The 72,089-nt window shown below is 36.1% G+C and overlaps 3 protein-coding genes across 7 annotated transcripts; 1 reads left to right on the top strand and 2 right to left on the bottom strand.

The window, feature by feature from the left end:
- Positions 1-12,217: 12,217 nt before the first annotated feature.
- On the bottom strand, positions 12,218-33,181 carry LOC105054786 (ATP-dependent DNA helicase 2 subunit KU80). 5 transcript variants are annotated; one of them, XM_073246797.1, is made up of 13 exons: positions 32,682-33,176; positions 32,506-32,598; positions 32,299-32,350; positions 31,299-31,430; positions 30,321-30,721; positions 28,478-28,764; positions 26,644-26,839; positions 26,290-26,550; positions 16,464-16,631; positions 16,317-16,386; positions 16,057-16,226; positions 12,919-13,049; positions 12,218-12,827 (listed from the first exon to the last, which is right to left on the bottom strand). In XM_073246797.1, exons 1-13 carry the CDS (start codon positions 32,694-32,696, stop codon positions 12,767-12,769), a joined length of 2,037 nt encoding a protein of 678 aa, XP_073102898.1. In that variant the 5' UTR covers positions 32,697-33,176; the 3' UTR covers positions 12,218-12,766. The 5 variants fall into 5 exon arrangements, 4 of the variants coding, with proteins under 4 accessions (XP_073102898.1, XP_073102897.1, XP_010934679.1 ...); XR_012135879.1 differs by having other exon boundaries at positions 16,074-16,386; positions 32,682-33,180; XM_073246796.1 differs by having other exon boundaries at positions 16,057-16,386; positions 32,682-33,171.
- A 2,701-nt stretch (positions 33,182-35,882) lies between these two features.
- LOC105054787 (proteasome subunit beta type-1) lies at positions 35,883-47,792 on the bottom strand. The gene is made up of 7 exons (XM_010936380.3): positions 47,634-47,792; positions 47,450-47,557; positions 41,277-41,358; positions 36,724-36,853; positions 36,460-36,602; positions 36,282-36,368; positions 35,883-36,148 (listed from the first exon to the last, which is right to left on the bottom strand). Exons 1-7 carry the CDS (start codon positions 47,672-47,674, stop codon positions 36,074-36,076), a joined length of 666 nt encoding a protein of 221 aa, XP_010934682.1. The 5' UTR covers positions 47,675-47,792; the 3' UTR covers positions 35,883-36,073.
- Positions 47,793-68,932: 21,140 nt separating this feature from the next.
- Positions 68,933-70,189, top strand: LOC105054788 (uncharacterized protein At4g22758). The gene is made up of 2 exons (XM_010936381.4): positions 68,933-69,423; positions 69,899-70,189. Exons 1-2 carry the CDS (start codon positions 69,084-69,086, stop codon positions 70,033-70,035), a joined length of 477 nt encoding a protein of 158 aa, XP_010934683.1. The 5' UTR covers positions 68,933-69,083; the 3' UTR covers positions 70,036-70,189.
- Positions 70,190-72,089: the final 1,900 nt, after the last annotated feature.

The raw sequence follows: 72,089 nt of genomic DNA on the forward strand, positions 1-72,089 counted from the left end.
GTTAAGGAATACTCATAAGAGTATTTCAAGATGTCTTTTAGAGATTGAAGATGAAAGCTTTATGATAGCTTCACATGATGAAGCTGAGCCAAAATCAGTTAAAGAGGCTTTAGCTTGTCCTGCTAAGAAACAATCAAAAATTATAATTAAAAAAAAAAGAGTCTATGAGAACTAATCAGATTTAGGACTTAGTTGATCTGCCTCTAGATCATAAAGTTATTGAAAATAAATAGATTTTCAACATTAAGTATAAGGCAAATGGTTCTATAAAAAAGTATCAGACTCATCTAGTGGCTAAAGATTATCCCTAATAAGAAAATACAGATTATAAAAAATCTTTTTTGCCTATGATAAAATTTACCTCCATTCACTTTATTCTAGATATAGTGGCTCATATGGATTTAGAGCTATACCAAACGAACATTAAAACTCTTTCTCAATGAAGAATTGAATGAAAAAATTTGTATGGAATAATCTATGGGTTTCATAGTTGAAGATCAAGAAGATAAAGTATACAAACTTAAAAGATCAATATATAGTCTCAAGCAATCATCTAGACAATGATATTTGAGATTTCATAGAGAATTAATATCTTATGATTTCACTATCATCCACGAGGGTCATTGTGTTTATATCAAACATCAATGGGACAAATTCATAATTTTGTTCTTATATATTGATGATGTACTATTAGTTAGAAATGACAAGGAGTATGTTAATATCATTAAGAAATGATTGCCTATCAGTTTTAAAATGAAGGATATGAAAAAAGCTATATGTATACTTGAAGTGAAAATGCATAGAAATTGTTTCAAAAAAATGTTGGCACTTTCACAAGAATGTTATCTTAAAAAAGTTCTAGAACAGTTTTATATGCAAGATTATACTCCCATAGATACTCCTTTGGCAAAAGGTGAAACTTTAAATAATAACATGTGTCCTAAAGAAAAGGATATATTCTAAGACTCCCAAAGAAATGGCTAAATAATAGCATATATCTTAAAGGAAAGGTCAAACTTTAAATAGGAGCATATGTCCTAAGACTCCTAAAGAAAATGATGAAATGGATAAAGTTTCTTATTCAAATGCTATTGGAAGTTTAATATGTCACCATGTGTACAAGGCTAGATATATATTATACAATAAGTTTAGTGAGCCGCTATTAATAAAGTCTTAGAAGAATGCATTGGACAGCGGTCAAAAGGATCCTAAGATATTTCAAGGGCAATATAGATTACTCCATGTGCTATTATAGGGATGATTTGTACTTGAAGAGATACTCAAATACTAATTGGATAGGAGATTTAGATGAATGCAAGTCGACTTTTAGGTATATTTTCTTATTGAACAATGGTGACATATCATAGAGTAGTGAGAAATAAAGTTATATTACCTTATCGATGGTGGAAACTGAATTCATAGCATGTTCAGCTACAATCCAAAAAGTCATATGGTTGAGGCGATTCCTACAAAGCTTGAAAATTATAACAGATATTACTAAGCTAGTGGGAGCTAATTGTGATAGTCAAGCAATTATTGGTTATATGAAGGATCCAAAATATTATGGTAGAATAAAACATATTGATATTAAAAATAGTTTTATTAGAGATATTGTAGCCAAAAATAAAGTGGTCCTAAAATATATCCCTCTACATTTAATGGTGGCTGATCCGTTTACCAAACCAATGCCAAGAGACTTATTCCAATCATATAGATCTCTTGGATTGTGCAGAATTTGAGATTGTATATTAAGGACTTGTAAGACAATGATGTTTATATATAAATGAAGTTTGTTTTTATTTACTTTTATGAATTATCAAATGAATTTAGATGATGGACTAAGATGAGACACTTATGCACTTATTAAAATCAAAAAATATGTAATTGAGAGAGTATGAAAAGGTACATACAATAAATATGCCATCTTGATAACTATCAAGATCGGATCTTGAAGTTTAAAAAATTATTATTTGGACCGAACATGATCCAACAATTATATAAACTTGGAAGGTGTATAATGCCAAATATGAGTTCTCTAAGAGATATATTAATAAATGGGCTTAAAGAGAACTCTAGGTGAATGCGAAGAAAATATCTAGATCGAGATTTATATAGTATTGATATAAGATTTGACATACACTCCTTAAAGAAGAAAATATACAGCAGCACATGTTTCATACTACATATACATATGTGATATATGAGAAAAGTGAGAATCATTGAAGATTTATATCAAAAAAGAGAATTATTGAAAATTGAATTCACCAAATCTCTGCTTTCTAGGGCTGGAAGTGGGCCGGGCCGGACCGGGCCTGACCCCAGCCCAAGCCCAGCTCGAAATTTTTTATCGGGCTTCGGGCCGGGCTTAGGCCCGAAAATTTTTAAAAGACCCAGACCTGAGCCCAGGCCCAAGCCTGATCCGAACAGATTGGGCCAGCATGTCCCAATTCCTTGTTAAAAAACTTTAAAAAAAAGATTTAAAGCCCACTGCCAACATCTCCCGATTCCCTGTTAAAAGATTAAAAAAAAAATCTAAAGCCTTATAAACCCTAACCCATTTCGGTGGCTAGTCACGACGACGATGATGCCCGCTAGGTCGACGGCGATGACGATGACCTCTGGCTCTTGGAGCTCGAGCTTGGCCTGGGTGGCGCCATCGATTTCAGTGAAGATCATGCCCATCTCAAGGACGTGGGCATGGACAGTAAGGAGCCAGGTGGTAGCGACTACAGTCGAGACTGGTGCAGGCGGCGAGACCGGCCACAGGCCTCCCAACATTGTCGAAGAGCTTGTCGGACTCTCTAAGAGAGATCGAGGCGATCGAGGTACACTAGGTAGTGGGGTTTGGGAGCGACGGTTAGAGGAAGACAGGGGCTTGGGAGCGACAGTCGAGGCTCGAGAGAGCGACGGTCGAAGGGAGACGAGGGCTTGGGAGCAGCAGTCGGAGGAAGAAGGGGGTTTGGGAGTGACCGTCGAGGCCCGAGGGAGCGGCGATCCAGGGAGAACAGGCACGACAGAGGTGGAACTTGTAGCAAAAATTTTGTGCAGGGGCAAAATGGTAATTTTAAAACTTTTTCAAAATTACTATTTTACAGTGGAATTATTAATTAATCTCATTAATTAATACTAATTAACCCTACACTAGGATCTAAATATGATACAACAGCATGCATTTAAATTTGAAATTCAAATTTGAATCAGTAAATCTTTTACAGTACTGTGTTCAGAATACATCACCTTTTGCGGGTAGTTGATCACCGCAATCTGATCACCGTCAGGGGGCTCTGATCGTCACATCACAGCCACACAAATGTCTGGCCTCTGCAGATCGTCCACATGAAGCTCCCGTCTGATCAGCTCCAAACGAATGCTAGTTCGTGATTTCACCCTTTTGATGGCAGATGTTGATCGAACTCCTTCGATCGATGTGTGCCGACTTCTCGGATACTCTGGATCATCTGCATAATTGCTTGAGAGGCTGACGAATCTCTCTCTGAAATTTGGTGGACTCACGACACTCGTGGCACACCAATCTCACTTTTCGATCCCTAGGTAGAAACCCTAGGGTACACACCAAAAACCCTGCGCCCAATGTTCTCTCTTTTCTTTCTTTTTCTCTCGGAAGGTTTTGGACCTTCACCTCACACACAAGCCTTCCTCACGCCCCACTTTCTTTCTCTTAATTTTTCTGCGCACGCCCCACCTTTCTTCCATTTTTAAAACAGCGTCGAACGTGTCTTATCCGCGTGAGAGGATAAAGACAAGAGGTTACACATTTGAATTCAAATCAAATTTGAATTCAAACGAAAACCAACTTATCCCTATCCTTTTGGGCGTGAGAAGAGAAAGGACATGGCTCTTTGTGCGTGGAAAATGTTTCACGAGAAATCTTTTCTCGTGTAACTAATGTGGCGCACAAAATGGATAAGGATGAAGGGGCAAGTGATAAGTTATCTATTCAAATTCAAACATGCTTTGAATTTGAATGGCTAACTAATTATTTTATTCATCCAAATGGCGTACAAATGAGGGCGTGGGGAAGGGTTTTGCGTGAGAAAAATTTCACGAGAAGTTTTTTCTCGTGAATTCAAATGGGTGCAAGGAAGTTGGGTGTCGCAGGGAATTTAAAACAAGGTGGTTTGATTCAAATTGAGCCAACCTAATCTAAATAGGTTAAGCACAATTAGAATAGATTAAACCCAACATAATTAGGCTTAATTAGGCTCAATAAAATCCTAATCAAATCAGGAATTAACTAAACCTAACCCCTGATCAAATCAGGGACTAAACCACCTTAGCGATTAGGTCAACATTTAACCTAATCGGATCAATCCAAACTGAATCCAATTCAATTGGACTTGATCCAAAAATAATTACTCAATCAAATTGAGTTAATTAACGATCAAATCACTAATTAAATCTCTCATAAATATTGAGTCCAAATCTGATGGGCAATTAGGCATCAGAGACCATCGATATGAAACCCTGATCAAAGAATTCAAATTTCAAATTCAAAATTTGAAATTCAAAATTTTGACCCCGGTACCCAAAATGTGTGAAACTCATGATCAGAGAATTTTAATTCTCAATCATAGAGTCCCAGACAGATAAGACTCATAATCAGCCATCAGATCAGAAAGGAACCTCTAATGTGTGTGACCCCGCAGGTTCGAACCTAAGCCGGTAGCACAGGAACCAATTCCTGTACTAATCGAAGTGACCATCTAGCAATGGTACCCGACGATCGGATAGGTCGAATAATTGCAATCGCAACATTCAGAACCTACGTGAATATGGTTACCGTATAATTCATCTCTTTTGACCCCTGTGTTTAGGACGACTCAGGGTTAAACTGTCAACCCTGATGAGATCATCCGAATCGTGCTCAACTCAATTAGTCCTGTGACTCCTCACTATGACTACCCTGGCCAAGGTTTTGCTAAATTGAAACGCGACTGTACACAGCTCCTAAACTGGAGTGGTCAATCCCATCTTGACACACGCACCGACAAGTCAAGTACTTGACTACACCCAGCAGCCTTCCGTCACTGAATTAGAAATTCAGGTAGTCCAGTGCCTAAGTGCAGTGAGTTGCTTGCAAGTCACCGTGGCGGTCTCAGGTCAGAGGGACATTTATACCCATATCCCATCGGAGCAAATCTTGACAGCAGAAATAGCTCCGGAGTTGGTCACGTTCAGTGCAGATGTACCATTACATCTCACCTGTATGCCATAGGAGTGTCTCCACACTCTTTGGTTATGAGGACAACCAACCCATATGGCACACAACGACCTATGCTCGATAAACGTTGTTGTCCTTGGTAACAACGTATCATTTGGTCGCGAACATGTTTAAGGACTAAGCGACAAATCCTCCTTTGTCGAGTCTAAATAGTCCTAAGGACTTCACCACAACACAGGAGTTCATTAGAAGATGAAATATTTATGATGAAAAAATACCAAAATAATTTTTATTTATTTATAATTCATGTACTAATACAAAAAGAGCACAACCGTCAACAGGCTGACGATTGGCTTTGGGACACTATTCCCAACAGAACTGTGGAAAGAAGAGCACCTGTGGGAGATTGGAGAGGGGAGCTTGATGCCGCTAAAGACTGGGAGGAGAGTGACGGCAGAGACCGACGGTTGGTGGGAGAGCAGGGAGGATCGGGAGTGAGGATGGCAATGATCGATGAACGTCGGACGGGTCCAGGGCATCTGGAAAAATTGGGACTTGGAACTTCGGAAGGGAGATTGAATATTGAAGGATGGAATGAAGCTCTTAAAATTTGAGCTCATAATCAGGCTAAACTTCGGACTCGGGCTCGGATCGGGTTCGGGCCGGGCTCAAGATAGACCCGAGCCCGGCCCAAAAGTAAAACGGATCCTATTTTTTTGGCCCGAGCCTGGCCTGAATGGTTTCGGGCTGAACCCAAAACTCGGTCCAAAGCCGGTACGGCCCGATGGGCCTTAGGCCAGCCCGAGCCCACTTCCAGCCCTACTGCTTTCTCACTGTGTGGATTCCTCAAGACTTGATTATTAACAGAGCCTCATTGTTGCCCTTAGATACTTTTGACTATATTCTGATGTGATGAGCTAATATTTGCTATTTTTGTTGAAAATCTGGTACCACTTGTTGCAGTAGAAAGAAAGAAAAAAAATTAGGACATAATCAAATACGTGGATTAGACCAAGATCTACCTCCATAGGGCATGCAAAAGCTTCACTATGAAAGAAAATAATTATAAGAAGAGATCATATACTCTCAACTCTCATAAACCTCTTTCTTTTAACAAGAAGCTCTCACCTCTCATCCCTTACAAAAGTTCTCACAAAAAAATCCCAAGAAGACTCAAGCCTGCCAATCCATGGTCTTCTAATGCCCCTAGATGCTTTCTGTTGCTCTCAGCCATCACCTCAAAATACTCACTGTGGACTCAGTACATTCTGCTCTCTTCACAAGCCATCAGGGCCTTTTTACAGGCATAAAACCCAACCTGGATCGAAAAGAGTGCTTTAGAATGACTCATCTACTCTTTCCAGTAGTTGGATCTTCACCGCTCGCATTCGTAGATCACGCAAAACAGTTTCAAGCTTAGGCCTAGATCACCTCATGGACCGCGATTTTTGCTTCATGGATCAGGCCGGTCCACGGCAGCCTCGTGGATCATGAAATCTCATGTGGTCCATCATGGACTGCGACAAAATTTGAATCGGGCTTGCGTGCGCTCACACTGGGCTGCGCCGCCAACGCACTCACCTGGGCCGCGCGGGCCTGCACGCCCGCACACTGGCCCAGCACGCTGCTGTGGCCTGGGCCATGGGCCAGGCCTATGGGCTCGCCTTTAAGCTTGCATGTTGCAGGCCCCGCTAGGCTGTGCACTATGGGTCCCATTGTACCACACTTTTTCGGGCTCCTCGTGACGTGCTTTTCAAGCTCGGCTTCTTGCTCTTGGGTTTTTCTTCAATAGATCGAATTCGAGATGCTAAAATTTCAACAATCTCTACCTCGACTCGATATTTGACCTCTGCCTAACTTTGAGAGCTTCTGAATGATCTCGTCCTCATGTCCTGGGGCAAATGTCTACTACTTATGGATGGACAAACATGAGAGTCGAGCCATGCCATTTGATCCTATCTCTATCGTGTGCTGTGACCCTCCTGTTCTGAGACCTGCTCGGATAGCCTCCTACAGTAATAGAAACTTCACCTTACAATATCGTCTGTCATCCTTCCGAATCTTTCGTCTCGTGCCCGATCCATTTGCTTCTGGAGCTTTACCTCGCACTGGACTCCCACTGGCTCCTGAAGCTCCACCTCGTGCTAAGCTTCCTGCCAAGAGGTAGTATCCTCTATACTTTTTTTCTTCGTCACAACCCTACTGCCGCGCATGACCTTCAGGATTCCATCATCAACTCTCTATCTGTAGCCGCTTGAATCCAGTCTGCTCAGTAAAATTAGATTATTCCTAAAGCTGCGTATGTATCGGATCTCATCCAACTTCTTCACTACTCCATCATGCGTCTGTAAGCTGATCATTCCACTACCTTTGATCTCACAGCTCGATCCATCCAACAGATGAACAATGCCCTTACTACTCTTTAGAAAATCAAACAGCTCCTCTCTGCAATACACAGGATATGAACAAGCAGAATCTAAAATTCACTAAGAAAAAGAAGTAGATACCTCATCAGTCACCAGAAGAACATCATCACTGTCTTCTGTATCGCTACTCACCATCACCATAGTAGCCTTCGTCCGATCTCTGAGCTGCGAGCAATCTCTGACTCGACATCTCAACTCATCACACGATAGCATCTGATCTTGCTTAAGTCCCTCAGTCTGGACTTAGACTGCCCACATTACGATCCTTTGCCACTTCGTCTTCTACCCCCACCATCTCCAATCATCACCAAAGCTGAGTCATCATTTGAACTTGAAGTCCAGTTCTTTCATTTGAGAACCTCATTCTGAAGTAGTATAGAAGTAACATTTTCTATCTTGATGGTATTCTTTTCCACTAGAAGAGCGGTTATCAAAGACATAAAAGAAAAGGAAAGTGATGAAAGCAAGATCAACGCCCTGATCTTCTCCTCGATCTTCTCGCCAACACTGAGGAGATTGATGAGGATCTTCTGAAAATTGTTGAAATGCTCCTGCATGCTCTATCTCTCACTCATCCATAGCTGGTAGTACTGCTTTTAGAGGAAGAGAGCATTGGTGAATGACTTCGTCATGTATATCTTCTCGAGCTTCGTCCACATCACTGTCAAAGAAGTCTCACCAAGCATATGGATCAGTATATCCGCTAAGTACAAACGGATCGTGCTCACCGCCTACATCTGTAGCCACTTCCAATCCTTCACCTCTATGGTAGTCAGCTTCTCCTCGTATATGAGAGCATCGATCAACCCCTGTTGGATAAGCACATCCTTCACCCTCGTTTGTTATAAGAAGAAATTATTCTTTCCATCATACCGATTGATTTTCACCTTGATTGAGACTGACTTCTCCATCTTCTTCAATCTTGATCACCATCGCTACAACCTGGGCAACCGCACGCTCTAGTACCACCTGACTCTGTACCAATTGTTGGAGATTTGATACCACTTGTTGCAGTAGAAAGAAAGAAGAAATAAAATTAGGGTACAATCAAATACATAGATTAGATCAAGATCTACCTCCACGGGGCATACAAAGGCTTCACTATGAAAGAAAATAATTACAAGAGGAGATCACACACTCTCAACTCTCGTAAATCTCTCTCTTTCAACAAGAAGCCCTCACCTCTCACTCTTTACAAAAGCTCTCATAAAAAAATCTCAAGGAGACATAGGCCTACCAATCTAGGGTCTTCTAATGCCCCTAGATGCTTCTTGTTGCTCTCAGCCACCACCTCAAAATACTCACTACGAACTCAATACATTTTGCTCTCTTCACGGGACATCATGGTCTTTTTACAAACATAAAACCCAACCTGGATCGAAAAGAGTGCTTTAGAAGGACTCATCTACTCTTTCCAGCAGTTGCATCTTCACCGCTCGTGTCTGTAGCCTTCAAATCGTGCAAAACAATCCTAGATCACCCCTCGATTGTTGGATCGCACAAACAAGCCTGATGGACTGCGATTTTTGCTTCATGGATCGGGCCGATCCATGACGGCCGCATGGACCGCGATAAAATTTGAATCATGCTGGGCCGCGCCTGCCTACACGCTCGCTTGGGCCGCACCCACTTGCACGCTCGCCTGGGCCGCGAGCTGCAGCGGCCTGGGCCACGTGCGTTGTTGCGGCCTGGGCTGTGGGCCAGGCCTACAGGCCCGCCACCGTTGGGCCGTATGCTATGAGTTCCACTATACCATACGTTTTCGGACTCCTCCAACATGCTCTTCGAGTTGAGCTTCTCCATCTTGGATTTTTTTCCAGTGGATCGAATTTGAGGCACCAAAATTTCAACAACTTTAGCATATTTTCGATGGTGATAAAATAATACAGCCTTATAGAGCATATCTAGAAAAGTGATGAATACGAATCTAATGAATATATGTACAGGAAGAAGATAATTTTAGATTATATTATATATATGCATTCATCAACCGACCAGTTATGTCATTTCATTGGAAATCAGACATAATTGTGAATACCTTTTTTATGGGAGAAAGAGAGAGAAAAGAGATCAAATATAACTTTTGATGGATTTGAGTATGCTTAATTCTTATCGTAACCAAATATGTCTAGGGCAGAATGAGACATGGAATTATTTGATGTTATTCTTGATTTCTAGTTTATAGTTACCATGTATGTCTAACAGGAACATGGTTAGATTCACAGATGTACTCGTGGGTCACATGATTCATTTGCTCGTATGAAGCTACCATAATGAGATTAATATTTTGTCCATTATGTGCGAGTTAGAGATATTGGTTTTTAAATGTGGTTATGTGCGAGTTAGATATATTAGTTTTTAAATGTGGTTTTGGATCGCTGATGTAGGCAAAACTTTATCCGACTGAAGAATGCAGTTTGTGGGAGTTACTTTGATAACTTTCCATAACTGCAATATGCTAAAAACTATCTTGAGATAGTGGAGAAATATAGTGGCTATCTCTCACTCTCTAAACAAAAAGTGTTGAAAAAACCCTCTCAAAATAAAAAACACATCTCGGAGTCATTTGGGTTGTGGAAATCAAGTGCATTCCATCTTGTGATTGTCCTTGTGACCCAAGACTCGTAGTAGTTTAAAATCATGATCCAGCTTGTGGGAAGAAAATTCAGTTCGATTTTGATGCAAGGTAACCTGAAACTTGTAGATTCTTATATTTACATTTCAACATTAGAGTTTGGGGAGGCTCATATATATGTAGCTTTGCCTCTATGTACAAAGAATCTATTTCTACATTTCAAATCTATAATAAGTCACAATGAAGCACTTTTACCATTATTCAAAATGAAGTAGGAAAACTATTGATGCTAGTTGTTGATGAGCTTAATAGGCATATTTAGGATGATATCCCTTAGTTCATACTTTTTGCAAATGAATGGTTTTAAACACAAGTTGGGTATGCATTAGTCAATCCAATCTACCCAAGTTGCACATCCCATTTGAAAAGCAAGCCAGCTAATTAATATAAGGCTCATTAGTTATAATAATGTTTTGAATAGACTTACAAATGTAATGAAAAGAATTATAGATACTAAAACTTATACATACTAGTAAATGAATTTTTAGTGAGTCGAAAGTACTCATGCTACAAGCAATTTATAGATTGTAATAGTTGCAAATTATTTTTAATATAAATAGACAATGTCATTGAATTTGGTAATATGTGGATAAAGAATTTATGTCTTTCCAAATTACTGTTTGCTGCCACTCTATTCATGCAGAATATTTGTGAGAAAAAAATATTTAGGCTTACACTGAGATCGGAAGGTCGAGCATGTATTTATAAGGTTTGTAAGGATCCCAGAAAATGTTATGCTTCAACGTGGGTTTATAAACATTTTGCTTTAGCTTCTTATGTCTTAAGCGAGTTTGAATCTAAGCTTCATCAAGTAGTTTGCACTCAACCCAAGTTGGTATATCGCTAGTAACAATCTAAATAGCAAACTCAAATGTGACAAAAGCTATACCATAAAGCCAAGGCTTGGCATCATATTTGGCATGTGTATCGAATAGTCAATGCTGGATGCTGTCTCCATAATGTATAAAGTGGTTTGAGTACTGCATGCCCATGTTGTAGACTAGAAAGAAATATAAGTTGTTGACACCATGGTTGAGTCTATCAGTCATAGTTAGACCTAAGCTGCAGGTCAAGCTTAAACCTGGCATATTAAATATCGATCAATTCGATGATAGATTATTCCAAGGAAATGCAAGGATGCATGTTATGATAGCATCATTCACCAGTAAATAGCATAGTGACAAAAACTTAGCAAGTTATTTAGTAAACCAACTCAACCAAAAGAAATAATCACATAAAATAAGAAAAAAATAGTGAGAGAGGGAAGAGGCGAAGCAGCAGCATCTTTTCTTTCTTCCCAAAACCACTGAAACCGGTGTTACCTTGCATAATAGGGAAATAGATATAGAGGAAAATCATAAAACCAAACTTTGAAGAATCAAGTAGTCCTTAACCTGACCGACTTTGAGAGAAGAAAAAGAAGAAGATCTCCCTCTTTCAACTTACAACGTCTAAAGAACAGGAAAGAGGTCATGCACGATTCCCATCTCTTTCTTTGAGAATCCAGCACCATGTATAAGCTCTAAGATTTAATTAAATTAAATATAATAATGTTGTATGCTAAGCTCTATCATAAGACATCATTACCCTATCCAATCCTTAGCATCCCTTTAAGATATTGTAATCTCAGCCATAGCCACTCCAGATTCTAGAATTTCAAATTGGCCAATCTGGAGGACAAAAAACGGGCTGAAAGCAATTGTGAAGGGTTAACTTACCAACAAGAGGTCGTCCCATTTGTTGCTTTTATTTGTAGTTCCAACGTTTCTAATGGAACTCTGCTCGTCTTCTACCAAAAATAAACACAGACAGAGAGCGAGAGAGAATGGAGTCGAAACAGTATTTGTTTGATCACTTAATTAGGGTGGACGTTTCCCTGTATATAATGGTAGAGATACTGAATCAATAATCTGAAGGAAAAAAAAAAAAAAGAGAGAGAATGGTATAGCATATTCCTCTAGGTCACATCTGGAATTTTGACCAATCTTGATGCTCCATTACCTGAAAGTCCTGAGAATAACCTGACAAGCATTCTCCCCATTCATCAGTGCTGTATGAAGAAATATCCACCAAAAACATACAAGATCATACCTCCATAGAGGCCCAAAAAAAAGCACCTACCTGTTATATTGCACCTACGGCAAAGTACCTAAAAATCTACGAAACTAGGGCAACATAGAGAGTATGCCTTCACGATACGTCAAATGCCTACTCTGGGGCATGCCTCCGTCTTTTGCTAGACATTTTGTTAAACATAAAGAGATCAGATATAAATTACCGGTCAGTGCAAGGGACTTCAGTTGGATAACAAACAAGAGGGAATTGCCTGGCAATAAGATAGAACTGTCTTTAGGAAATTAGCCAAGTTTTGCTGTGGAAAAGCCATATCAATGAGGCATGGTGCTGCCCATTTACGAGTTTGCATAAAGGTTTTTGGTACTTGCGGTGATCTCCCGTGAATATATGAACCAGAACCACTCTTAGTCCACTTCAGCAATTTGTCAGTCTGATGTCAGAACATGGCTACTGGGATTTTAGCTCGGCTTTGACTGGGAAATTTTTGGCGTCCTCTTCTGTCACATTACTGTTCAATAGAAAGAAAATGCAGTAAATAAAAAGTTCAGTAATCAAATTCCTAATGAATTCAAGAAAAAAGGCAAGTTGACCAAGCAAACCTGTCAGGTGCTTCTTTTTGGCTGATCAATGTGATATTTTTAGATGAAAGCAGCTCAAAAAAATTTGCAAGATCAGTGTCTTTCCATTTCTCATAAAGACCAAGCAGAAACCGATTGAATTCCTTTGGTTCCTATACATAAATATTGCATATGAGCTACTAGACATAAACTGAACGGGAATGGTGGACAGAAACAAGCAATCCAAAAGGGAGGGAGACATCAATCATATTATTATAACCATTTTATCAATCATATTATTACATCTTGTTCTTTTCTCAATTTATGTGAATCAAGTTTGAAGAGCAGAGAGGTCGTTAACATAGACCCACAGAAACAGAGAACAAGCAGTTGACTGCCCAATGATTCCAGGACTTATAAAGATAACCAAAACCATACAGCCTTATTACCGCCATTTGGGGTTGGCATTATGGATCTAATGCATTAAAAATTCCAAGTTACTGCTGTCTCTGATGTTATTCAAGCTTCTCATAACTTTTATCGTAACCTCCATTCATGTCAATCTATAACTTCTCATATCTTTCATCACAACCTCCATTCATGTCAAACAGTAATTCTTATGTTCCTTTCTATACTACAATTTGGAACTTAATACCTTGCAGTTAAGTATATCTTCTTGGATTGTGAAAGCAGAACATAGAGAAAGAGGGCAAAGAAGGCTCAAGAATAGGAGTACCCTACTCACCTTGAGGTAATTGTGCCTGCTTGATTTGGCACAACCTGGAAAACAGAATGATCTTTATATATCCATTCTTAAACAATAGATTAGACTTCATGCAGTTCTTCATAGATGATAGAATTAAAAAGAATAATATTCTCCAAGTGTCCCTTGTTAATTTTGCAATTCCACATGCCACATTGATGTAGATTCAGTATCTTAATAGCACTTAAGAGCCAAGTTCTTTTAGTCATGAACAAGTAAAGAGGTGTGATTCCTCTCCTCAGCCTGCTTCTCAAAACTTGGCCATTTCATCAGCTCCTAGGTGAAGCACAACTTTACATGCATCAGATAATTTTTTTCTGAAACCCTGGAGTACAATTTTCTTTCTTGTCCTACAATTGAATTACAATATCAGCACTCCAACCCTACTAATTCTTATCGAGAAACAACTTAGGAAATAGAAAAAAGTACATACATTTCACCAAGTCCATTGATATAATGCATCTTCTATAATCTTCCGTTTCTTTTTCTAGCCTTCACATTTTTTATACGGTTTTTAAACATAACAGCCTTAACCAACAATCCTTTTTCACCAATCAAGCTTAAATCTTCGCCATTAAGAGCAAACTCCATATCACTTCAAGCTTTCTAAATCTTTTCTCACAATCTCCATGTTAACTTATGCCTCCTTTACCGATTCAAGCATTTCCATCAACAGGATTCCTGAGATTTTCTCTTTGTGCATATCCATACCCTTCTCAATTAGTTCTCATCATTTTTCCCTTCATTGGTGCCTCTCCTACCTTTCTTCTGTTATACCCATTCCTCACCATATCGATCCTAGTTTTACCATACAACCGTCTTAACATTCTAGCTCTAGAACACTCATCTTGTTTGTTATGAAGCTTGACTAAAATTATTATATTGATAGCAAGTAGGTAAAATTGCATAAATTTAAAAAACCTGATAAGAAGCTGAAATTATTACAAGGAAAAAAAATAAATCCATTTTGCTGTCACTCTTGTCCGATAACAGATCTAAGAACCACGCAGGAAGCTTAGTTAGAAACCTTTCATTTCTATGAGTTTTGACTTAGATTTTAGTGATTACCAATAAACTACAGCAGCTAACAGTGATATTCGTTGGAGGTACCACTGAAAAGTAAATACCAAGAAGACCAAACATAAATACTGGAATTGGCAACAGGGATGCCAATATCGTAGTATGAACCTCTGAAGTTATGATGACACACTTGGGAGGCTTTTAGTAAAAAGTAGCAAGAAAGCGTTGGAACAATACCTTAGGGTGTGCAATGAATGATGCAATTATCAACTTACAAAGGCCAAATCCCCCACAGATAACATTATAATAAAGTGTGTTATAAATATATAATACAATTAGAAATATTACAAATTGATTATTCAACTTCCGTATAACAAACAACTAGCTAAATGCAGTTTCATGCTTTCAACCAAGGAATACAGGTGATTAACAAAATGTCAAAATCTTGATGAGCAGCTTGGAACTCTATAACTTAATCGCCAAGTGTTTGGATACATACCATTGGGTTGAAGTGGAACCCAGTTGAAGGTGGCATTTTCCCAGTATTTGGATGGTTATAAGTCAACCAAAATTGTGCAACTCAAATTGCATTTGGGGGCCCTTTTAATAGTGTCTTGTCTTATGACCAAATTGGCCGTAAGACAAACTACCGCAACTGGAAAAGACCTTAGAGGCATATTTACAATGGATTCAAGTCCCAACAACGATAATGGTTGAGAGACATATTGAATACCAACTTAAAAGGACAAACCAAGTACACTTTACAGTTGTAATTCACGGCAAACAAACTTAGGATTTTATTTGACTGCAATTACAAACCTATCGAACCAAATGCCAGAAGTGTAGCTGCAAATATAGCAACTACAACACATGTAAACCCCTAATATATCCAAACACTACCTGAAGTTCATAATATTTAGTAGTTGTTATTTTACATTTTAAAATAGTTTTCAAAATTAAAATTATATTAAGTACATTTAATAATAAAATACCTTATAAATGTTTAGAGTATGTTTTACCTTCGAGCAAAAGTTTATATGCACCAATGCACATATATGCATATATATAAAGTTTTCAACAGAGAAACTATCACTTTTCTAGGTTTAACCTATCTGTATTTTCATAAATATTTTGATTTTATATAACTGCAAAAAAATTAACCAATTACTAAGTGTATTTAGTTGATTTGTATAACAACATATATTGTTTATCAGCTAGGGATTCTTCACTAATTTTAACCACCGAACTTACTAAGTGTTGGTGCTAACTGTAAAAGTGAAAATGTCATATTATATAAATTAAACACTTATCAGAACCATATTTCCTATTAAATGTCAGTAAATCAATACAACACTTGTTCTGAAAATTGTAAACAAAACTTGATGGAAGAAAGGTACCTGCTCAAGAATACAACCTTTCCGTAGAGCCAGCAAGCATTCAATTGCCTTGCTGTAAGCATCCCCTTCATAAGAATTTTCTAACAAATCAGAAACATGATTTTGCATCTCTTTTATTGCTTTGCTGACCCACTTTGAACTGTCTCTACGTGCCATCATGGCTTCAAAATCTTGGACAGGATTCAGATTTCCAATTTTTTCAACATTTATGTTAGACGAATCTTTCATTAAATTAGAACTCTGAAAGCCAGATGCCTCACCATCGACACCTTCCTCCTCACTAGAAGCTGATGGTTTTCCCCTCCAGGCACGTTTAGAAGACTTCTTTTTCTGCACTGGAGGAGCGCATTCAGATGAAAATAACCTTGGTGAAAATAAAAAAAATAAAAGAGTTCAATATTTTCGACCTTTGGTTTCTCCTTCAGCTCAAAATTTTTGTGGAAGTTATCAATTACAGACTTGTGGCAAGAAAAAACAGCAGGATCAGGTTCAGTTATCCCCCTAAGGTTTCTATCAAGTGGAGGCACATCGGCATCTGGCTGCTTCGACTTCAAGTCCAGAAAGTGATAAAACCGCTGGCATAAAAAGTCAGGAAATTTTGAGCTTGATCGGAGTAACAATAGGGAAACCACTTTTTCTGACAGATTTACAACATTGTGGATTAAGACAATAATATAAGTAAGCTGGAATGGAATGATCAAACAAATATTTTCCACTGCCTTTGGGTCAACGAAATCTTTAAGCACAGAAAGGTGAATTACAGACTTATCAGTGCAGTTGTACTGAAATTGTACACTCAAAATACGAGATTAAGTGCTCAAAGTACCAGGGATGTGTAGGTGGGAATTGGACTCAATATGTGACACTTCCATACAACATTATTCACCACTTTCCTGTTTTAAGCATATGCTTCATCTCGAAGTATCATTTCTACTGTAGATGGAACTCTCCCATGACAATTTTTTCCCTCTCAAAGTATCTCATGTCCTAAAGTTTTTATTTGCCCCAAGGAAGAAAGGGTATAGTTCCACAAGGAGAGAACTATTGCATTACAAGAAGAATGCACACCAGTAAAAGTGTTCAAGAGTAGCTGCACCTAGTTCAGGCTACCATATAGGGGTTATATAAATAAAACAAAAGTTTTAAGTTCCTGAATAGTAGCGATCAAACTAGTGGAGTACAAAATGTTGTAGAAAAAAAAAAAAAGAAAAAGAAAAAATGAATCATATGCTTGCAAAACAATTGTTCTTCTATGCGAACAGCAAAGATGAAAAGCTATGCAAGTAAGGAAACTGGAAAGAAGCAAGCAACTTCACAAAGAGCTTTTGGATCAATCAAAGAAGTCAACTAGATGTCTAGCAAAGACGGCAGGCAAAGGATTACACTAAGACCGCTAAGATAATCCAACAGCTAAACAACACCATCTTTGAGCTAGGAATGCATGAAGATTTTTATCGAACACAAATGTCATGGAATTCGGCCGAGCAAAAAAGGAACAAATAAGCATGCCAGTAAAGGTCTGGGAATTAAGCTAGTCGATAGAAGTAGTTAACCAAGGAAGCATACAAAAGAATACATCTATCTGGTGATGATATTGATGGTAGAAGCCCAAAGACTAAAGAATTAGTAAGCCCAATATCCTAAAGCATACAAAAAGTTGAGTCAAAATAAAGAATTCACTAATAAGTGGTACAAGATGAACTTGCCTTCCCCAAAAAATCTTCAAAAGAAGCTAGATGCATCAGCCAAATGCAAATCCCATAAATCAATAAGGTACAAGGCCGGTATCAAACATGGAATAGGGTGAAGTAGAAATAGTTAAGTGAAGAGTAGACAACCAACATTTAGTTATTGGTAGAAACATTATCAACAAGATTTTAAATCCCATAAGACGGAGGTGTCCCAATATCTTCATAGAACAGGATGCCCCACTGTCCTGTCCCGTCCTAACAGCCATCCCGATCATGCATCCAAGTAGATATCCTCCATCTCTCTCCCTTTATTTACTCCTTTCTTTCTTTTTTTTTCCTTCTTTTCTTTCTTTTTCTTCTACCTTTCTTTCTTTCCTTTTTTTTCCTTTCTTTTCATCATCCCTTTCTTTTTTCCTTTTTCTTCTTCCTTCTCTTTCCTTTCTTCCTTCTTTCCTTCCTTTCTTTTTCTTTTCCCTTCCTTTCTTTCTTTCATTTTCCTTCTTCTTTCCTTTCACTTTTCTCTTTTTCCATCTTCCATTCTTTCTTTTCTTTTTCTTCTTCTTTCCCTACACGGATGGGTTTCAAAGTCCCGACCCGTCCTGGTCTTGTTTTCTCACAGAAATAGGACGGAACGACCAGAACACCCTTCATCCCACCAAGACATAAAACTTTGATTATCAAAGTAAAAGTATCTTAGAGGGGGGAGGGGGAGAGAGAGAGAGATTACAGCATAAAAGACATAGCAGGTTTGAAGAGAAGGTCACAGGCCCACAAGGATAAAACGAAGGAACCTTGATGAAAAGATGCCAAATTAGCATCCTGTTCAAAAGAATGAAAATAGGAAATCATAAATGAATTGAGAGATGCTAAATCCAAATTAATTGAATTAAAAAGATTGAATTGTCAACTAATGTCAACTAACAATGCTCATTTACTGATAAAAAAAATCATGGGTACCAAAGAAGATGAAATAGATAACCAGAAAGACCATTACCTTAAGCAATTTGGTGCATCAGTTATAGTATATGATCATAACCGAACAACTTTCTGTGCATTAGTTGTTGGCTAAAAAATATGGGTCAAATTTGGTTGTAGGGATGTCTATTTTTGAATAAAAAGCTAAAGATAAGAAACTAAAAGACATGAAAATGATTTTTTATTTCTATATATACAGCTACAGTCAGTTCTCTGCTCTTATAGGCAGAGAATATAACAAACTAGAAAATAATCTCCTACACTAATTACGGGATATTCCTAGAATATTACAGGATATTCCTAGAATATTTACAGAATATTTCTAATCTAGATAAAAAAGGAAACAGTTCCTTTATAAAAAAAAAATGGATTCCACTGATTGTGTGATCCGATCCCTTTTTCCACACTCCCCCTCAAGCTAGCTTGATGATATCTTCCATGGCAAGCTTGCTTACTAGATCTATTTCTTATACAATCCCTTTGTGAGAATATCAGCAATTTGATCAATTGTTGGAATGTATGGCATGCAAATTATTCCATTATCAAGCTTCTCCTTGATGAAATGTTTGTCCACTTCTACATACTTTGTTCTATCATGGAGGATTGGGTTGTGAGCAATAGAGATGACAGCTTTATTATCACAGTAGACTTTTATTGGTGAGGGGATAAAAAACTTTACTTCTTCAAGTAATATTTTTATCCATATCACCTCACAAATTCCATGGGCTACCGAACGGAACTTAGCTTCAGCACTACTTCTGGCTACCATATTCTGTTTCTTGCTTCGTCAGGTAACAAGATTACCTCCCATAAAAGTACAATAACCGGAAGTTGATCTTCTATCAGTTACACTTTCTGCCCAGTCTGCGTCGATGTAAGCTTCTATTTGCAAATGTCCTCTGTTTTGAAATAGCAATCCCTTTCCAGGTGTCCCCTTTAGGTACTTTGAGGTTCTGTAGGCAACCTCAAAGTGTTTTGATCCTGGTGAATACATAAGCTGGCTTACCACACCCACTGCAAAAGCCATATCAGAACGAGTATGTGATAAATAGATAAGTTTACCCACAAGTCTTTGGTACTTTTCTCTATCTACCACCTCCTTGATTTCTGTAGGCTGCAACTTCAAATTGGGTTCTATTGGAGTTTCGGCTGTCTTGCATCCGAGCATTCCAGTTTCACTAAGTCTAAGACATACTTTCGTTGGTTAACGAAGATTCTCTCCTTGGATCTTACAAAGTCCATGCCAAGAAAGTACTTTGAAGCCCCCAAGTCTTTGATCTCAAACTCTTATGCAAGTTTTCTCTTAAGTTCTATAATTTCGACACTATCATCACCGATCATTATTATATCGTCTACATACATAATCAAAATAGCTAATTTACTGATTTTCGAGTGCTTGAAGAACAGTGTACGGTCAGCTTGACTCTGGATATAACGGTAACTTTTTACTGCCTTCCCAAACCTCTCGAACCATGTTTTAGGTGACTGTTTGAATCCATACAAGGATTTTTTCAATCTACATACCTTGTTGGTTCCGAAGTCCTTCTCAAAACTAGATGATAGATCTATAAACACTTCTTCCTTCAAGTCTCCATTTAGGAAGGCATTTTTTACATCAAGTTGGCATAGAGGCCAATTGGAGGCCAATTAGAGTTTACCGCCAAAGAAAGAAAAACTCGGATTGAGTTTATTTTTGCAACTAGGGTGAAGGTCTCCTGATAATCAATATCATAAGTTTGAGTGAACCCCTTGGCAACAAGTCTGATCTTGTACCTTTTAATACTTCCTTCTGCCTTGCACTTTACAGTAAAGACCCACTTGCATCCTACCATTGTCTTGCCTCTTGGTAGTTTTATAATCTCCCAAGTCTCATTCTCTTCAAGAGCATTCATCTCCTCCTTCACTGCTAATTTTCAATCCGGATCACCTAGGGCATCCTGAATAGATCTTGAAACATGCAGATTAGAAATATTTGAAATAAATGCTTTATGGTTATTGGACAATTTTTGATAAGACAAATACTTGGCAATAGGATAATGGGTACAGGATCTTGTTCCTTTTCTGAAGGTAATTGGAACATCAAGGTTAGACAACTTAAGAGTAGATTTAGAATTACCTTTAATGAAAGAAGGACCATCATTCAAGGGTGTTGACTGACCAGTTGCAAGAGATATATTTGGATCAATAGTACTTCTTTGAGGTTTTCGTCTGATATAAACCTGAAGCTCAGGTTTCGGATTACTCGGATCCATATGTAGCAATTCTCCCTCTGTTTCAGATTCCATCATGCCCGGCACCTGTGGACTAAACAAATCCTTTTCTTTATTATTTGGATCGATTATTTCCTTGATTTGTTTATTAAAGTGAATTGGAGTTTCAATAAAATTTGGCAGTGGTTCAAAAATTTTTCAAAAATTATCTTCTTCTTCAATATTCTCCCCCTGAAGATGATTTTTATTGAAATAGGATTATTTTTCCATAAAAGACACGTCCATGCTTACATAAGTCTTCTTTGTTAGTGGATTAAAACACTTATACCCCTTTTTATTTGGAGCATATCCAATGAAAACACATTTTTTAGTCTTAGGATCCAATTTGGATCAAAAAAATTGTGGAACATGAACAAAACAAATGCATCCAAATGTTTTTAAAGACAACTCAGAGTACAACCGAAAGTTCGGAAAAGATGTCTTGAAAGTATGTAAAGGGGTTTTAAATTTCAAAATACGAGTTGGCATTTTGTTGATCAAGTAGGAGGCAATTAAAATAGCATCTCCCCGGAGGTATTTAGGAATAATCATAGAAAACATGAGGGCCCTAGCAACTTCAAGTAAGTGCCTGTTTTCAGCAATACCATTTTGTTGGAAAGTATCGCGACATGTTGATTGATGTAGAATGCCTTTATCTCTTAAAAATTCTCCTAAACACTCATTAAAATACTCAGTTCCGTTGTCTGATTGAAGAATGCAAATTTTTGAATTAAACTAGATTTTGATCATATAATAGAACTCTTTGAAAAATCTTTCCACTTCAGATTTTTTGCTTAGTAAGTAAATCCAATAAAACCTAGTGTGATCATCAATAAAAGTTACGAACCACCTTTTTTCAGATAAAGTGGTAACCTTTGACGATCCTCAAACATCACTATGAATTAAGTAAAATGGTTTGGAAGGACTATAAGGTTTTGAAACAAATTTAACACAACGATCTTTAGATAAATGGCAACTTTCACATTGAAACATAGAACAATCCACTCTTTTAAACAATTTAGGAAATAAGCATCTTAAATAATGAAAACTAGGATGGTCTAGTCTAAGGTGCCATTGCGTTATTTGTTCAGAAACAGAAATTGAACAAGTACTACTCAGCCTTTGAGCTTTTTTATTATCAAAAAAATCCTTATTGTAGTATAGCCTGTTTATCTCTCTAGCACTGCCAATCATCTTTCCCGAAATTCAGTCCTGAAATGTACAATGGAAGCCATTGAAGGTAACACAGCAATTAGAGTCCTTCAAAAATTTACTGACAGATAACAGGTTGCAAGCAAGTTTAAAGACACGAAGAACTGATTTAAGACTAATATTTTCAGATATTTTAATTAGGCCTTTGCCTGCAATAGATGAAAGACTACCATCTATTATTCATACTTTTTCATTACCAGAACAAGGAATATATTAAAAAAATAGGTTAGACAAACTAGTCATATAATCAGAAGCCCCTGAATCAATGATCCATAGAGCGGAATTCAAAGTATTAGAAAGGGCTAAGAAATTTCTACCTAAATGGGCCAAAGAACAATTAGGTGTACCAGATGATGATGGATTAGCCTTTAGCAATTTCAGAAGTTGATCAATCTGCTCTTTGTTGAATGGATCCGAGTCAGCTGCAGTGGCAGTGGTTTGTGATCATCTAGATTTTGGTTTCCAATTGGCTGGTTTTCCATGAAGCAGCTAACAAATTTTTCGAGTATGACGTGGTCTGTTATAGTGATCACACCGTATCCGAGGCTTCTCATCATGCTTGTGTTGATCAGGGACACTCCGTCCACTAGCATTGGCTTCAGCAGCAACCAGTGCGGAGTTCTGAATCAGACCACTCGTGCCACTATTCTTTTTTTCGAGCATTACTGATCTGCAGCTTTCCTCCCGATGAACCTTTGAAAAAACTTCATTGAGTGAAAGCAGAGGATTTCGTCTAATAATCCTTCCTCGAACCTCATCAAATTTAACATTGAGACCAGCAAGAAATTTGGAGACTCGATTAGCCTCCACAATTTTCTGATTGTGTTTCCAATCGTCAGGAGACTTCCACTCATAATCATTGAACAGGTCCAGATCTTGCCATATTCATTTCAGAGAATGGAAGTATTTGGTGACAGTGTCACTTCCTTGCCGAACTTCTCCAAGTTTCAAAGTTCATAAATTTGAGATTGATTACCCAAATCAAAATACATTTGGATAACATTATCCCATAGTTCCTTAGCATTCTGATAACACATGCAATTAGAACTAATATCCACGTCCATAGAATTCACAAGCCAAGTCACTATCATTGAGTTTTTAGCATCCCAAGTTGGATAGGTCGGATCTGCACTGTCCGAAGCCGGTGAATCTCCTGTCAAGTAGCCGATTTTGCCTCTTCCTCAGACGTACATACGTATCGATTGAGACCAGTATAAGAAGTTATCACCATTGAGTCGAATGGTGGTAATTTGGACTGGATGAGATTCAGCAGTAGAAGGGACCTGAGGAGCATGGGTCACGATAGCAGGACCTGGGTTGGTAACGACAGCAGGGCTTGGGTTAGTGGATGGAGTTGATTGGAGGAGACGTTAGACATGGTAAAGAAAAAACAAGACAGCAGCAGCGTATGGGCGGCAGCTGCACTAGGGCAACCACAAGAGTAGAATAATATCCTACTCTGATACCATAAAAGATGTGAAAATGATTGTTTATTTCTATATATACAGCTACAGTCAATTCTCTCCTCTTATAGGCAAAGAATATAACAAACTAGGAAATAATCTCTTACACTAATTACAGGATATTCTTTGAATATTACAGGATATTCCTAGAATATTTACAGAATATTCCTAATCTAGACAAAAAAGGAAACAGTTCTTTTACAGAAAAAAATGAATTCCACTGATTGTGTGATCCGGTCCCTTTTTCCACAAAAACCATCAAGACAACAAAGACATACCATAAGCTCTCTTATTATATTATCAACATCCATGGTGGTTGAAATGATAGGTCAGTAGATGGTAGACCCAAGCAATGCTTCAACAAGTGAGTGGAAAGCACCACGACATCATGATTTAATTTAATTTTGAAAGTCACCCAGAGAATAATTGGAACTTGCACACTAAGGTTGCTGATGTTTTTGAGGAATGAAGATGACAATGTCATGCTCTAGTATGATAAAACTTGAAAATTTCACATGTCTCCTTGGAGACCAAGCCATTCACCCTACCAATAGCGCATCTTACTCAGGGATTCACGCAGAGATTCCCAAAAATATGCTATAACATATGTGCACAACTACAGGCGGTTACTCTGATACAATAGCTCTCACATTTTATTTCTTCTCCTACTACTAATTAATTTTAAGAATTAGTTTGTACTTTATTCCACTAAGAAAATTATACACGTAAATATGCAACATATACATGCAAGCATGCGTACATGTACATACATACAAATCTATAAATTTGTGTGTATACTAGTTTTTTCATGGTGCATGCAGATCGCATGTACTTCTACAGATAGGAACAGGATACCCATCCAACAGAATTACTTTCTTGTCCCATAGAAACAGTATCCTTCCTCAAGACGTGATGATCCACTCGATCCAACATAAAGCAATTTATCATACTTAACAAGTTAACATATTTTTAAAATAAATATTGTAGTCAATTAACCATTAAATTTTATGACATTTCTAGTCATCTCATGGTTAGTAAGTGATCTGATTTATGGAAGGTGGTTGAACCTGTACTGAGACATAGCTGAACCAAAGAATGGAGAAGGATAATAAAAGAAGAAAAAAAAAACAATATAAATTTGAAAGCAAAGTAGGCAAAGGTGATTATCGATGCAAGAGGCAAGAAGGTTGAATTTGAAATAGTATCATAAAGGCCAAAACATGGTCCAATAGAGAGTTGGTGCACCGTCTATCACGTGAAATTTGGTGATTGTTGGCTTCTTATATGACCCATGTAATTCCTCCCTGATAGTGTGCCTATCAAGCCAGAGATTGGCAACAAATGATTAGGGGAGGGGGTAAGGGAGGAAGGGCATTGGGAAGTTTGCTTCTTTGAGCAAAATTAATATTTGACTAGTCTACGTTTAGCCACAGGGAAACACATAAATAAATACTTCAGGAAATACAACATAAGAAATTAAATTATATGGAGGTCAATCTGAATCATGATTTCAACTAAAAACAGTCAAAATATTACAGTGATTGTTCCGATGGTTTCAGGGCACATTTGTATTATAATATCCACAACCCATGAAATATAACATTTTCTATACAAGATGATCATTATAAGAGCACATTAAAATAATTATAGTGGCTTTTATTGTATCTTTGCACCATTCACACATCATAATTATAACAGATAGAGAATTACCATAATGCACTAATGAAATATCATACCCATTGAATGCAGGAAGGAGATATTTAGACATAAATAGATAGTCATCAATGAATTAATAGAACCCTCAACCAAACAGTTTCACCAAAAATGGACTGCCCCTCCATCTTGTGGTTCTGGTAACATTTCTCCTAAATCAAGAACTACAATGCTAAACAGATGAAGGGAATTCTATTGTCATTGTGCTGTGCACTTCTTCACGTTCAGAATACATCTTCAAATTTGGTGTTAAAGAAGGCCAAAGAATAGGAGCCAATAATAACTTGATGCCAATGGACCTGAAGAAAGCAGGGCAATTTACTAATAAGCAAGTAGAGACCTGAGATCCCCTCTTGAAATGAGGTATGATGGCTGGTATGGTTGTAGAATATCTTTTATGTTGTATAATGGAACCGTGATGCATCTTTTCAATCTAGTCAGGAGAAGGAACCAATGCAGGAGCAATGGTGTTACAATGATTGAAGAGCATGAACTGGGAGGGGACTGGGAGCAAGCTTATGCACCTTTTTGAAACGGTGTCTTCTTTGATATCTAATATTCAACCCATGGTCTATAAAATCATCTTATAGGCATTGTAATGTGCTGAACATTCTGAATCCATTACATATGGGTTAACAGTTAAAGCTTCTGGCAGTTAATTATAATTTAACAAGCAAAGCTAACAACTTAAGATAACTAGACATGAAACCTGTGCTCCACAACTTCGTATCCCTCTAATGTTCAGCCAGCTAAATAAAATTAAACTACTTTTTGGACAATTAAAGAACATGTTGAACATCATAATAATTCTAGCACTGAGGTAAATGAACAAATACATGGCATATACACAAAGCCCAAAAAACAAAATTGATCCAAATAATTATATTGAGATTGTAACATAAGTTTATTAGATAAGTGTCAGAAAACAACTCTGATTTTATCATAGCAGGTAGGAGAGACTGTTTGAGTAAAGCAATAGGACACCTCCAGGACGGGATTTGGTGTGTAGTCAGGTTGCAGCACTTCTTCTCCTTCAGATGGTGTAAGGTCTAACATCTTGACAAGGTTATCTGCTGCTTCTTGCTGTTGTTCATTTGGCTGCCATGATGATGGGAAACTTCTGAAGGATGGAAATTGAAATTCTCGAACATCCTCAACAAAAGGAAGCACATTAAAGTAGAAGGAATCTGGCTGCTCAAAAGAACCAACAATATGACTCAGGTAAGAAAAGTCTGAATCCAGAAGCTAAGTAGACATCCAAAGCAACAGTGTGAAACAACTTACAATATTGTCCACAGAAGATATGTTGGGCCTTAACACCCCAATCACAACATTTCCCTGACCTTGCCTCCAAACACACCGCAAAATAGCAGACTTGTTCATATCCTTCATGGCTCTAGCTATAGCAGAAACTGCAACAATTGCTTTTTGGTTGCCCGGTTCAGGAATAAAGATATATACATCCTTCATGTAGTAGTGCCTAGATAAAAATAACAGAACAAAACTTTCATGACTCCAAACCAAGTTACTGAGTTGCTCAACCTGCATAGCTCTCAAGGCCACATTGGGCTATTGAAGTTGGCTAGATCTCATACTAACAATTTCCAAGTATACAACAATTGTTATGTTTCATAAATATGTATGACTCTATACCAACAGTATGCATCCATAAATAGTTCAAAGAGGATTGTGGAGCCGTTCCGAACCGCGTGGTTTAGGGTGTACCGACCCATGCCAGCAGCGGACCAAGATGGTTCTAGCAATCAAAACAAGAAACCAATGAAGGAGGGAGAGAGGGAGAAGAAAAGAGAGGAAAAGAGAGAAGGGGGAGGGAAGGAGAGGGAGAGAAAAAGAAAGCCGCCGGAGGGCCACTGAGGCCTCCACATCACAGTCAAGCTTGCAGGAAAGCTAGAGGAGGGGTTCCAGCAAGCTCAGTAGCAGCACGGCAGCCATGGCAGCCTTCAAAGGCCCACTCTCCCTCTCCCTCCCCTTCCCTTCCCGCCCCTCTCTCTCTCCTTTCCTCTCTCCTATTCTCCCTCTGCCCTATCTACTATATCGATTCGGGCCTAGCACAAAACAGCATGAGAGCATACCGAACCATGCCGCCAATGCCGACTGGTCTGAGCCACAGTACCGGCATAGCAAACTTTAATTCAAGCCTAGATTTGAAATATTTTCAGGTCCTTAACCAATCCCTTCAAGTTGCAGTCTATAGGTCTCAAAACTATAACTCATCAACTCCTTGACTGGTCTCCAAAGTTGGTACATTACCTAAAGTCTATACTCCATAGCTCTAGGCTAGGATGTGCCAATTTCAAAACCTTGGAGTGACAATTCCATTAGACTTCCAAATCAAGTTTGTAAAACTTCAAAAATCCACAACTCTCTAGGTCATGAGCATACAAGCCTTGTTGGGGGACTTGTACCTCTGTTAGTCATTGACTACTCTCCAAATCAAGTTGGAAAATGTTCCATATAATAAGGATAGTTATGTCAAAATAATGAAAAAGTTATGCATAAGTTGTTGGAATATATAAAAAGAGAAATAGCAAAGCAACACTGTTTGCGAAAGCTTTCGCTAATTCCTATAACTTGTTTGAGGCCAAGGTTAAACAACCTTACAGGTGGCGACAGCCATATTTTTTCTTTATTTTCTTTTTGCATTTCTTTTACCACTAAGATAAGACCGACCAAGAAGAAGACTGTATCCAATGAGCAAACTGAAATCCATTGACATCATGGTCCCGATCAGCATCAAAAGAGTTTTGCAGTCAAAATGGGAAGGTGGAAAGAGTAAGTAATCTGAGGGAGATAGCATCTAAAAGATAGCAGATGATTACAAGAACCACTGCATAATGAAACGAGCAAAAGGAAGCAAGCAGATGGCTGAATAAGTGAACAAAGTAAATAATACTGGCCGAAAAGTCAGAAGAGACTAAAAATGTATGACCAGTGACATAGACACTTGGGAATGGGTCATTCTCAGTAGGTGAAAGACATGATCATTAACAGTTTTTTTTTTGGGTAAGTCGAAGCATTCATACAATACGAGTATGAATACAACCCAAAAATCAGAAAAAAGGGATATTTCAATTTCAAGCTAAAGCAAATAGCTTACCGCAATATGTTGGAAGCATCTGTAAATCCTAACAGCTTTACACCCTTCTCAGGTTTGAACTTTACTGCCTCCCATTCAGCTGATGATATAGGAACTACTTGTGGCCCATAACGATAACCTCTGATTCTTTGTTCTGGTGGAACAACTTTATCAGGATCTTCCATGCTTTTGTACTCATAATCAACTTTAACTTCATAAGTAGCAAATTTATCAGATGAATGTGCTTTGCCAGAATACTTCTTTAATGTAGGAAATTTCTCCTCAGATGTTTTTTTATAAACCCATACCTGGATAAGGAAAAGGTCACAGCACGATGCATTTATATTAATGAAATGGCAGAAGGTTGTAATCAGGGGACAAAAGAACTATGTTTTTGAGAGATATAAAGCACGAGTATCGCAAGCATAAAGGTGAGGACCATAAATAAACTTAAGTAATCCATTCATACAAATGAGCCAAGTTTAGCGATATGAGTGGTGACTTACTATCAAAACTCCACAAAGACCACACAAAAGGACTCTTATAACTTAGGAGAAATTTTATGACTGAGGTGGATTTGTCCTAACATTCTGGGTTACTTGGACCCTTCAATTTAGTTGAAATACCCACACCTGACACTCAAACATGGGCATTCGTATAACACTCAAACATGGCTCTATAAGAAGAAATTCTTAGACATTGAAAGGATCCAATGCTTGAACAAACCAGAACCTAACACGAACCAGAGTCCATGTAACATATCACATTTACATACCGCCATGCACAATTCAGTAAGGCACACCACTATCCAGAAATTTCTAATTGTAACTTCGTAAAGGATATGACTGGTGCCAATAGCTTTGAGATCAATAAAAATTTCGTGGGAACTCCACCTTTCACCAGCTGTCTGACTTTGTTATTCCTTCATATGTATGGCCCAAGCTGCATTTCAGGAGGGGTGTTAAGCCCTAAGCTTGACATACATTGTTTACCCTTTCCCTATTCTATCAACTTAAGCTTTCGGGATCAATTGATTAGTGAATATGATATGTGAGCTCAGGTTTGCTGGAGGTTACAAGTTTGAATCCCTCCACTTTAGCTATTTATTTAATCATTCCTAATTATTTGTTATCCTGATCCTAGTATGTCTCTGACTCTATCATCCCTCCATGTGCATGGTCTGGGCAGCATGTGAGAGGGTTTTGACTCTATTATCTCTCCATGTTTGTGGTCTGGATTGCACATGATGAGGGGTGTTAAGACTGACATATATTGTTGACCTTTCCTTATCAACTTAAGCTTTTGGGATCAATTGGTTAGTTAACAATCTAAATAAAATTTCATAAATCAAAGGCATATAGAAATGATATTACTAAGACATATGTTGTTGCAGTATCACCATAGCAATATTCCATGTCAAATGACTACTATAAGCAATAGCTAGTCTTAGCAGTGACAAGGCATAAATTTAGCAACTTCATACCCAAAATAAGTGAGAACTTTTAACAGGTTGCAGTTACACAGTAACATCCAAATTCAAATATTCATGTATATATCCTACTGGGGTACGAGGAAGTAGTAATTAATTGACATACATCTTATGCTAGAGAAAGAGAATGTTTAAAAATATTGTAGCCCTTGTAGTTAAGGAAGCAGCATATCCGTCTCTAATAAAATTAAGCACATGAATAAAATGGTCAAGTATATGTTCATTGGTTAATATAAGCATTTAAAAATCAGAAGATCATCCTTTTCATTTAATTATGAATTTATTAAAAAACCACACCAGCACAAACATTGTAGATTCTAATAACTTGATTTGCAGCTAACTGCTTCTTCTGAATCTATCACATTCAATTCTTACCTTGATCTTCATTGTTGAGCTTAGTTCCAAATCTCCCCTGAACACTGTCACTGGGGAGATATTTCGAGTTTTAAGAGCACCCAACAATGATGTTGGGCTATCAACATGTACTATTTTTGCTATTGCCTTCCTTGAGAACTGATCCAATAGACTATCATTTTCCTCCATTACCCTCAGATCAGCTCCTGGTAGTTTTTCTCTGATAACGATACAATCGAGTCTTATTCCATGAGTTTGCATCATTTGAGAGATGGTATTGACTTGATCTTCTTTTGTCCCCTCATACGGCTCTTTAATTGGATACTTTGCATCAGTGATGAGACAAATGCGCTGTTTTCCCTTGTTTGTAGGCCCAAATTTCTTTATCAGCAAGTCTATTCCAACAACAATGGCATCAATAACTAACAAGGAGTCAAGGGTATTACAAGCCTGAATTAGGGGATAATCCTATTGGCACAGATATCTGCGCCAAAAAGTTATTGCAATAAAACATCCAAAACATTCTCAGTCACCTAATAGAAACAATGCATAACTAAAATTTAAGAGGGGTGTATTTATGCATCTATGCCACCAACTAAATGATATCAATAATTAAAAATGTCAAGACAGTCTTTTATGAAACAGAGATCTTGGCTGAACAATATGATATGCAGTGTACAAATAATCCAAGTTCTACAGAAAGCAAAAATTCCAGACGACAAAGTCTTAACCGGATAGTAGGGTTATGTAAGCAAAACTTCAACTACCATGGTGCTTGACCCCATGACAAATTACCAAACTCCATAAACGCAAGCTAAAAGACAACAAGGTAGTTTAATTTTTTTCTTGTTTAAGGAGGTAGAAAAATAAATGCCAAACCAGTGGCCACAAAAACAATACTGGATGTCCAAAATTGAACGTAAATGCAGCAAACAAGAAGAAAAGATAGTAGCAGAAACAAAAGGCAAATATTGTCCATGAGGAACTGATGGTGGATACAGTCACCAGGGAAATTTCCTCTCGGAAGATTTTGTAGAAAACCCACTGCATTTCCATCGACAACTCCAATATTACGTAAGACCACTATATGTTCATATCCACCCACTTCCTTTTGAAGCTCATTGTATGTATCTGGGAATTTCAACAGCATCTCATGAGCCAGAGATTCGATTAACAAAAAAGATTAAAAAATCAGAACACCCACTGAAACCTGTGCACTTGCAAGAATTAAAAAGTATGACAGAAAGTAATGACATTGGTTCACTGGTAATTTTCATGGAAATTAGTTATCTGGAATATCAGGGCGAAAAAAGCACTATAGACTTTAATTTATGAATTTCCTAAGCAACTTAGAACCATACACATCTCGTGGCAACAAATAAAAACTAGCATCAAAGTGACAAATGGTAGTGTCATTCTTATAGCAAGGGTGGCAAATAAAGATGGTTCGAGATGAAGTTCCAAGTTTTCTACTCTAAATAAAAATTTAAAAAAAAGGAACAGAGTAGAGACAAACACAAAATTCTTGGAATAAATTATAAACAAATAAAGACAACCCAGTTGCATAGGCAGAGATTAAAGCAACGGACTTACACAGTCAGGCAAATGAAGGCCAGATATGACCCAAATAAGAGCCAGGGCTCAAACATTCATGCCAGAAAGAGGATGGCAAGCGTTAGATAATAAAGATAGCAATCATGAAGAAGCACATGGAGTAACTATTTTTCTCCCAACTAAAACAAGGGTCATTAGATGCATATGTAGCTCAAAACAATGAACTATGGACCTTAAATAATTCGAATATAATGTATAGCACAAAAAAGATGGCTTTCTTTTTATCTTTTTTTCACTCACCGAAAAGATTATAATGACTATCTAAAGCATCGCCATGGCCAATTTGTTGTTTTTTTCATAATACCGGATATAACAACATCTATAATTCCTCATTCAAAGTCCAAAAAAAAAAAATCCACTTTTTTTGGGTAGAAGAGAAGAATACCGTCGGTTCCAAATAAGACAAACCCCACTTCGTCGCTCTTACCAAAAATTAGCTGCAAGAAGAACCAAAGGAACAACAAAACAAATTCACATCAGACAGCCATTTTAACTGCAGATTTCCTACAAAGAAAACAGGACGAGCATGGTAATAAGAAAAATTTCCACAAAACTAATGGAAACTGGATTAGAAAAAAAAAAAAAAACTTGCCTTCTTCTGTACGAGCATCGAGCAGACCCTTTCAACCTCAGGGAGAACGCTATGCATCGACGGACCAACATCCAGTAGCAAAACCACCGCTTCCTGTGCAACGAAAAGAAATCAAAAAAAAAAAAATTGATCTTTTTGGGGGAGGGGGAGATTCAATTAGGGTTGAAATGGGTTACCTTGTTACGAGCCATTTGGTTTCTGAAGGCGAAGAGAGATCGAGAGACCGCGAGGCGAGACGGAAAAAGGAGAAGAGAAGGTTATACGAATGGTTGGGGTGGGAAGTATTCGAAATATATTTTATGTAGAAGAGTGCGTGCCTATTGCCTAAAGAGCTCCGCTCGTATTGAGCTCCTTCCCGCCTACGCCAAGCGGCTTGGAAGGACCAGGGAAGAAAGGTGTGTGAGCTCTTTGTAAGGAAACTATAGTGCGGCACGTGCAATGGACGTGTCTTTTATCTTTTTTCCAATAAAAAACAATAAAATTTATTTCGATAAATAATAAATATGTAGAGAGAGGGTTTAAACCATTCATATGTGGTTGATCATATATTATAAGCAACTAATCTCATAGAAACATGGGATTGAGAAAGGTGGAAGGGTCGGAAATGCCGAAGGTCAAAAATAGGTTGGATGCTAGGATGTGCTGGTAAGTGAAATATTAGCATATTGACAGAATTATTATCCTCTAAATCAAAAAAGATAGAACAGCTTTTCAAATTATTCCCCATAAACAAACTGATTGAGAACTACTTGATTATTTTCAAATTATACATGATAGTATCATTCATGATTAATTAAAAATAAAACATCTTTGTGTTAAAAATTAATAACATCATGTATTATTGCCAAAGGTGATTTTTTTTTCCTTATCATTTGTCATTCTTACCTCTATCTTTTCTATACTTATATTTAGATAAATAAATATCATAACGGAGAGGTTTGCATTTTATATTATTTATTTTATGTTTACTTTTTGGTTATTTAACTCTTTTTCAATTTTTTGACAAATTTATTGGATTTTCAGTATTCCAAATCTTTACTGCTCATGGAATTGTTCAAACTCATGACTCGTTAGAATGCCAATGTTAGATGGTTGGTACAATAAAGTTAGTGGTAATATTTAACTAATGATAATGAGCTGAAAATTATACCCCACCAGTCACATCCCTTCTCCAATTTGAGAAAGATATAAGTTAAATATTAGGGGATCATCGACAACCAAAGTTACCAATAGTTTGAAGAAGTAGCAATTATAGTCAAGAAAGTCAAAACTTGATCACAAGTGATAAACATAATTACTTTTGATCTATATTAAAAAATTTTATAACTTTTCATATTTATCTCACTAACCTTCTGTTTGGTACAAAAGATGGATAGAGAATGAAGGATGAATAAAAGAGAAGATAAATAATTTTTTTTTCTATCTTTTCATGTATTTAATAAAATATAAAAAGATAGATAGGAATCATCTCTTTCTCTATTTGGTATAGAAAGAATGAAAAGAACAATTGATGATATTTATATAATATTGTTACTAAAGCATCATCTGATAAAAAAATATTATTATTATTAATTTATAATATTTATTTATATTATAGAATTCAAAAATATATAAACTTATAATATTTATAATTTATAATTATTTGAAAAATAAATATTTAATATAATTTTATAAATAATTTTATAAATTAACTATATAAATTAATTTATTTATATATATTAATTATATAAATAATTGATTGATTTATAATATAGTTTAAATAGTTAATTAATTTTATACAAATAGTTAACTAAAAATAGTAGATATAAAAATAGAAGATAATTCTAATTATTTACTTATAATTATAGAAATTATGTACCAAAATTAAAATTAATTAGTAATAGAATTTAATCATATAAAAATGTGGTATAGGTAAAATAAAAATATATATAAATAAAATGAATGAAAAAATATAAAAGTATTATAATTTTATCAAAAAAATGAATGAAGGTTAATTTTATCAATATACAAATCCACCTTCATATGCTTCATCCATTCTTTCTTGCATCCTTCCATATTTATTCATTTTCACTAAGATTTTGTGAATTAAACAATAGATGAAGACCATCCACCTTTCCAATCCCATCCATACTCCCCCTAGTAACCTCAACCATACACAAGGTAAAAGTGAAAACTAAAACTCATCCAAAGTAGCTGGAAAAAGATTAAATGGTTATGTAAGGTGAAAGCTACTTGACCAGCATTTCAGTGATCCTCCTCTAGAAAATATAGCTAGTATGCGATTGCTCAGAAAGCAACAGGAGGTAACAACCAGTCTGGTAGCTTACCTTCCACCCAAGGTGGTCGGTGACTACTTTCAGTTGAACTCGATGCATGCAAGAGGAGCTCTGAGTTCAGGGAAATGATAGATGGACGACATGAAACCCAGGTTGAACAACTTTCTTACATGGGGAGCTGGAACTACATGCACGTTGGACTCAAAATAAGCCATCAACCCCACAATTATCCCATATGTTGCGGACCACCGGCCACACCCTGAATCGGATGACACGCACAGGATAGGCGAAGTTGGGGATATGAAATGCATGTAGGAATTAATTGGCTAATGTAGATTTAGCACAAACCATCTTCTCATAAGCATGCATTGTGATGGAATAGGTCAGTGGGTAATTCTGACCATCAGGTCATCACTGAATGCTTCTCCATAAGGTTGAGCCACATGCATACGTGCACCAATGGTCACTGCAATAAGAGGTCATCTTTGGATGGGAAGTTGTTAAATTACTATGGAATTAACTAAATGGCAGGTTGCGACCCACAGCAAACAAATTATCAAATTCATGGTTGTTGGCCAAAATATTACCTGTATCCTCTAATGTTTGCCACCCGGGATAACTCAGGAGCATGTTTCCTCAACTCCAGTCACCTCACCTCTTTGTTGTAGGAAGAAGGTTCATTTCAGTTGACTGAAGATAATATACTAAGTAAATTGTGTAGGGAATTTATATCATGTTGTGGCCAGAACTGAGTACAGAGGCCAGACATCAGAGGGTCAAGCTCCAATGATCAACCTTAGTGCAGCAACACACACAACAATTGCGGCATAATAATAGTGTCACAACCTTCATCGCCGCCAAACTCAGTGATATAGTTATAATTGCACTCAAACCTATTGGGCAACCTCCAGATACTAATATCAAAACCTTCGCACGCCAACTTCTCACAGTTGTGGCAGAGCATAACCATCTGTGATCTCTTTGAGAATGAATTGGAAGCCTGTGATAATATAGTACAACCTTTAAATACAAAATCCCGAAGGCAGGCCATGCAGAAGGGTAAAGGGAAGGATTAAAAGTGGATAAAATGCCAATACCAAAGACTAAAATCAGGCCCTGTTCATATAAACATGCATAACATTAGTTGGTCTGAAAGATTTTTGAGGGATAACAAAGGCTAAATATGGGCGATCACCATGGAAGGAGCATGGCTCCACCATGATGATGACCTGGGAAGGACCACCCCCAGCTCCGCCAGCTAGGTCACAACAGCAGCCCGCAATTATGGGAAATTAGTCTTTCCTGAGATCCATAAATTCACGCCGTACGCCTGATGCATTGAGAATGACTATTTCTAGTTTGTCTCCCTGTAAAATTATCACAGAGTGATAATGATGAGATGAGGAAAAAAACAATTTCACCAATAAACTCTCCGCAATGAAGCTTTTGATAGCATGACAAAAATGAAATGGATCGAAGTACAGTATATGGGAACCATACAGTGTATATATCTCTTTCAGTTGCAGATGCAAAAACATCTTTTACCATATCAACAGCATCAGCTTCCGATAGTGGTGTCACAGCATCCTGTTCAGATTTACATGCGCTAAGAATTAAAACCCTACATAAAAGCTCTGCTATACAAAGTTGATATTTTTAAGCTGTGAAGGAAACTTACCCTGGCAGGCAATAAGAGAGGACTAGGGGATTTAAGTTGGTTGTCCAAAATAGGCATGACGAGTGTTGACCCAGAGCCTTGGGCGCTGTACCCAACCCTCTCATAGGACCCAACAGCATCATATGTGAACACACAGCCCTTCCCTACGAAAACAGTTTGACAGAACAAGTAGCATACTCCTGAGCATAATACCCTCAAAATAAATAAAAAAAAGGTACTCCTCAGAATAAGACCTATTCTAAGGACAAAAATGACTAATCATACCTTCATTGTCAAGTCCCCCTAGAACATTGAAAGCATAATATGGAAAGAAACGTTTGAAATAAAGGGTATTTGAGAGGAGTTGAGCCATTGCGGGGCAACTCATTTGTTTGTTGTGTTGATGCTGATAGATCTGCACAATTGCCAGAATTAAATAGAATTAACAAAGCTTTCTATGGAAAGATGAAAAAAAAAAAAGTGTTGCAATCATACTTTCAATATTCAGGTACTAAGTTAAAAAGGAAAAAAGCTCAAAGACCATTGAAGACCAAAAGGTGCTGCAGGAGTATAAACACTTCAGTCTATTTATATGTTAATATATCTAGATCATATTCAAGTGTTGAAGGCAAGAAGGGAAAAACGCTTCAAGACCATTGAAGGCCAAAAGTTGCTGCAGGAATATCAACACTTCAGTCTATTTATATGTTAATATATCTATATCCCCGGCAATCTCAGAAACAAAAGCGGTATATGGAGTGCAGGAAACATTAACAAACCAAGGTTTTTGGAATTGGACAATACAAAATTTAAATAAGGTGACAAGATTCTTAAATTCGGATAGTGTTGAAAAATCAAAACATGAAGACAGGAATCTAATGAAGCCTGACATCACAGCCATAACAACAATATATTTAACCCTCCATATTGCCAGCAGGAATAACCAGTTTCAGCGAAATGCACCCACATATAGAATTAGATGCCAGTTAATGTATCACTGAGCATTAACTTATTTTGAAGATAAATACACATAGATATCCATACATATTTCCCTCATAAATTTAGGAGTTATGCTGCTATAACCACAATCATTTACAGTAAATATGAAGAGTCAACAGATAACAATCAAAAAGAAACCAGCTGTGGTTCTGATAGGATATTGCCTGTTCAAACCACAACATAAGAAGAGCTTAGATGGTGGGATCGCAACCATCAATAATGAGCATTCTGGAAGCAAAACACGGCCTTAAAAGATTCACAAGTCAGAACACTAACAACCTAATAAAAAATACACTTTCAGCTACCACTTGTATCAGCACAGAGACCCTACAAATTGTTTCTGTAGACAAAGACCCACAACTCCAAAGATAAGAAGCAAGACAAACATTTTTTTCATCAATAAACTGAAAGCTAGGTGCAGAATTATTGTTTCTTTATGAAAAAGAAGATTACTTAGAAGAGAAAAATGGATGACTTAGGACAATTTAACTCTCCTGGTTACCAAAAACATACAAAAAATGAAATGTTGCATGCTGTTGAGAAAGTTCCTGATGGTATGAGACGAGTAAGATGGATGGAGTTGCCCAAAAATAAGTCCATGGTACCAACCAGTCAAATATGAGAAATCTAAATAAATAGATATTATATTGTGCCAACTTCACATATAAGGTTTAAAAAGATCATGCCCTAAAATTAGTTCAAACCATTGGCTCAAGCAAAACAACTTTTGATGCTTCTGACTAAATAAAACAAATAGTGAAGAACATATGACTTGAATATTTCATGAATTGCTATGGGATGTAAAATCAGTTACCATTTTGCCTCATAGACCAGACACACCAATTGACATCATAGCCATAATCACTACAGGAACAGTCAGCACATATTTCAGCAGCCTGATCCTCGCTTGTTATGACACCATTCCACTAAAGTTATACTGCAATTTTATTCATCCTCTTCATTAACAATCTATCTATATTGGCTTCTTCAAGACCTCGTGAAATGGATAGTTCTTGAAAAGAGGAAATAAGATTTATAAACTCCTTAACAATCATTTTCACCACATACAAAGCAAGAGTTCAAGGGACCATCCTCTTTCAACTGATAACTTTCACTTTTCTATAATAGCACACACATCACTAAGATCCAGCCAGTACTGAAAGAAACAAGAAAAAACTAAGTGCAGGTAGCAGTAGGCTTGACCTTAGTTACCTGAAGTGGAAGCCATAGTGCATTTGGTTGCAGGTGAGCAGAAGCAGGCCCCTCAAATTACATACACACACAAAAAAAAGAAAAAGAAAAAAGAAATGCTTAGAGAGAAGGTGTGGTAGTACATTATGACAGTGGAAAGTAGCGTGTGGCACCAAGAGGAACAACATTCTGGCCACAGGGGATTTGACATATTAGAATCGAAAGAGATTGCAGCGGGAGCTGGCAGTTGAACAGTGGCCAAGAACAAGGACCAGTGGCAACATGGGACTAGATATACGTCAGCGGTAGCCAATTAGAATATAGCTTCGCACATCTACTCTGTCCTATAAAAGCTTCACATTGAGGTTTGAATTTCAATGGAACTTTTTCCTTTTTTTACCTTTAGGAACTTTTCTACATTTCTTTATGGAATCAACTAGTCAACCTCGGAGTCCAACTGGTGATCGATGCTTATAGAATGCCATGTAGATGCTGCACCCACCTTGGCAAGCAGACAGAACTTAGAAAGCAAGCAGCATCATTGATGACAAACAATGACAGCTATCTCAACTCTCCTTTTCTCAACATTGTCATGCAAAATCTCTTCTGTTTTCCCGCCTCCATCTATCACTTGAAAATTAAAGTCAGCCTTTTCTATTCTAGTCATCTTCCCTTATTTATTATTAAAATTTCCCTTTTTACCAGTTCTCACAAGAAAAGAAATAATTTTTTAACTGTGTATAGGTATGTATCTATATGCTGTATGTGTGTGGGCCCCTGGAAAGGGCAGCACCAAAAGATAGTTATACCTAGATTTCTCTAAAAGTTCAAGACAAGTAAGTGCCATGCCTAAAGTGTATCAGCTTGGTAACCCACCAATACTAAAATTTGCTATTTTAGTATCTTATTAAGAAGGTTTAGAATCAACCTGTAGAACCAAGACTTAAAATGCAAGTAACATATGAAACAAAAGCATTTATGAAGACGGCCCTTTGCTGGTGGTGGTTAAGGACAGCATTTAGCAAATGATGTGCCCTCCTCAATTGTTTTATCATTTCATTTATCAAGGCATGAAGAACTTAAAAAACCAATTAGCTTGCATCAACTCCTGACTTGGATATTATAGTTCTATTCTTTATTATCAACAATCAATGCTTTGCAGCCATTGTCTTGTATATTTGTAATTTATCACAGATTCTTTTATTAGTACCAACAACAGTGCCCGTGTCTGTATCTTTCACATGTACCCACAGTAGAACAGCATTACAAGAATTATGCAAACCATTGGTCAATATTAGCATTTTGTTGATTTTAGGTTGACTATCTTTTGTACAGTTGTGCCTCAAAATGGACCCAATGTGCCTTAGTTCTCCACCTAGAATCTTTCCAAAGAAACCTTAGGAGGTTTTTCCTTTGTTGAATGATCTTCGATTGGCATAACCAATGAGATGCACTTCCAAATCCACCAACTGATCTTATATATTAATTGATAGGCCCCCTCTCTTGCCAAGAGCTTCTATGACCAATAATGCAGCATCAACGAGTTCGAAGACTTTCTCAAAACTTGGTGGATCTTGACTTGATCCATCAAGCTAACCAGATACAAAAGGGTTAAGGCACATAGATGACATTGAATTCAAGACACTCAACAAAATCACAATGACAGGATACAAGATACTGCAGTCAACAAACACATTGCTGATCCAACTGTGTTCAAGCACATATTTGCCAGGGGAAATACATTCACATGAATGCACTGATGCCCACCAATCACAGAAGTAGACAGAGGTAAATGAAAAGGACTGAGACACATTGCTGATCCAACTGTGTTCAAGCACAAATTTGCCATGCACAGGTGGAAATACACTCACATGAATGGGCCGATGCCCACCAACCACAGAAGTAGACAGAGGTAAATAAAAAGGACTGAGACAAGGTTCACCAAGCCGAACTGATCAAGCTAGGATTAGGGTTTCCCTCGCCCTCCAACCCACAACCCCCCCTCACTCTCTCGCTCTCTTCCTCTCCACTTTTCTCCCTCTCCCCCTCCATCTCCCTCTCCTCCTCACTCTCCAGCGCTCCCCGTTGGTACACCTCGGAACAGCATGATATCGATCCGACCGTGCCGAACCAGTCACCGGCTAGTACTCCCCTTCAATACTAGTTCGGCAAACCTTCATTCAAAACAAGAAGGAATTGACAATGTAAAGCAAGAGCAATCCAGGCATCAAGCTCTTTCTTGATTAAAGAAGATAGTTCAGTTTCTAGTTCAACAATGCTAGAATATTGATTTACGATATCAGAAACAATTCGTTAGCAACAACCTGTATCCCATCTACAGTCAAAACATCATGTAATATGATTCTCACATGATCCCAAAGTACAATTGTATCCTTCTATAATCATATCTAATATAATAAGCTTCCATAGCACCATCTAATTTTATACACCAAGAATGCATAATGTCCAACAAGCAAAGACCTTGTATGATGTTTGGCATGAACATATGCAATTCCCATGAGAATCTCTTTCAAAAATTATTAAATATTTCTAATGGTCAAAAGGTGCATGGAGTAGCCCTAAGAATGGTACAAATTATAGCTAGTAAATGGAGATTGCAATATCATTAGAATCTTCTGATAACTCACCAAATGCTTAGCAGCCAAATTTTTTTGCAAAGCTTTTATATCACCCTGGAATCCAGAAGATGCCAACACACATTTCTCCGTCCTATATGTGCACAAGAACAAGCAAATAAAGCGGTCGACAAGGGAATACACAGTGTTTGAAAATGACAAAAATAGAAGGATTAAAAAATGCTCCTTTTCATAAATTAAAAACCCATACAATTACCTTAGGAGTACAGTAGAGATTCATCACCTAAGTGAAATGGGAAAAAATAATCACCACTCACAAGGAACTGGACCCCAGGTAAAGGCATGGTTCTTTTGGTGAGTCACTTCATATTTTTTATTATTTGGATCGCACTAAGCAAAACAGTACAGGTGGATGTGTTAAATGCTTGGAGTTCAAATTATTGCAACTTTGAGTATGAGAAGTTATAATATGTTGCACTGAAATTAATTTTTATAGAATTTGATATAGATTTATTGCTTCTTCCTCCACAAGACAATAGGAAATTCTCGCTAGGGTTTGTCTTTTGGATTATGGAATGAACACCAAAAGGATTAACCCTTAGGCCTCCTTTTTTTATTTTGTTCAAATGTCAAATTTATTTCAAAATTAAAATTAATCCTAGCAATTATGAACCTATGATCAGATTGTATCAACATAGCTAGGAAAGAAAAATTGATTATGTTAAGCCTGATTTACATAGTTAATCCATTCCCTGAGAGATTAAGCATTTGAGGTTAAGTGATCGATTAACACAATGTTAGAGTTAAGGTTGCTAGAGGTTTGGATTCAGATCCCAAACAAGATAATTGTTTATTTAAATTATCCATTATGGGGGGTATTTCTTGGAGCAATGGTAAAAAACTTGCACTGACAAGTGCGATGATGTGGGCTTGAGTCCTCGGTCGGTCACTTTGTGCAAAAAAAAATGCAAACATTAGGTCTATCCTCAATTTACACCTCCTAGAACCTTGGATTGTTAGGACCATAACTGTGTATTGTTCTTTTTTATTTGAAGTACCCAATAGCAAGGATCCAAGGCGGTATGAGTTCGCATGCCCCCATACCGGGCCCGAACCGATGCAGAAATGAGGGATAAATCGGGGGAAAAAAGAGAGAGGAAGAGAGAAGGGGGAGGAAGGGAGAGGGAGGAAAAGAAAGGAAGGCCGGCAAAGATGCCGGCGGTGGTCACCGAAGGGCCGCCAAGGCCCTCCCGAGCTCCACGATCCTCCACGAGAGAAAAGAAGAGCAGAGAGAGATAGAGAGAGAGGAGAAGAGAGAGAAAAGAAGTGAAGGGAAGACTGTGGAGAGGCTGTCGGCTTCCCTATTTATCGTGTTCTTTTCACTATTTATCATGTTTTAAAAAAACACAATGAAACAAAGGAAGGCCCCTGTTTTGAACCGCGGTGACCATGGAGCTAATTTGGGCCGTCTGGTGGCCACCCTGCGGCTCTCCGATGGCCTCCCCATTGCGTTCACTAGACTCCTTTTCTCTCCCTTCCCCTCTCTCTCTCTTCTCGCATCTCATGGAGGACTGCAGAGCTCTGAAGACCTCGATGGCCCTTCAAGGATCTCAACAAGGCACCGCTAGCTTTTTCCTCTTTTTTTCTCCTCAAGTCAAACGTCCAAATTGCACCAATTAGCCATCATTATGGTTCGGCACATCCAAAACCATCCGGTTGGGGACAGTTCAACGAACCATGCTTAGTAGTCATCTTAACTCATCTTTGTTGTTATCTCCTATTATGTCTCAACTTGTTTATCCCTCCATATGTGGGGCAGGCTGCACATGTAGTATTGACCATGTGTGTATGTTAAGCCTGATATACATTATTGATCCAACCCCTATGTGGGGCCTGTTTGATTCAGTGTAAATACGCTAACTAGGAGTTCCCTTTCCATAAGTGGCCTTAACTCTCCCAAGGCTGAAATTAATTAAAGCCAATTATTCGTTTTGTGGACCATTTTGGGAGCCACTTTAGGCTAACCAGACACCCAAAACAAGCTCCCACTAGACCCAAATAAGTTCAGATACCCAATTATAGGCAACCAAACAGAACTTTACCTTAAGACATGGAGGTTAAGTGCTTAATTAACAGATCCTTCTTTAAATGGTGCTGTTGTCAAATATCAGTAGTGTCAAGGTACCAGATTTCATAGTGTGGATCCATGAACTAAAGAACTTAGAAAAGCCCAAAAATCCAATATAAACACATGGTTGGAATGGAACATTTAATTAAATAAATCAAGGAGTTGTGGCACAATTTTCGAATTTCCAGCAAAGAAAGTCAAAGTTAATGCAGAAATTCCGGTGCAAAAAAAAATGACTGGTAAACACAAAAAAACCTTGTCAACGAGTTGCAAGAAACAACAAGAAGATGTTATTCTCCAACAAGATTTATTGGATGAAGTAAAGAACCACAATAGTGAATTCCAATTACATGCAATTATCATTAAGTTAGAATACTCAATCAACTAGATATGTCATTGTTGAACTACTACTAAATGCGAATCCTTAGTTAGGAGATCTTCATGCAGCTCTAGGGTTTCTAGCTCCTCAAACTAATTTGGAGGTTGAATTGCTATCAAAGACTTCCAATTGCAATTTCAATTCAGTTAAACAGCCCCAAAAATGACCAGCTGATTGAAAAATAGGAAGTATGAATCATTCATATAAATCTAAGTAATCTGCACATAATATTGGATAACCAGAATAATGAATTCATTCAAACGAAAATATAAAGCACTGAAATAAAGAGATAGGATCTAAACATTAGAAAGAAGATGGAGTAGTAAGGCATGATCTATGGCAAGGGTCAAGGGCACACAAAAATAACTGTTAGGATCAAAAGATGCAGCAAGGTGGGGGGGAGGGGAGAGGGAGGGAGGAAGCTGAATTAAAGGAATATAAAAAGACAAAGTTTAAGAAAAGGTGAGCAGTAAAAGACAAAAGAAATAAGATGGACAGAACATGTGATCATCATCTTGATCAAAAAATCCACCATTCAGGAGGGCACTTGCACAGTGTTCCATGCCATGCATAGAAATTATAAACCTTGAGAAATGAAAGCCATCAAGTTCAAGCACTATTGTGTGAGAGAAGCAGCAAAAAATGGTATGAAGAAAAAAAATAGTCTTTACAGGTTTCTGGTAAATTGTAGGCATTCTTTATTAAGGCATGACTGAGACTCAAAATACTGTAGCATGTAAAGAGATAAATAATCTAAACTCATTCTTCTCTAGAATAAATTACAAATAGATCAATGGGCTGTATCAATGTTGAATCAGCTAGAAAAACTACAAGATGCTTATGGAAACCATAACATTTAACTCTTTTTTGAGGGGACCATTCATTATACGACATCTGTTTTTCTACCAATCAGTGCTTTCTTTCTGAATAGAAAAATCTCTGTCAAATACTATCTTTGTCTCTACAAAGCCAAAATGTTTTTTTCTTTCTTCTTTCCAAGAACTGGTAGTAAGGATTTCCTCAGATTACAGGATAAGGGAGAACTAAACAAAATACAAACAACTTACAAAGACAAAAGCTAATCATTCTTCCATCCAACCAAGGTTAAATAAATTATATATGATCTTATTGAATTGTTATTATTAAGCCTGTACATAGAATGCCTTAATCTTAAATACTATAAAAGCATGAATAATTCTGTCAATAAGCAATTTCAACCCTCAGATAAATAGAAACATTGTAGCAATTGCAATAATATTTTAAAAATAAATTATTTAGTCCCTCTAGGACTCCAATGCTATTTTAAGATAAGTTTCTTAGAAAACACTAATGTACCAACAACTCAATGCCTCTCATAAAAATTTATGCCACTCAGACTCAGTTACCTTTAAGGCTTTTTTCAAGGCTCACAAGAATTATTAGGAGAGCCTGGTGCTTCCGTCCAATACATCACAACCATCTAAACTAATCCAGTCCACTTGAATTGCTAGGCTTCTCAAGGCCAACTCATCACTCAACTCTTTTCTTGGAACCAAGAACGGTGCAAAATGGTAGAATCTGAGCTGATGCAAGCTCTCCAAATATAAATTGAATATAAGTAGCCTTCAACAAGCTTGCGTCCAATATGCAGCATACATGCTAGGTTTGGTATCTTTTCTTCTCTCTTAGCAGCTCCCAACTTTTGCCAACAGCTCCCACCTTGCCCATTGTACGTATTTCAATATTATGAGCTAGGAAGCATAGATACCAGTACGCGGTATGGGTACTTTATGGTACGGATATGCCGATACGGCAAAAATTGAAAAAAAAAAACACAATACGGGTGCAGCAAGATATTTTATATTTTTATTAATATTTGAATATATATAATATTCAAATATTAATAAAAATATATGAAAAAACTGAATCATATATATAATATTTGAATATTAATAAAATTAAGCTTTCAAATCTCAACTAAATTTATAAGTATCATCATAAAAAACAAACAAACCTTGCAATTAACGAAAAGAAAAAAAAACTAGCAGTCTAAATAAGTAGAAGAAATCAAAATAGTAAGTCTTGATAATCAAGTGATAATGATTTCAGCTGCTTCATTCTCTGCATCATCAGCAAAAAACCTCTTCTCCACATCTGATTCATCAAGGGACAAACTTACAATCTCAAGAATGCAGAGATAGAAGTACCAGTGCCACACCGGAAACATACCCGATGCTGATACATGCCTGAAATAGGAGTATCGGTGCTTCATAGATTATGAGCCTCTATAGCCCTTGGTCTAATGATTAAGCTTCCACACTTGAGTAGCTAACCACCCAAATGTTCTTAATTATTGACACCATGGAGGCATTCCAAATTTTAGATGATCTTTCCAAAGAAAAAAGGAATCAGTTCTCAAGCAGAACATGGCAACATCCAGTGTTCTCTTCCAAGGACTTTATAAGCTTTGGGCTTTTCTTGCTTCAAGGGTCTCAATGTCCAATCTCAAATTATATACAATAGTATAAATATTGGATATCCTTTAACTTTATTATAATGATTAGCCATTCACAGGATGTTTCTCAAATTTCTCAAAACACTTAGATACTTGCTAGAAAAATCTTATACAATGACAGTAAGAAAATGATATCAAACATAAAATGGGTTCAGACCTGTGGTACCAAAGAAAATGAAATGTGGTTTAAGCAGTTAAATGATGTTTTGAAGGATATTATAAAAGCACAAATAGTTTCTGTCAACAAGCAATTACAATCATTACATTCAGTTGGAAACATCACAGCCATCAAAGATAATCTTTAACCAAACTGTTTAGTTGCACTAATATTCTAGCAATAGGTCTTAGGATGAGTTTCTCAAAAATCACTGATAGGCCACCAACCAATGACTCCTACAAGAAATTACACTGCTCGGATACCTGTAAGAGCCTTTTTTCGAGGCTCACAATGACTCCTACAAGAGACTGCTGCTTTCCTTTAAGACTATTGGTATTTCCATTCAAGCTTTTGAAGACTGCTAGATAATAGAGGAGATCATGAGGTCTCCATAGCCCTTATCTATTCTAGTTGAACCTCCTATTCTAATTGCACCACCCAGCAAGCTTGACATCTCATATAACAACTGGAGTCTAACTGGAGCATAGCATCTTGCATTCCAATAATAACTGGAGCTGCCATCTTGTTATCTAATCAAGAAGGTTTCGGTATACCATTCAAGTGAAGCTCCTTTAAATCTTGCCTTAACAGAGTTGGTAATTTTTGTTCCTAGGCGACTTTTGTACAGTTTCAATGTTTTATCGAATTTGACTCCATCCTGAAAACGTGATATGACATTTATTTATTGTTGTTAGCAATATGATCACATTTTGGAGGCGAAGAAGAATGGCCAATATTTGAACAAACGGTCATCTTTAATCTATTATTAGGCAAGGAAAAATTATAACGTTTAATTATATTTTCCCTTCTAATGCACATTCTGACTCTTTTAAAACTTGGAATTCAGGTTGAATAAATTGTATTCTTGTATATGCTCGTCATAAAATGGCTAATGATTCTCCACGTTTTTTTCACAAAAAACAAAAAAGAGTTATCTAAGAATGAAAACCTAAAAAGATTAAAACCTCAGAAAACAGAATGATCAAAACCTTCGACCTATATAAAACCCCAAACTATTCACTGAGAAAGATAGGAAAATTCATAAATATTAGGAAAGGCGTCGTACAGCTTGCAGATCTTGGAATAGTCCCTGGTGTAGATGCTGTATCCAATGGACAGCCTCGTGTCGGCGGCCACCACACAGTAGTCCGCTCCCGCGATCGCCACGCAAGTGCTGTAGATCGGACGGTTAATATCAGGGGATGAATCACTGAAGAAAGAAGAGCAGCTCGAGAGAGAAAAAGCACTACCCTCCGTTGTTCTCGTACATCCAGTCGCGACTCAAAGCCATGGTTGGTTTGGGGAGAAGGAGATGAAACTGGGACTTCTTTCGCTAGGGTCTCGTTTTTATTTCCTTGATTTCTTCTCGAGCAAGAAATACGAAGGTTTCAAGTTCTTGAGCTGCAGAACGGATTGAATTCGGGTCGGATCTGGGGATTGAATTCGGGTCGGATCTATGCCAGATCCGGACCCAAACAAATCCATGCTTGCTTCCTTGCGTTCCAACCCAGGCTCGTTCTTCGGACGCTACGAAATTTATCCGAAAATCAACAATTTTTATTGGATAAATGTTAACCAAGCAACAAAACGGCGACTTTCCTGTACATAAAAAACATGAGTAAATTATTTTTTTCGTTTGAGTATTGCCTGCAAAAAAACTTATTCAGGAAGATTGCAGATTTTTGCCTAAGTTTCGTAACCTCCAGCCTTAAGAGTAGGATTATTATTATGAGATAGGCTCCTCTAGAGATGAGTAAGTGCATGCTTTTCTCTGCTCTAAAATCAATAACAAGGCATCTGATTGAAAATCTATATAATTGATGATGATCTATTCTACCAACAATACCTAGAAACCGAAAAACCATTTTTTTTTTTTATTGTCTTTAACCAATGCATCATATAGTTACAAAAGTTAACCATTCAATAATCTGAGACCATATGTTCTAAGGATTAAAAGCTAAAGATTTTTACTTTATCCAAGTTTTAACGTGTAAATCATGATTTATTAGGTGAATTCTAAATTTAAATATTTTATGATCTAATTTAGCATGCTGCTGCAATGAAAATTATCCATTTTTGTATATGCATAATGTATAATTTTTAGATCATTGAAATATATAAATTTTGACTTCTATACATTTTTAGAGATATAGATTACTGCAAACAACATGGTTATTCGACTTGGATATCCCATTATTGATTTTGAAGTTGAGACAAGTAAATTCCCTTCCTCTAAAGAGGAGCATAGTGCATCCCTTGCTATCACCATATCTATATGCTCCAATTATGAAGATACAATCACCAATGAGCACAAATAGTTAGGTCTTTGTTATCTAACTTAAAATAGTCTCAATCTATGATTTGGATTATTAATCTATAACTTGAGTTGCAAGTGGACCAATCTCAAGCCACCGCGTAATTTTTATCAAGACTCATGAGATGGCCCAACTACTTATCCATTCCCCCATTCCTTAATACTTGCTTTTTTGCATTACATGATGTTCTTGGATGTAAACTGCATTTTGTCTACTATATCGAGAATTATAAGTCCTGGAATGGCACATAACAACTCATTAAAATGCTTGATGATAAGTATCCATCTCAATGCCTATTTTACAACATCCATATTGATTGGCAAATATTTATCAACAACATGGTAATCATATAACAATAGGACTAATTTATGTATTATGTATGAGATGTTGGATTTGACTCCTAATATGATCTAATTATCACTTAGTAAAGTTTAACTCTTTGAGTCAGTTATATGTTCTGAATTAATTACAGTGAGTCTGATTAATTAAAGAGTCCTATTCCTAATAAGACTTAGATTAGAAGTTCAACTCTAATTAGGATTAAGTTTTTTGATGGGACAAGACAAGTGCAGGTATAAATAAAGGTGGTCTATTTCCTTTTCTCCAACTCTCAGAGGGGTGTGACGATATCCATCGATCGTCTGCATTAAGCAGAAGGGTGGGGAGAGAGAAGATCAGTCACTTATGAAAAAAGATCGGACGCTCTGCAGGCTATGTGATCATCATATTGACGAGACGATGGCGCAAGATATGATTTATTTATAATTTTAATTTTTATATAAATATAGAAGCACGATCCAGGTATTAAGAAATTAAATTATCTAACATGTGGTATCAGAATCCTGATTTCATGCTTCGTATTTATGTAAAAATTTATGGATTATTTTTAGAATATTAAAATCATATTTTTATATTTTTTAAAATAAAGTAAAGTTTAGGAAATTAAATAATATTTTCTTAATTTCTTAAAAAAAATAAAAAAGAGGATTTTTGGGACGGCCGTGGAGACCCGCTTGTGCAGTTCGATGAATGGGGCAGTGGCTAAGGCCATTACCATGCCAATGACGGTGGTGGCCCACAACAATAGGTGGGGGGTGGGAAGCCTTTGGCTTTCTGGCGGCGACAGAATTGCCGCACGTAGCATCTCGCATGGCCATGGGAATAGCGGCATGTGCCATGACGGAGGGAGAAAGGGATTTCGGGTTTGGATCCTAACAGATCCAGATCCAAACCCATTAAGGTTCCAACCTGCTAAAGCCTATCGAATTTAAGGTTTTGATCCATTAAGGTTTTAGACAGACTCGAACTTGTTAATCTGAAATTATTTTAAATTATTTTACAAATAAACCTCTGAAGCACAGTTTATTACAAATAGGTCTCTGTAGTTTTCTGATAGTTCTTATTTCAAAATAGTTGTTTTACAGAAAACCCCTTTTCTATCAAGAATTTACGGTTAAGTCTTCCATGATTAAGTTTTTTTTGGTAAAATCGCTATATCTTATTCATTTTATATCCGATTTGAGCATTTTTTGAATCATTGGACTCCTGATAGCTTAAAAAATATTTTTATTATTTTTTATATATGATAAAATATTTAAATAATTTATATATTATTTATTTTATAATTATATTTATTATTATAATGTTCAAGTATATTTTTGCGTAGTCCAAAAGAGTCCGAAGCACTCTATGGATCCTGGATAGTTGAGTCATCGAAGGCTAATAGTTTTCTTTCTCATTATAGTTTTGAAATTGCATAAAGGTGTATCTGTTACAATGGACCTAAAGGTGACTGTGATTTGATACAAAATTAACAGTACAAGGTTGACTAACTTGAATTACATAAAGACGGAGAGTTCTACACCTAAAGATGGGATTAATCTCAGATTTTTGTAATCATGTTAGCTAACCACTAAAAGTACAATTAATATGATGGATTACAGTTTAAACATGAATTATGTGTATATGCCATAATTATTGTTCTTGCTTACATATTTCATATTATTGTTGGTTATGATTTATGTGATGGATATTTTGGTATTATTTATTATGTTTAAATTTATGATTGAATTAGTTGTGATACTTATTATATGCTATGATTCTTATCTAAAAAAATTTTATAGTTGTATAATAAGTTTAGTAGAATTATGTTATGCAATTTGCATCATAATCATAATTGTGAGCATATTCTTTTACTTACAGCTATGACCCATGCTTCACTCTTGTCGCATCTATCTAATATTCTCACACTGAATGGATCAAATTATCCTGATTGGCATTAGCAGCTTCTTATTATTTTAGGATGCTTAGACTAAGATTTGGTCCTTTGTAAGTTTCAGTCTGATCCACTTACGTCCACTAGTTCTCCTGATCATAAAGAATTATGTAAAAAATGAGAGTATTCTAATAGATTATCTCTCATAATTATTAAGAGTTCTATAGTGAGAGACATTAGGAGATTTGTTTCTGATAATGAATTAGCCTCGGAGTATTTTTCTTATGTAGAATAACAATTTACTAGATCAAGTAAAGCCTTAGCTGGTATCCTAATGAATAAGTTAACATCTATGACATATGATAGATTTTCAAAAGTGCAAAAATACATTATGAAAATGTGTGATATAGCTAAAAAATTGAATAATTTGGATATGACAGTATCTGAAAATTTTCTTGTCCAATTTGTTCTCAATTCTCTTCCATTCTAATTTATCCAATTTAAGATTTACTACAATACACATAAGGAATCATGATCAATGAATGAACTCATCTCTTTGAAACAGAAAGGGATCCTAGTTGTTCATGTGGTTTCATAGAAGCATCCTAAAAAAAGAGGGCAAAAAATAAAAATAAAAAATTCAGCAATCCACTAAAGAAAAGCTCTCACAAATTGAAATGTTTCTTATGTAACAAGGAGGGACATATCAAGAAAGATTGTGAGACAAGAAGAAAATTATTCAAAAAGAAAGGTATTTCTTTATCACTTGTTTGTTTCAAAATCAATTTCATTAATGTTTCTTCGAATACCTGATGGATTGATTCGGATACTCCAATTCATGTTTCTAATTTATTATAAAAATTTCTTTCAAATCGGAAGCTAAATGATAGAGAGTGGTGGATCTTTATGGAGAATTGAATGAAGTTCAAGGTCATTATAGTTGGAACCTATGGACTTATTACAAACACCGGATTCCAATTAGATCTACATAATATCTTTTATATTTCTTCAGTATCTAAAAATTTAATTTCTTTATCAAAACTTGATTTAGAAGATTTTTTATTTACTTCAATAAATTCAAGTTTTAAATTAATAAAAAAATTTATTTTGATTGATATTAAAATATTATGCAATAGATTATATAAAATAAATTTGGATTCTTCTTTTGAATAATTTTTATCTGTTTTAAATGTTAATATCAGAATAAAATATGATATTGTAAATGAGAGTTCTTCAATATTGTGGCATAGACGATTATATCACATATTAAAAGAAAAGATGACTAGATTGGTTGAGGAAGGTATTTTACTAAATCTAAATTTTAGTAATTTTGATATGTGCATCGATTGTATTAAAAATAAATAAATTAAAAATTATAAAAAATATGTCACTAGAAGTCAACTACTCTTAGCATTGATACATACTGATATTTGTGGCTATTTTACATCATATTTTGGAAGACAAAAGTATTTTATCACTTTTATTGATGATTTCTTACATTATGGTTATATTTTTCTGTTGCATGAAAAGTCTAAAGCTTTGGAAGCCTTTAAGGTGTACAAACCTGAAGTAGAATATCAATTGGACAAAAAAATTAAGGTTGTCAGATCTGATATAGGGATAGTAAATACTACAATAGATATAATGAATCTGATCGTAATCTTCGATCTTTTGTCAAATTTCTTGAATAGCATGGTATTGTAGCACAATATACTATACCAGAAAATTTTCAACAAAATGATGTGATTGAAAGACGTAATCATACCTTGATGGATATGGTGAGGAGTATGATTGGTAATTCTCATTACCCTTGAATTTATGGGGAGAAGCCTTAAAAATCACTATGTATATCCTAATTCAGATATCTAATAAGGCTATTCCTAAAACTTCTTTTGAGTTATGGATAGATAGAAAATCAAGTTTAGGACATTTACATATTTAGGATTGTCTTACAGAGACTCGACTATATAACCCATAAGAAAAAAATTGAATCCCAGAACTATTAGTTGTTATTTTATAAGATATCCAGAAAAGTCAAAGAATTTTAGATTTTATTCCATCACACACCACTAAAATTGTTGAAACTAGAACAGCTAAGTTCATTGAGGATAGTGAAAATAGTGAGAGTGGTGAACCACGTAATGCGGTATTAGAGAAAGTAAAAATTTTTTTTTCTATTATAGTAACACCTAGAGATATTCCACATAAATTTATTCAATATAAAATTATAGAACATCAACAGGTGATTGATACACCACTTCCTGAACAGACTGTAAATTAATGAATCTAACCCAATTGAAAATAATCATAATAATGATATTTTATCTAAAATATTATAGAGATTTATTAGAATTAGAAGATCGGCCATTTCAGATAATTATGTTGTTTACTTACAAGAATGTGATTGTGATGTTGGGATGAACAATGATCCAGTCTCATTTAAGGATGCAATGAATAGCAATGATTCTGAACTTTGGTTAGATGTCATGAAAAATGAGATAGAATCCATGATTAAAAATCAAGTATGAAAACTTATCAAATTACCTGCAGAATTTAAGCCTGTAGGTTGTAAATAGATTTTTAAGATCAAACGGGATTCTAAAAGATAATATCGAAAGATATAAGGTTAGACTTGTAGCAAAAAGATTCACTAAAAAAAAAAGACATCAATTATCATAATATTTTCTTCTATTTCTGAAAAAGATTCATTCAGTATCATTATGATATTATTTACTTATTTTAATTTAGAGCTACATCAAATAGATGTCAAGACTGCATTCTTGAATGGAGATTTAAAGAAATAGGTGTATATAAAATGGACTGAAAGGTTTTTAGTGCAAGAAAATAAAAGGCTAGTATGTAAATTAAAAAAATTTATATATGGTCTTAAACAAGCTCTCAGATAATGGTACTTAAAGTTTAATCATATCATTGCTTCCTTCAGATTTAAGAAAAATATTGCTGATCAATGTACATATCTAAAGATGAGTGGGAGTAAGTTTATATTTTTGATTCTATATGTGGATGATATCTTACTAGTCAGCAGTAATTTGGATCTCTTGTATGAAACTAAAAGTTTTTTTCTGAATATTTTGACATGAAAGATATAAAAAATACTTCTTATATTTTTGGTATAAAAATTCATTGTGATAGGAATAAGATATTATTTAGTTTATCTCAGAGAAATTATATTACTAGGATCCTAAAAAGATTTAGAATATCAAGCTGCTCATTAAGTAAAGTGTCAATTGTTAAGGATGATAAATTCAGTAAATTTCAGTATCCCATGAACAAGATTGAGAGAAATCAGATGAAGGATATATGCTATACATCTACAGTAGATAGTCCGATGTATGCTCAAGTATATACTCATCCTGATATTAGTTTTACTTTAAAAATGCTTAGTAGATATCAGAGTAATCCAGATATAGACCACTGTAAAGCTGCTAAGAAGGTGATGCACTATCTTCAGAGGACTAAAGACTATATGCTCACTGATAAGATGACTGATCAGTTGGAGGTGATCGATTATTCAGATGCAAATTATACTGGTTGCCTCGATAGTAGGAAGTCTACATTATGTTATATCTTCTTGTTGGCTGATGGAGCAATTTCATGGAGAAGCGCAAAATAGTCATTATTGATTGTTCTAGTATGAAAGCTGAACATATAAGCTGCTACGAGGCTTCCACATATACTCTATGATTGAGAAAATTTATCTCAGGACTCGGAGTTATGGATTCTATTTTTAGGCCACTGAGAATTTATTACGATAATTCTGCTGTAGTTTTTTTCTCTAATAGTAGCAAGATGATCAATACAAACAAGCACATTGATATTAAGTATCTTACTATAAATAAGAGAATTAGTATTCATTATGTATCTATTGATTTTATTGATACTGCTTGTATGATAGCTGATCTTTTGACGAAAGGTTTAGTATCCAAAATTTTCAAAGAGCATATAAAAGTTATAGACATTTATCATTGGATTATTTAATTTGTAATAAATATTTATTTAGAGATCTCTTAATGATTTGATAACTACTATTGCTTCTGTTTAATTATTGTTTGTATAATTATGATTGATTTTTATCAAAATTAAAGTAAACAGAAGTATCATTTATATGACATAACAGTGGGACCATTATCATAGGTATTATGATTTTTTTTGATAGTCTGTGTATTTCAGTATATAAGACTGGGTTAAGTAAGAATTAATGATGTCATGATACATGGACTGAAGTATGTCAATTGAGATATATAACCACCATGATCTGCATTAATGATTTTTATTTAATCAAAATATATAAGATCTTTCAAGAAATAGATAATTGGATAATTTTTAAAAATGAGTGCGCACTCGTCGGATCAATTTCAAAATTTGATTTGAGACTATTGGTTTTAAAAATTAAAATATTTTATTTTTTAAAATAAAATATTTTTAAAAAAAATTAAAGAGTTATTTTTAAGTAATAATATAGGTCAAGAGGGAGATGTTGGATTTGACTCTTAATATAACTTAATTATCATTTAGTTAGGTTTAACTCTTTAGATCAACCACATGTCTTGAATCAATTACAGTGGGTCCAATTAATTAAAGAGTCCTGTTCCTGATGAGACTTAGATTGAAAATTCAATTTTAATTATGATTAAATCTTTTGATGGGATAAGATAAGTGCAGGTATAAATAAAGGTGGCCTGATCTCTTTTCTCTAACTCTCGGAGGGGTGTGATGATTCTCATCGATCGTTCGTGTTAAGAAGAAGGGTGGGGAGAAAGAAGATCAGTCGTCCGTGAAAAAAGATCAGATACTTTGTGGGCTATGTGATTATCGTATTAATGAGACGATAGCACAAGATATGTTTTATTTATGATTTTAATTTTTGTATGAATATAGGAGTACGATCAAGATGTAAAGAAATTAAATTATCTAACATGAGAGAGATAGTTGAGTTTAGATCAGATGCAACATTGTGTGGATTGTTTGTGCTCATCCGAATGAATTGGATTCAAGTCATAAAATTATGAATATTTTGTAACTATTTAAACTTCTAGACTTTTTTCAAACAAGTTATTTTTTTACCTTATCCATTAAACAAATCCCAAGATAAAATAAACAATATGTATCAAAAATTAATTATCTTGCTATATTAGACCTAAACATTATTGTTTTAGTGTTGTGGATGGTAAGACCCGAGCAAGCTCAATTTCAATATCAATCCTAAATTTATCAGCTCAAGTGCTAGCATGGCTGATATAATTCAATAATGATTCACCCAATCTGATTGATGTTAAGATATGATTTTATTCATCATTCATGGCTACAATAGAGCAGATTGGAAGTTGTGAGTGGGGCAAAGGAGAGAGGAAAGATATTAAGTGGTTGGATGGGAGTTTGCTAATACTATTGTAAAAATAGTAAGCTGCTTATGGTGAGTGACAGTAAATAAGAGGGTGGAGAGACAGAGAGATGGAGAGAGAGAGAGGGGGGAGGTGAAAAGGACAAGAGTGGAGATGAAGGGTGGTAAACAAGTGAATGACAATAAATTAAAAAAATAAAAAATTTTGATAAGGATTTGCAAAACTATAAGTTAGTGCATATTTATATAAATAAAATAAAAAGATAATCCTACTACATATAAAAAATTTGACATGTGATTGATGCTAAACTTTCACATATCCTTTCTTCCTATTGTCTGACTATTTATATAACAATTCTTTGCTAAAATTTTACAAAAATACTACTTTGCCTAATATTGTTTCCTCTTTTGAATTAGTGTTGTCCTGTCCAATCTCTTTTTTTTATAAAAAAAACTATAGAAGATCCCGCAGGATCAGTGGATCGCTTTCGTCCTGTTGCTCTACTGCATACGACGCAATTCAATCTGCCATACTGTTCGTTTCTCAATAGACATACTGCACCACCACTATAGCAATGAGATGGAGAGCAGTCCATATGTTAGAGAGGAGCGGGTGGGCTCCCAGTTGTCTCATACTGTCATGGATCCATTCAATGATGATAGTAGAGCCTCCCTTAATGAAAATCTTCTTCACTCGTAGCTCCTTTCTGGTAAAGATAATACCTGCCCAGGTGGCATAAAACATAGCATCCGAGATTGAAGGCTCGAAGAGTGGGAGTCCCTAGCTACCAGTAACCTGACATCCGGACCTCGGATGATAAATCCTGCACCACCCCTCCCATTTCTGACATTGCCATCAAAATTTATCTTGATAAATCCCGAAGGAGGGGGCTCTTATAAAATGAAAATAACCCTCTGAGTCACTGTAGGGACAGAAAAGGAATCTTAGTAAATGGAGGCATCAATAGACTGGCCAGCAGAATCGAAATGACTGTATTCTACAGTCAAACAGATAGCTTCCTCCAACATCCGATAAGCAAAAACCATCTCACCCTGAAAAATTAAGCTATTTTTGGAAAGCCAGATCTAGTAGGCAATGTAAACCATCCTCCATCCCAAAGTAGAGATCATCCTATCAGCTATACTCTGTCAAATCATGCTCAAGAATGACTCTAGCTAAGGATCCCCGATCGTCTCCTAAGGCTAGCTACCCATCCTCCTCCAAATCAGTCTAGCCCTCTGACAGCACAGGATGGCATGCTCTGTCAACTCATCCTCTAGTCGATAGATCGGATACGAAATCGATAGCTCCATACCCTTATCTCTGAGAAGCGTGCATATTGAAAGCGATCCCAAGCAAGCTTCTAGAGAAAGAATCTCACTTTGGGGTGGGTGGGCACTCTCCAAATCTATGGAGCCTTAATCCTCCTATCCATCTCCATCTGTACATCTCAGACAGATCCCTCAAGAGAATCCTAAAGTAGCAAAAGTGGTCCCACATCCATAAATTCTAACTGTGATGAATCAGAATCGAAGTGGTGAGGATCTGATTAGCGAGCAGTCAAATAAGCTGGTAATCTCCTGCACTCTCTAGCCTCTACCATTGGTGTTGAGTAGGTCACAAATTTATAAATGATCATCCACCTCACTACTCACCTAGGTCAGCCATCTGGAGAGTGGTAGGTTGAAAATTCAAATATCTTGACTCACAACCACTGATATCCTATTCCCAATTAGTCATCTGATCTATGCCAAAATAGCAAGCCTGCAAGTACAGATCTCTTTCCAAAGGAAGGAGCAACCATGAGGTGCCTTGATCTAAGACTTCTAACTCCATATCCCATACCAAGCCCTTGTCATCCTCCTTCAGAAGCAATTTGGTTAAATAAAAAAATCTGACAGCATATCTGATAATCATGACTTTCCTCCTGACAATAGGGATTGAATCCCTAGACCACCATCTCTCACAGGCTGGCAAACTATTTTTCAAGATAGCAGGTGGATTCAATGCACCTATTATGATACAAAGCATCTATTATGCAATCCTTTTTCTTCGATAAGTAATGATACAAAGTGCCTATTATGTGCACATGTACAAAACTCTTGCCACGTGTCTAGAAAGGATTAGTGCAGCTCCTAGCATTTATTTCCAAATATGAGGCAGATTGATTATGGATTGAGTGGAGCTAAATATGGTCTCAGCTGGGCATAGAAAATGTTAAATTTTACATAGAACTGATCCGAAGTCTGATTAAAAGTGAATAGAGTTTAGGCCTGAGGCCCGATGGAGTCCCCAGCCTCTCCTTCTAGCAATGGGCCATATACATAAGATAGCCCTCCACAAATACTATGACCTTCTAATCCTTGGTGAAGGTCAGAGTCGATCCAAAAGTTATGGATAGATCTACTAAAAATTTTGCGAACTTGGTAACCTACTCTCTTCCTCTCTCTCTCTCTATTTTATTTTCTTTGATTCTTATTTTAATTTATTTCTTCCTTTCCATTTTTCATTGTAGAGATATTGTCAAAAATATTACTGACCATTACAAGAGCAATTATTTATGCCAATCTATGTGAGTTGGAATTATATGTTACTAAAATAATAATTATAATGACCATTGTTATACGTTACAATCATATTAAAATAACTAAAAAATAAAAAAAAATAATGGTGTCATGTTTTGCCCATTTCTTTCCTCTAAATTTTCATAACAATATTATTCTATTGTAACGGGCTATGCTAATCTTAGTATTGATCATTACTAGCTATATTTAAAATTATTTATTATTAAAATAATAACTATAACAATAGTTGCTATAAATAAATAATAATAAAAATAATGATATTACATTTTTATACCTTCCCCTCTTCCATCGCCTTTGCAACAATTACTTTATTATAAGGAATATTATCAAAGTTACTTTTACCCATTTAGTTGTCATAACGGCTGCCATTTGTCTCAAACTATGTGATTTTAAATTATTTATTATTAGGAATGAATGTGATAATAGTTATTACAATAGCATTGTAATGGAAACAATTTTTAATAATAACAATCTTGTGAATTAAATCAAACTCATAATATCACGTTCACATACCAGCTAGCATCTATAAATGCTCTTTTTTTATATGATCAGATCTTATGATAGTACTCATTCAAATAATTGAATTCAGAAGAAACATTAGAAAAAAAAACTCCAATACAATACGCCACCTTCAACTTACTATAATACTAGAATAAAAATAAAAGTAATTGTAAAAAAATATCAAAAAAATTATTTAACAGATATTTTTTTATAAAAACCAAATAACCTCATTTGTGTTAGGTTTATTGGTTCAAGTAATTAGTTTATATTTTCTTCTCTTTTGGTTACAGGGAGAGGACTTCTCTATGCCAAATGAAGGAGATGGCCCCTACATTTGTTGTAATGTATGAACAAGAGCAAAAAAAAAATCTTCACATAGAACAAGCAAATTTTGATCAAAGCTTATTGAATATGCTAGATGATTTGCCACATGATTTGCTTCCTTGAATACATGGCAATAGAAAAAATGGATGGTGTGTAACAAAGTAACCTCATATTTCTCAAAGTCAGATGTTGTGAAAAATTTTTGTCATTAATCTAATTAACCATTATTTCAGATTCTTCTTCCAAAATATTTTTGTCATTCCAAAACATAATGATAACTATTTTTAGCTTGTGGCATATAGCCAATAACTCAACTATCCATTTAGAGATTGTATGGACACGAATTGATGAAGCATGTGGGACTCGAAGTAATTCTTTGTGCACTACATACGGTGCAATAAAATAGACATGGAGTATATCATCCAATTATATTGGAGCATACAATGTACTTAATAATGGGACAGGCATTTAATGCTACTCTAATTTTCAGTGATAAAAATATTTTTTCTTCTGCAAAATAAAAAAAAAATAGTATTATTATTTCATGATATCTTATATGACTTTCTGTAAATATATATAATATTTTGAATAATATATATAATTTTTTATATCTTTACAATAGCTTGAACAATATATATGACTTTCTGATATCTTGTATAACTTTATGTGAATATATATAATATCCTGAATAATATATAATTCTGAATAATATATATAACTTTTTAATACCTTATATAATTTTTTATAGATATATATGATATATTAAATAATATATATGACTTTTAATATCTTATATAATTTTTTATCAATATATATGATATTATGAATAATATATATAAGTTTTTATCAATATATATGACATCCTGAATAATATATATGAGTTTTTGATACCTTATATGATATCTTATTGGTTATTATAATCAATAAAAAATTATATAAAATATCAAAAAATCATATATATTATTCAATATGTCATATATATTGATAAAAAATTATATAAGATAATAAAAATTATATATATTATTTAAAATATCATATATATTCATAAAAAATCATATAAGATATTCGAAAGCCATGCATATTGCTCATGATATTATATAAGATATTAAAAAGTCATATATATTGTTCAAGATGTCATATATATTCATAAAAAATTATATATATTATTCAAGATGTCATATATATTTATAAAAAATCATATAAGATATTAAAAAATTATATATATTATTCAATATATCATATATATTTATAAAATATCATGTATATTACTTAAAATATCATATATATTCACATGAAGTCATATAAGATATTAAAAAGTCATATATATTATTCAGAATATCATAAAAATATAAAAAATAATATATATTATTGAGAATATCATATATATTTATAAAAAATCATATAAGGTATCAGAAAGTAATAATACTATTTTTTTTTTATTCTATAGAGGAAAGAATATTTTCATCACTAAAAATTGGAGAAAGAAAAAACTAAGTGGTATTACATATCTATCCCATCATTAAGTATGCTACGTGGTCTAATGTAATTGGACGGTATACTCCATGTCAATTTTATTGCACACACGCAATGCACAAAGACTTTCTCATAGAACTCTACCTAAGTGATTTTTTTTTGGTAACAGACAGGAGCATATTTGATATTAAAAAAGAATAAAGAGTTTACAATAATAAATAAATAAATAGTAAAATATCAAGAACAATAAAATAATAGCAGCAGCTGATAACCCAAACACAGTAAACACAACAAATATTATAGGATAATAATCTTGTAAACATTCAGACTGACAAAATCTCCAAAACAGAACCAGCAAGAGAGAAAGAGACAATGAACAAGAAAGGTTGAAGCAGTTCGAATAGGAAAATACCGATCTCCTCTTCGATAAGAAACACTTGAATTGTCAGTTTGTAATATGAAAATAAAAATAAAATTTGAAGTAAAATTATCAGACAATAGAGAAAATTGACAAAACACCACCTTGGTCACAAAGTCAGCAGCCCTATTAGCTTCTCTTGAAATATGAAAAGCATGAAAGGTGGAACAAGAGGCCTTCCAAGTAAAAATATCATTCAAAATAAAAAAATTGATAACCCATTTTCATCTGAGAAGAAGCAAGCAAAGAAACAATAATTTTCGAATCACCTTCCAACCAGAAATCAGAAGCATTTAAATGAGAAATAGCCATAGCCATATCCTACCAAGCCACAACCAACTCAGCATATAAAACACAAGAAGGTAAGAGCTTAGCCCCCAAAGCAAGAACCATATCTGAAGCATTCCGAATTATAAAATCAAAAGCTACCTTACCGTCAACCACAGCGACGTCAAAATTTATTTTAAGGGTGCCTAAGGATGGAGGAAGCCAAGAAAAGGAGGGTGATAAAGTAATGCCAGAATTTGAAAGTAAAGAACTTTTTCAGCATCTCAAATGGCACCCATCAATAGAATAAGAGTCGGCAATATTCAAGGGAATGAGATAACAGAATACACTGCGAACAACTTGAGTTGGGGTTGGAAGAAGATCCTCAAAAATTCTTCGATTCCTTGCATTCCAAATAAGCCAAAAAAGAGTGGCTAATAAAGATTTTGTTTCTTTTGAAACAAAAGAGGTCATAAGATTAACTAGATTTTCAGTAGAAGATGGGTGGCAGTCATTAGTTAACAGTTTCAGATGATACCAGCAGCTTTTGACAAAAGGGCAATCAATAAACATATGATCAATATCCTCCACAATATCAGCACAAAGATCATAATAAATGCAAGAATCATCAATAATTCCTCTTGAAGCAAGAATAATTTTGTAGGGGATGCTTTGCCATTGAACCTTCCACCAGAAATACTTAATGCACAAAGGAACATGGAGATCCCAAATCCAATGAAAAGAAGTAGACGTAACTGTCGAATGGCTGGAAGCAACAAAAAGGATAAAAATCTTTGAGAGCAATAAGCATAGAATTGGTAGGATTCCATGTTAACTGATCAGGGTCCCCATAATTGTAATTGAAATTTTGTAAATAAGGCTCATCATATCAGTGAAAAATAACTCACCAATTCTCTACTCATCTCACTATTTCGTAGGCATAACAAGATCAGAAACAGAAAGTTGGGCCAAAGGAGAATCAACATTAATAAAAGTAGGCCAAGCATTAAATGGCATAGGAGCAGTCCATGGATCATCAAGAATATTAATGGACTGACCATCATCAATTTGCCAAATAAATTGATGCTGAATAGTAGAAGCCACACTACAAATTCTTGCCCAAATTACAGAGGTATTCTGAGGCTTAGTGTAGAGGTGCCACTGGCCATCAAATTGATACTTAACTTTGATGAGCTGAGCCCAAAGTGAAGAAGGATTAAGAATAAGTTGAGTTGCAAGTTTGCAAAGATAAGACTTTCTTCTATCAAGAAGAGACATAATGCATAACCCTCTCTGATGCTTGGGATGATGAATATTGCTCCAAGCCACAAGATGCAACCCTCGATTATCAAAAGTATGGCCCCATAAAAAAGCTTGATATTCTTTTTCAAGCTTGCATAGTACATTTTGGGGAACCGATAAGCATGAAATAGTATAGAGGGAGATTGAAGAAAGAACAGAATGAAGTAAAGTAGCTTTACCAGTGAAGGAAAGAGCTTTTCATTGTCAAAAAAAAATTCTCTTAGTCATCTTATCATGAATGAAAGCAAAGTCCTTAGTATAAAATTGTGTAGCAGACAGAGGAAGACCAAGGTAGAGCCAAACACCTTTAACTTCCTCCATTTGAAGAAGACCACATATCTGAGTCTTAATAAATTGGAGGTCTTAGCACTAATAAAGACATGAGATTTGACCAAATTAATAGCCTACCCAGATATTGAACAATAAGCATCAATAATTACTTTTAAGTAGCCTACATCCCTGATAGTTGCTCTAGCAATAAGGAGGCAATCGTCAGCAAACAAGAGATGAGAAATCAACGGCCCCCCTTGGAGACTTATACACTCTCAAAATATTATTAGACACAGCGAACTTGAGGAAGGCAGACAATACTTCAGAGCAAATAATAAATAAATATGGTGAGAGTGGGTAGTCTTGTCAATGCCCCCTAGATGTTTGGAATCATTAAGAGGACGATCCGTTTACAAGAATAGCAAAGGAGGGATTAGAGATGCATATCCGAACCCAATTTATAAAGATAGGGCTGAATCCCAGTTGGTTTAAAATTTTGAATAGAAAAGGTCAGTGTACGCGATCAAATGCTTTCTCCATGTCAACCTTCATCATGACAAGATCTTTAGAGGGAGTCGCCCTATTCAAGGAGTGTATAATTTCTTGTGCTAGGAGATTATTATCTGAAATATTACATTCTGAGAGAAAGGCACCTAGTTCAACAAAAATAATAGCATGAAGGAGAGGTTTTAATCGAAGAGCAAGAATCTTAGCCACCATCTTATATATAGAGTTGCAAAGACTGATAGGATGGTAATCATTGACCCTTACAGGATTGATGGTCTTGAGAATCAAAGTAATATAGGTTTTCTTCCAATCATCTGGCATCATAGAATGAGAGAACAAGGATTGAATAGAATGAACAATATTCTCTTTGATGAGATACCAAAATAATTGGAAGAAGAAATTAAAAAAATCATCTGGCCCAGGAGCTTTATTCAGATGCATGCTCCAAACAGCTTCCTCAATTTCCTTAGGAGTGACCATCTTAGTCAAATAGGTATTATGACTATGCAAAATGGTAGGAAAGAGAATAGGAAAGGATCTATGTCAGATTGCACAGACCATCTATTTTGAAAATAATCAAGAAGAAATCTAGAGATGGCAGTAGGATCCTCCACATTGTCCCCATTCTTTTTTTGTAATTTAGAAATTCTATTCTTTTTTCTCCTCAAAATAGTAGATATGTGGAAAAAGACGTTATTGGCATCTCCCTTAACCATAATATCTTAGATTTTTGCCTCCACAATACTTCTTGTAAGTGAAGATTTTTATGATAATCCTGAAGACAATTTAGAAGGTGAAAGTGTTAAGAATCAGAAAAGGCTAGATTGTTGAGATTCATTATATAGCTGCTGCCTTTTAGTAAATATATTACCTATAGCATACTTAGATAGCTCTTTTGGTGTTATGAAGAAGCATAGTTAGCTTAACACCCGGAGAATGATTTTCATGACATCTCCAAGCCTGGGCAACAACCTCATGAGGGCCCTCAGAAAGCATCCAAATTTTCTCAAATCGAAAGGGAATATTCTTTTTTTGGAGAGAATCAGACAAGTCAAGCAAAATTGGATAATGATCTGAAGCAAATCGGGCAAGATGAAGAGTCTTAGAATCAGGGAATAGATTAAGCCACATGTCAGAAGCAAAGACACGATCTATTCTCTCCCAAACGCAGGCCAAACCCAGTCGGTTATTACATCAAGTGAATTTGGGACCTACAAAGCCCAAGTCTACTAAGCTGGCTCTTCTGAGGAAGGCTCGGAACTCTCATATGTCTCTATTGATGATAAAATCTTTATCTCTTTTTTTATCTTCAACATTAATTATATAGTTAAAGTCACCAATTAGAAGCAAAAGAAGGCCTAAAGAGAGAGCAATCTCAATTTGTCTCCAGATCCCTCTTCTTTAAAGGCCATTGGTGCTAGCATAGACAATGCCCAGGATCTAGTCAGGTTTATGATCATAGAAAATAGTCTCAAAGACTACTTGCCTATCAGAATGGGTGAAGTTAATGTTGCCAAGATTTTTTCTCCAAGCAATAATGATACCACCTGACAGACCCCCAACAAAAATAACGTAGAAGTACCACGTAAGATCCAAAATTCTTTGAAGTCTTGAGGAAGCAAATTGAGATAGTCTGATTTCAAAAAAATAACAAATGTCAGGACTATGCTCACGAAGAAGAGATTTAGTATAGCTTCTAAAAAAATTTTTCACAGCATCCCGACAGTTCCAACTAAAGATTTTCATGTCTGATTAGAAGAGGATGTAGCTAGATCTCTCCTGACCACATCCGATGATGGCAGATAAGAACTTTCACTACAACCCTCATCAGAGGTAAGTGTATGATGCAAACTCATAAAATATAATTGATGAGATTGAAGAATATTATCTTGAGCCCCTTCCGAATGAACTACTTTAGAAATTGAAGGATTTGACTCATGCAGTGGATTATCCGGATGGTGTAGACTTGATTGGGGAACATTACTCTGATCGATGTTAAAAGAAGCAATCTTAGGACATAAGGAAGTAGATTTGATTGGTGAAATAGTAGCCACCGGTCTCTAAACCTCTTTATAAGAAACATGATGTTTAAGAACAAAGACTGATGAGGGGTGGGCCGGCTCATCATTTGGTGGAGCCGACTCATCACGAACCAAAACTTTAGATTGAGGAGGAGATTCAGATCCAGGAGATCTTCAACTATCAGGATGTTTAGTTGGACATCTCTTCCTTTTTTTCTTGAAGGATATTGGGTCCAAAATAGATTGCGAAGCAACAACAATTTTCATTGGATTAGAGGCCTCAGTCTCCTTAGTAACAATCATCAAATGAGCGAATCTAGAGCCAACATCACTATCTGAATTTGAAACAGGGTCTTTGGGGGACTTAGGGGGAGATTTTCTTAATGATGTTTTCTTAGGTCAAGCCCAATCAGGTGAAAGTTCTCCACCAACAGGCACTTGGGCAGGAATAATTTTTGCTTCATGAACCTCCTGGGATAAGATCGGTACCCTAGCTGCCCTTATCCATAGACCATAAAGGAGCTTGACATCCTAATTTTTGGAGCAACAACAAGATTCCAGGATCCTCCGAAGACAGCCACATGAATAGCATAGATCAGGCAATTCCTCATAGATAAATTGTTGCCAAGAGATGTTCGATTTCATCCTAATTTTGGTATCCAGACAGACAACCTTTTTAATATTCATGAGGACACAAACTCGAGCAAACCTCTTCCTAGTCGAAGACTCTCTCCATTCATCCAAGAATAGGGGAGATCCAGTAGAAGAGATAATTTTAAAAATTTTATCCTTATCCCATAACTTCATAGGAAGATCCGACAAGTGAATCCAAACCCTAGCCTGACGAACCTCATCACGACTAGGGTTAAAACTTGAGCACCAGCTTTCAAGAGCAAGGAGTTGATCTGCCAAGGACCATGGACCCTTGGCCAAGATTCTACTTTGAACCTTCTCAAAAAGAAGATCAAAGAATAAAATGCCTTCTCAAAGAGTGGAAACTTGGAAGTGACCTTCCACACTCCATCTTGTCCTCATCTCTTTTTCTATGAAATCAACAAGAAGATCTTTGCTTAGAAACTTACCGACGACAGCAGCTTTCCAACGAGCACATACTCTGTTAATTTCATCGTCAACAAAAGATATCACCTATGAGAATCGCTCCTCCAAGGCCTCCACCTACTCGTCTAAAGCTTTAGAGGTCTTCCATCTAAAATGATGGATGTCTTGAGCCACTTGATACTAAGAATGAGCAATTTCAGATGACCTGACATCACTTCAAACTATCGTAGGACCAGAATGCTCACCATTGGAAGCATGCATATGCCGATCCTAATTGGCTGAATGGTCGGGAGAAGAAATCCTCTCTAAACAGAACTGATTAGTGGGAGCAAAGCCGGCAGATTCACCGTCACGAGGTGGAGATGAAATTTTAGTTGATTTTTTTCCTTTCCTTTTATCACTCATCTTTCTCTCTAAAATAGTCTTAACGGTATAGTCATCCAAGTGGTTTCAAATAACTACACCAACACTTTGCTGCATTAGGCAGAACTGAGCTATTAAAATTTAGCTTTAATAAAATATAGTTGTGGAGCTTTTATATATATATATATATATATATATAGAGAGAGAGAGAGAGAGAGAGAGAGAGAGAGAGAGAGAGAGAGTTGCGGAGGCTTCGAGATGATAGTGATGATCTGATTTGAATGATTCACCAATTCCCATGAAATATGGTAGCCGGAGATTCCAGATTCTTTGAACTTTTAACTCATTTGAAATCATCCTTTTTTTTCACATAACATTCTGGCAGCTCTGAACAAGATCTTACTAGCCTCAAATATATCATTTTGAAAAACTTTCTCATTTTTACCAAAAATTTTTTTTTTTCCTCATTCTTTACCTTTCACATTAGTCAAAGAACATAAGCCAAAAGCGATTTAAAAAAGAATTCCAAATTATGCTACTAACGTGGGCAACATAACTAATGACCTAGTTGGCTACGCTATTTCTCTCCCGTCTGACAAATGCGGCTTGAAAGTTGCACGGCAATAACATCATAGTCAAAATATCCACCAGAAGAAGGCGAACACCATAATACCTGAGGTAGCCTAGCAATTCGATTAACGGTAGTGAGATAGTCACACGCAAGCCAAATTCCTCTGGACTTCAGTTTAACCCAATCTCTTCGGAGTTGATCAAGAGCTCCATTGCGAACCTTGAAAATTGGTCGGGCCTCAGAATCCGAACTCAAGTCAATGCAATTGGACGAAACTAATTGGTAGATTCATGTGCCAAGCCAAACACCACCAATCATTTCAGCCATGTCCTCCAGCTCTCTCTCTCTCTTTCTCTCTCGGTGCAATCTGACACTCTCCAAAAGATTCCAGAAACTATAATACAATATGACGTACCTTCTTTGTCATTATTAGATCATCTATGATAATTGCCACAGGAATCTGGAACACCTCTTAGTAGGTCTTTTTAGTTTATATTTTATACAACAAAATAATTTATAGATAAACAATTTATCATGAACCAGCCACCATCGTTGTAAACTGAACCTATGGTTACAATTACACCGTGTGTCGTGTGAATATGTATACGTGTATATGATGGGGACTTGGAAGGAGCACTTCAGGGTCTAATTCTGCGGTTCGATATCTGGTCCTTTCAAAACGTCACGACAATTATCGCTTGCCACCTTCCCGTTAGTGGCTGCAACTGGTGGCGGTCGATTCACTAACCCGTCGACATGTGTCCATACGCAATTATAACAACACCTTAACAAAAAGTCCCTCATTATTATCTTCAAAATATCGAAAAAGCTACGCTTCAGAAAACCCCGGAGTGGCAGTTCCGTAGTTCCAGAGAAATGAAGAGCTATTATGATGTGATTCGACTTCCTCGAAGCTTCCTTGCGTAAACGGTAACCTCGAAAAGGACGGATTTGTTTCGCCTTCGTGCTCTCCCCGCCCCATCCATTTAACCCCGCCCCTCCGCCGCTTGTCCTTCCTCAAGCCATGCCAAACCCTAACCCTAGATTCCCCGTCACAACCCTAACCCTAACTCTCGCCCTCGATTCCACGCCGGCTCCTCCCTCTCGCCACGGCGGTGGCTGCTTCTGTTCCATCCTGGCGCCGCCATGAGCTCCAGGGACCCAGCGGCCGGGCGGCGTTCCGCCTCGTGCCACGGCCTGGCGCCCGGCCGCCTGGCCCTGATCCAGCGGCCGCAGAGCCATCAGGAGCTCCCCCGGCGGCCGGAGGTTAATGGCGCCGTGGGGCAGCGGCTGACGAAGCTGCTGCTAAACGTGACGATCGAGCGGAGCCTGGGGCCGGTGCACGTGGTGATGCCGCCGGAGAACACGGTGGCGGATCTGGTCCGGGAGGCGGTGGAGGCGTACGTCAAGGAGGGCCGCCGGCCACTGCTCCCCCGCACCGATCCCAAGGCCTTCGACCTCCACTACTCTCAGTATAGCCTCGAGAGTACGTATTCTCTTCTCTGTCTCGCTCTATGGTTTCGATCTCCCGTGTCTCTTCTCTACAGCTTCGAATTTTTCCGGTATCCGAAAATGCCTCTAACTTTAATCTAATTTACCAACGACCGCGGGAAGTAACCCTAAATGTTCGTTAAAATTCCTTTGATTGCCGAAAATGCCCTTTTTCCTACCTATGCATATGGACTACCGCATAGAAATTTATATGCGGGGTATTAAGGACCATCGCTCCTAACAGGATGGGAAAGGAGGACAGTAGATCTCGACGAATATTTTATGCGGTTGCCCTGATGGTAGGATCCGCACACTAGGAGTCTGGAACGTTGTACTCGCATAGAGCTGTGTGATCGTCCGTTTGTACAAAAAAAGAAAAAAAAAAAAAAAAGGTCTGGAACGTTATATCGGTAAATATGTATCATACGGCGAGGCTCTGATAGTTTTGGCGCTTTGGATTATTTTGTTAGGTTTGAATCCGGAGGAGAAGCTGATCAACTTGGGATCTCGGAACTTCTTCTTGTGCTCGAAGCCGGCGAAGGTGGCGCCGGGATGGCTGAATGACAGAGCCAAGGAGATGCCGGTGGCCGCCGTGACGTCGCGGTGATTCCCTGAGTTTGGGTTAAATTCTCGAGTCAAATTTGCAAAACTATCTGTTCACATGTTCACGAATTTGAGCAGGTGAAGAATTTTCTATGCATGTTTGTTTGTTGGAATGTTAAAAGTAATTGGTGAAGGGGAATTTGCAATAGTTTCAGATATTTTATTGTTTTGTTAGCTTTATGATTTTTTTTTTTTTTTTTTTGAAAAAAAGAAGAAAGCATGAGAAGGATTGAAGGTGGTTTTCCTTTTGTTTTCGATAACGTTGTGTGGTTGCAATAAATGGGCAAAAGAAAAGAAAGAAAAAAGAAAAGGTGTATAATAGAGACTGCTATGTGGTGGAGGATACGATGCTTTGGTAGCCCTCAGGGAGGGCCATCCAATCTGGATGCATGCAATTAACCTACATGGCAGGTACTGAGTTATGTATATTTATGAGGCGGAATCTGCCCCAGAGGTTATACCAGAGAGAAAATCTAGATGCATGCATTCGTGTCCTTCAGTTCTTGGTGGGGCAGGTTATACCAGAGAGAGAATCTAGATGCATGCATTCGTGTCCTTCAGTTCTTGGTGGGGCTGGCGTGGTGCATTTGTGATTTAACACCACTCCTATGATTTGCAACAACCGGCACGTGGGCTGACCTTGTGTGCCTAGTTGATCTAGTTGATGGATGCCTTATTGGATCAATCCACACTATAGGGTGGCAACGAGTCGGGTCGGATTTGGATTTGGATTTGGATTTGGATAGAGACAGATATGGATGATAATATTAAAAATCTTGGTCCATATCCAACCTGAACTAATAATGGGTCAAGATGCCATGATGTATGCTTGCCCGCAAGTTTGGAGCCACCATCGGAAATGATTTATTTGACCCTAATCTAATTATTTTGTAAGGCTCTATCTTTGATCAACTCAATCTAGCATACTAAATCCCATCCTTCTAATACCTATTGGCTCATCGGGGAAATAATTTAAATAATAATTTTATTATAGAATGATCTAATATTTGAATATTCTTATAAAAGGTTATGACTCAATCCAACTTAAATTCTTAAAAAGTCTACTATTATAACTCAAGTTGGGTCTGACTTGTTTGAAGTTCAGTTAGAAAATTTGAACTGTACTTGATTATAACTAAAATACCTCTAATCCAAACCTAACCAACGACTAACTCATTTAGAGTTCGAGTCAGAAAATTTTGATTTAATTGTCATCGAAATAGGGTGTGCTTGAGTTGGACATTCATACTTTACTTGATACGAATGATGGATTGGAGAAAGGATGGATATGGATAGAAAAAGAACGATGAATGGGGGAGAACATAGATGGAAGATCCATTCATTTTTTTTAAATATTTGATAAAATACGAAAAGATGAATGGAAATGATTTCTTCTTTTATTTGGTATAGGAGGAATGAAAAAAATGATAGTTGATTTTTATATGTCATTTTTATTAAATTATAATTTAATAAAAAATTATTATTATTATCAATATATAATATTTATTTATACTAAAAAAATAGAGCAATGACCATTATAATTTATAATTATATAAATATTTGATTTAATTTAATTTAATAATAATTATATGAATTAATTTATTTATATATTAATTATATAAATGACTAATTAATTTTAATTTATTTTAAATAGTTAATTAATTTTCTACAAATAGCTAACTAAAAATAGTATAAATAAAAAAATAAAATGTAATACTAATTATTTGCTTATAATTATGAAAATTATGTATTGAAATTAAACTAATTAGTGATAAAATTTAATAGTATAGAATTAATAATGTAGATAAAATAAAAATATATACAAATAAAATAAATAAAAAAAGTGAAAAAGTATTATAGTTTTGTTAAAAAATTAATGAAAAGTAATATTGTCAATGTAGAAATCTATCCCTCACATGCTCCATCTATCCTTATTTGAAATGGGCAATCTCTCTTTTTTTTCTATCATTCCTAAAATTTTTTGAACCAAATAGTGGATGAAGACTATCCATTTTTCCAACCCCATCGGTCATTCCTCTCATAATCTCAACCAAATGT

This window comes from Elaeis guineensis, chromosome 12, assembly GCF_000442705.2.
Source record: "Elaeis guineensis isolate ETL-2024a chromosome 12, EG11, whole genome shotgun sequence".
Lineage (NCBI taxonomy): Eukaryota > Viridiplantae > Streptophyta > Magnoliopsida > Arecales > Arecaceae > Elaeis > Elaeis guineensis.

Bases quoted from the DNA above. Each gene is read 5' to 3' on its own strand.
- LOC105054787 (XM_010936380.3), bottom strand. From the start codon at position 47,674: ATGGCTTTGAGTCGCGACTGGATGTACGAGAACAACGGAGG. The intron at 47,558-47,633 runs GTAGTGCTTTTT...TCCGATCTACAG, and splicing joins ATGTACGAGAACAACGGAGG to CACTTGCGTGGCGATCGCGG. The intron at 36,854-41,276 runs GTGAGTTATCAG...GCAATTGTGCAG, and splicing joins ATTTGGCTGCTAAGCATTTG to ATCTATCAGCATCAACACAA.
- LOC105054786 (XM_073246796.1), bottom strand. The intron at 31,431-32,298 runs GTATTCTTCTCT...TGAAATTCCCAG, and splicing joins TGTCTTATTTGGAACCGACG to ATACATACAATGAGCTTCAA. The intron at 16,632-26,289 runs GTTGTTTTCTGA...TTTTTATGCCAG, and splicing joins CCTGCTATGATAAAATCAGA to CGGTTTTATCACTTTCTGGA.
- LOC105054788 (XM_010936381.4), top strand. From the start codon at position 69,084: ATGAGCTCCAGGGACCCAGCGGCCGGGCGGCGTTCCGCCTCGTGCCAC. The intron at 69,424-69,898 runs GTACGTATTCTC...TTATTTTGTTAG, and splicing joins CTCTCAGTATAGCCTCGAGA to GTTTGAATCCGGAGGAGAAG.